The sequence below is a fragment of the Mercenaria mercenaria genome, chromosome 15 (genome assembly GCF_021730395.1).
Source record: "Mercenaria mercenaria strain notata chromosome 15, MADL_Memer_1, whole genome shotgun sequence".
NCBI lineage: Eukaryota > Metazoa > Mollusca > Bivalvia > Venerida > Veneridae > Mercenaria > Mercenaria mercenaria.
This window is the reverse complement of record NC_069375.1, coordinates 19,227,935-19,298,752: the sequence shown is the minus strand read 5'-3', so window position 1 is coordinate 19,298,752 and position 70,818 is coordinate 19,227,935. Positions and strand designations below refer to the sequence as shown.

At 32.1% G+C, this 70,818-nt stretch overlaps 1 protein-coding gene across 8 annotated transcripts; it reads left to right on the top strand.

Moving 5' to 3' along the window:
* Positions 1–49,679: 49,679 nt before the first annotated feature.
* On the top strand, positions 49,680–69,667 carry LOC128548947 (uncharacterized). 8 transcript variants are annotated; one of them, XR_008367363.1, is made up of 7 exons: positions 49,680–49,970; positions 54,548–55,198; positions 56,735–56,845; positions 61,502–61,594; positions 62,755–62,925; positions 66,419–66,550; positions 67,527–67,932. XR_008367363.1 is itself a non-coding variant. In XM_053524708.1 (7 exons), exons 1-7 carry the CDS (start codon positions 49,742–49,744, stop codon positions 69,525–69,527), a joined length of 1,698 nt encoding a protein of 565 aa, XP_053380683.1. In that variant the 5' UTR covers positions 49,680–49,741; the 3' UTR covers positions 69,528–69,667. The 8 variants fall into 8 exon arrangements, 4 of the variants coding, with proteins under 4 accessions (XP_053380683.1, XP_053380684.1, XP_053380685.1 ...); XR_008367362.1 differs by lacking the exon at positions 66,419–66,550 and having other exon boundaries at positions 67,527–67,696; positions 67,793–67,931; XR_008367364.1 differs by having other exon boundaries at positions 67,793–67,927.
* The last annotated feature ends 1,151 nt before the right edge of the window (positions 69,668–70,818 follow it).

Below are 70,818 nucleotides of genomic sequence, written 5' to 3'. Positions count from 1 at the left end.
TTTAATATCTTTTGTAAAAAACCTTTAAGTTTACTTAACTCTTCTCTTTTATTGTGACTTGCATCAACATTTTTAACTGTTTAAAAGTTTTTTTCTCAAATTTTCTAGTGATTTTTAATTTGTTAAATTTGCTTCAGTTTTAGCAGCAATTAACTCTCCTTGTTTAACTGATTTTTCAAACAAAGCCCAGTTCTTTTTTTATGTTTTTCAATTTTAGTTTTAAAATTTCATTAATACTCTTGAATTTTTTGAAATATATTAAGTCTGTTTACTTTAAATTATGAGGGTTGTCAACAATAAAACCCAAATTTTGAATTTTTTTTTTTAAAGTCATCTATTTTAGTTGGGTCTTTTTTAAAAGTCCTCTAATGCTGGCATGATCATCACCTCTTTGGAAGCTGCCTTTTTCCCCAATTCAATTTATATTCTGCAAGTTTATTTAAAATAATTCTAAAAATCTTTATGCATTTTCGTTTCAGTTTTTATTTATTTTTCTGTTCTGATTTCTAACTGATGCATTTTTGTAATTTTTTCTCGCTTCAAAAAATTTTGTCTTTTAGTTCTTCATGTTTAATCATACTTCTTTTAATTTTTGAATTTGGTGAAAAAATGTTTAAATTAACCGAAATACTTTTTTTAGTTGTCATTGTCAAATCAATTTCTTTTCAAGTTTTTTAAATAGAAAAACCCTAGCTTTCTTTCTTCTTAATTTTCCCTTTGTAATTAATATTAATAATAAAATTTTTTTTAAAAATCTTTTTTTAATTTTAAATATTTCTTTATTCTTTTTCTAATGTCGTTTTATAGATTTGTGTCTCAAATTTGTCATCTATTAAACTTGAATTTTTTAAACATAAATCGTCTTGAAATTTCATCGGTGGATTTTTTGGATTTCCGGGTTTGATTATTTTTTTACCTCCCTTTTAAAATGCTTTTTTCTTGTGTTATCAATTCCTTATTTCTTGAAGAATTGATCCATGTCCTTTCTAAGTTTTTTTGTATTTTTTTTTAGTAGCATAATCATTTAAAATAATATAAAATTTTTAACCTTTTTATACTGTCGGTTCACTTATTTTTTTACATCATTAAAAACCCCCATTATATATTACCAGTAAATTTTTTTTTAAAAAACTTCCTTTTTTTGTCAATATTAAGAAATCATATTTTTGTTTTTTTTGCATTAGCAAAAAGTTAGGGTTATTTTTGTTCTTTACAAATCCTATCTTTTCATTTTCCTGGACTTTAAAATAAAAAATAGTGTGAACGTTAATTCGAAATCTTTTGGTTTTTTTATATTTAAACTGCTTAAATAAATAACCAACATTTTTTTGTGTCGCCTTTTGAATAAATATTTTGTTATTTCATTTTGAATTTTTTTTCTTACATACAAAATCACAAATTTTAATTTTTTTGTTTTTTGATTCAAATTCTCCAAGGTTCAATTTGGTTGGGATCACTAAATATTCAAGTATTTCATTTGGATCATTTTAAATTTTTTTTGAATTTGACTTAAGTTGTTAATTAAATCTTGATTTTTAGATTGTTCTAAGTTTTTAGCATAAAAGTATAATTTATCATAATAATAAGGTTTTCGAAGTTATGCTTAATGTATTTTTTTTTCCAGATCCGAAGATCCACATTTTAAATTCTAAAACATGAATCCGGCAAAAAAGGGTTTTGTTAAAATTGTTTAAAGTTATTGGATTTCACTTTTTGTATCAAATTTGGAATTTTCCCCTTTATATAATAATACATTTATTTAAATTTTAATTATTTTACATTTTTTACATTTATATTAAATGCAATAAAAACTTAATGAAAAAAAATAAGAAAAAAATTAGCGGGCAAAAGATAGAGATCTTAGAGAAAAAAAATGAGGAAAAAATAAGAAAAGCTACAATCGGATTGTAACTGAAATTTATAACCCCAATTACTGAAAAAATGGAAAGTCAAAAAGAAAATTATCAAGTCTTTAAAAAGCTACCTGGAATAAAACAAAAATTTTAAATTTAAAGGGTGAGAAATAAAAGACATAAAAAAATATAGGGTTTACCCAAGCTACCCAAAAACCCAATACCAATTACAGAGTTCCTGAAAATGAAGACCTGTTAGGGAATTTGACAAGGGGGGGAAAACTATACATAAAAAAAATTTGGATGCGGTTTGGATACTGAGTTTTAAAAAAATAGATATTCCCAAACCGTCTGAAATATTTGTTTTTTACTGAGATGAATCTAATCCGATAAAATTTTGAAGCACAGTCCCCAAAAAACAATAGGTAAAGTTACTACAATATTGTAAGCTAACGGTCTGTGCTAGCAAAAACAAATCAAAAAGATATAAAAAAACAAGAAAAAGCAAAAAAAAAATTAAAAAATGAACAAGACAATGATAAAGTACAAAAAACGGTTATAAAACTTTTAAAATTTTGTCCTACATCGGAAAAGGAATAAAACACCTAATCCCAAAAAAGTTTCGCCAAAAAGGACAATATGGTAATTTTAAATTTTTAAATTAAATAAACTTTTTGGTCAAAAAAAATTAAAAGCTAAGGGTAGAAAAACTGGGAAAGGAATAATTTAAAACTAAAATAGATGATGATTAAAATTTATTAATTAAAAAAAAGATATAACAAAAATAAAAACATTCAATTCATTTAAGAAAAATATTCAAAGAATTAAAAAAAAATCAGGATTAATATCAATAAAAGATCTATGAAATTTAAAAAAGTAATTAGGGGACAAGGTTTTGACGTTTTGGCCATGAAACCAAAAAAATTGGTTTTATGATTGGAGTTAATTGGGTTCAAATTTATGCTGGAAAAAAATGAAGAACTAAAAAGAAGGGATTAATAATTGATGAACTATTAAAAATGAAATTTATCTTACCGAACAAATGAAAAAATTATAAAAAAATTTTTTTTTTTGAATTTTGATTTTTAATTAAAATTTTTTAAAAATTTAGTTTTTTTTTATTAAATGGAAAAAAAAAAAAATATTAAGTTCGAAAAAATTAAAGATAATAAAAATACTCCGAGGGATTTTTCAATCAGTTTTGTCGTTTTTTTAATTTTTAAAAAATAAAACTTTTTGTTGGGTTTTGGGAAATATTAACACATGACCTTTCTTGAAATATTAGGGTGAATATGCAAAAAAAGAATTCTTATAAAAATGGTAAGGATTGGGAAAAAAAATCATATTTACAAATGGTTCTTACAGTTACACAGTATTAATAATTATTTAAAGGGGAAAAATTAATAAGTAAGGTGATTATGAAATTTGATAAAACAGAAATTGCTCCAATAAGTTTGGAAATTTTATTTAAGTAGTTTTAAGATTTTGATTTCAATTCAGGTAATTTTAAGTTGGATTTTGGAAAAAATCAATTTTTCATACATTGCTTGGATTTGAGAAAAAAAAAATTGAAATACTGAAAGGGGAACCCAAAAAAACCAATATAACTAACTTTGTGGATACAATTTCATTCATTGTATCTTTTTGATAATCACTTGTTGTGGAATTTCGTGATATTACTAGCTTTTAAATACTGCGATTTAACAAAATATCCATTTACAAAAAAACACAAAGAGTTGGTATTCTGAAATTAATAAAAATTTTTATAAATTTAATTGAAATATATTACGATGTATTTTTTAAAAAATTAATTTTAATGAGGGTTGAACAATTTTCACTAATTTTAAAAAAAAAATTTAAATTAAAAAAAAAAGTTTTAAAAAATTTTATTATGAAATTTTAAATTTTAGTTTTATTAATGTACAAAAAAATTATGACAAAAAAAAAGGAATATTTATTTTTGTTTTATGCTCACACAGGAAAAGAAATCATACACGGAAAGGTATCTTTTACACTTTAAAAAAATTGTTTTTAAGCGGGGTTGCATCTTCAAAAACACCTGGGAAAAAAAAAATTTTTTAAACAGCAGGAAAAACAGCACTTTAAGTGAACAAAAAAGGGTTTTGGGAACAGAAGTTGGAAATTTGCTGCAAAAAAGCTTTTTGAAGCTTTACTGGGGTACTAAAAAAATTGTTGAAAAATTTAAAAAAAAAACCCCTCGGGATTGGGAATTTTAAATTTCCAAGGAATTTCAAAAAAAAAAATAATAGTAAAAAATAATAAGGAGGAGGAGGATATTATATGAGAAAAATAGAATATTGTCAGGATCGGGAAATTCAGCCCCAACAAAAAAGTATTAACAAATTAAATTTTTAAAAATAAAAAAATAAAAAAAAAACTAAAATAAAAACTAAAGTTTTTTCTTTAATAAAAAAAAAAAAAATTAAAATTAATATTTTCAGTTTAAACAAAACAATATTGTGAAAGTAGAATTAACCCTATTCAATTTGAACGCTTTAATATCTGTCCTGGGAAATAATGTTAAACAAAAAAAACGGTTATCACTTTTAAAAAAATGATAAAGTTTTAAAATTTTTTTTGGTTAATACTTATTTTGAAATAATTTTAAAGTAAATAAGCTTGCTAATGGAATAATTATGCTGATGGAGACAAATTGCTTTTAAATTTAAAAATGCCTTCATTAATTGATCAGTTATGGTTTAAAAAAAATGGAAAAAAATTTTTTTGATTGTAAAAAATTTATATAAGGTAGTAAATGTAAAGATTTGGTTGAACTATCTGAAGATTAGCAAATCAACGGAAAAAAGAATTTATCTTTTGTTTCTATGTGTTTCGAAAAATAGGGATGACCAAGTGGATATAATAGTGGTTTCGCTATAAGAAAAAAAAATCCAAATGGTGCTGAGGTAAATGCTAAAAAATTCCCTTAAATAATTATTATTTTTCAGGGTTTAGAAATAATATTTTACCCCCAAGTCAAATTCAAATAAATGCAGTGCGATGATATGAATTAATTTTTAGAGAAAAGCGCGATCCAGGGGGTGATTGTAACAAAATTATTCTAGGGTTCCACGTTTGGTTTTTTTTGAATTTGGGTTTTATCTAATTACTACTGAAAGATTTAAAAAGCAAGATGGTATAAACCCTTTGGGGGAAAAAGATCAACAAATGACCCAACAGATTAAAACAACTTTTTGAATAAAGCGGTTTTAACAAAAACCCCAAAAGTATTTGTTATTTTACAACACCGAAAAGTAATGCACAAAACATAACCCACATTTATTAGATACATTTAAAGTTAAAACGCAGATATGATTTAAAAGAAAATTTTATTCTTGTCGTCTTGAAGTTGGTAAGGTGTTTTTTATCCCGAAACAAATATACAATTTATCAAGAATATATGATGATGTAATTAATTTTTTTAAAAAAAAATAAAAAAATACCGGAAGTCTGCTAATAGTCAAACTTAAAAAGTTTATTTGAATTTGTTATTTTAACTTTGAATATAAAAAGGAAATAACTAAGAAGATCCCAAGCAATTACTTAACAAATTTTAATTTAACTGCACTTCCCCCTGAAGAATCGTATTTACGCAATTTGTATTTTAGAGGGAAAAAGTTGAATAAAAACTATTTGGAAAAGAATTGTTATTGTTTAAAAAAAAATATAAATTATTATAATGACATCAAATTTATTGAATATAAAAAAACCTTACAGATGGAAAAAAAAAATTTTGCACAAGCTTATAATAATAAAATTACATACTTTTAGGTTAAACATGAAAAATTACGTGGAAACTTTCCCCTTTTTTAACAAAACACAAATTAATCAAATTAAAAAAAGCTGTTGCAAATAATAAGGGATTAGAAAATTACAATTTCAAAAAAACAAATGTCCAGTCAAGGTCAAAATGGTGGATTTTTAGGAGCTTTGGCTGGTTTTTTAGGAAAAAAAAATTTTCCCAAAGGCAAACAAAAATACTCCAAAAAATTTGCCCCTCTGGGATTGGGCTTTGTCTGGGCTAGCCCCTACTGGGGTTAGTAAAATATTGGAAATGGGATGATTTCATAGCTAATGATAAGGGGGAAAAAAGATATCACCATTTTACACCTAATCAAAGAAAGCAACTATAGGATCTGGAGGATTAAAAAAAAAACAAAAAAAAAAACAAGACGGTGGGTTTTTAGGGTTTTTGGCTGCTGTCTAAATACTTTGATTACATCTTTGTTGATGGAAAAAGGGCTACAGAGATTCACAACGGAGCCTTACAGACGAATTCCTTAGTAAAAAAAAAATAAAATTATAAACAAACCATTTCTAACTTTTAAATTGAAAAATGGGTAAACAAATAAAAATTAAAAACTTTAGGGGTGTTTGCAGAAATAATTATTTAAAAATTAAAAAAAAAGGACGAGTGTGAAAAACAATTTAGATACCCATTGGGAGGAAAAAACCTTTTGGGGTTTTTTACTTTAAACTTTTTATTTCGATCCCTTTGGACTTTTCCACCAAAAAAAGTAAATTAATTTATACCAAATGTAAAAAACAACAATGTTCAAAATCAAGACAAAACAAATAGCTTTTCGGTATTATTTTTTATTTTTCATTAAAAGTTACAGATAAAGTAAAACCGTTGTATGATTTATTTATAAAATACTAAAAATTTCATAATAAAGAGTAAATTAAAAACTATTTTAAATTTTTTTAAATAAAAAAGGGCATTTTTTAACTGGAATAATTAATATAATGGGGAAAATTCAAAAAAATAAAAGAAAAAGTAAAAAAAAAAAACAATAGAAAGACAATTAATAAGAAACCCCATTGTTTTTTAAAAAGTTATACCCCGTACCCAGGGGATTATTTCAATGGCAAACTGTAAATGTATTGGTTTTGGGCGGGGGAAAAATTTGTGGGAAAAAAACAAATTTCATCTTTAATTTTTCTTTTGAGCAATTAAAAGAAAAGGAGAAGCTAAATTACAAATAAAAAAAAAGAAAAATGTAATCTTCTTTTTTATTTAAAAAAAATAAAAAAAAATGAATCTTTTCTATTAATTTGCAAATGAATTAAAAAAGGTGTGTTTTTTTATATTAATTCTTTAAACTTTCGAAAATTCGTTAAAATTTATGGGTTTTTAATTTAAGAGTAAGCTAATGTATCAAACCATTATCAGAATATATCTTTTATCTCAAAACAGATAAAGAGTTTTATTTAAACTAACGGGGAAAAATTTTGTTATTAGAACGAAATTTTTAAATTTTAAAAGGTGTGATTATTTGGGTTGAAATTAAAAAAAATTTTTGAATTTTTTTATATTGTTTTTTAACAACAATTTTTAAATTCCCTTTCATTTTTAAATTTACTTCGTTTTTTTAATAAAATAATACATTTTACTTTTAATCCGACAATTTAACAATGGGGAAAGCCCGGGAGCTTTTCTTTAAATTTTTCCCAATTATTTTTTTTATTAAAAAATAAAATTTTTTAATTACTATCGTAATCACTTTAAAAATAAATCTTTTTTTTAAAAATCCTATTTTGCAAAAAACTTTTTTTTAAATTTTTTTAACATAATGAATCGTTTTTGTAAAAGTAATTTACAATTCCCTCATACTTTTCCTTTAAAGTAAATTTAATGAAATATACATTAAATTTTTTTGATAAATCTGAATGCACATTCCAAAATAACAAGGGCTGTTAAAACAAAATTTTTTTATTCTATGAATACCAAAAAAAGGGTTTGAGTTAAAAATCGTTGAAAAAACAAAAGAAGGTTTTGGTAGTATTTTTAAAAAAATATTTCATCATGAGTTAATTTTAAATTAACCCTCTTGCAAAAATTTTCCATCGTCTTACCGAATACAAATTGTTCATTAACTTTAAAAAACTTTTTCAAAAGAAATTTTTTTCTTTAGATCTTTTTTTAGTATTAAAATCAATATAAATTTTTTAACCAAGGACTTTGTCAAAAGTTAATATTTTTTGTATTTTGTTACTTTAAAACCCCCAAATTGTGTTATATTCAAAATTTTTTTTTTTAAAACTTAATTTTGTTTTTTCATTAAAAGTTTGGGAATAATTTTTTTTTCATTACTTTTTCTATTTCAAATTCTGTTTTAATATTTTTATAAACGAAAGCCATTGATTGGTTTTTTAAATTTTTTTTGGACTAAGGATAATCTTGTGGGGTTTTAGTAATTCTTTTGGATATTCAAAATCCTTAACTTTAAAATTACTTTTCCTTTGCAATTAATTTCTTAAATTTTTTTGGATATAAATTTAAAGTTTCCGAGGGAAAGGTTTACACATGCCCAACCGTAAAGGGTTTTTGGCGCGAGGAAAAAATGATTTTTTTTTTCTTTTTAATTATAAATTTTCTATATTATTTTTTGCTTTACTGATCTGTTTGAAATAAACTTATTCCCCTCCGTCCCCTTTTCAATAAAAAAATACTATCAAATTAGTTATTAAATTAACTTAATTCCATCATTTTTAAAATTTGATCCCCAAACTAAACCCGGCTACTAAAATAATGACAAGGATTAATTTTAGTATCAAACATAGTTTTTTAAAAAATTTTGAAAAACCAGCTAAAAAATACTCAGTTTTTTTAAAAAAGATCATGTTTTCTCCCATTGTTTTAATTTTTAAATTTTTTTTCCAAACATTTTTCATGTTCATATTCGTTGTCAGATATTGTGTTTTATTTCAATTGAATAAAAATCTTTTTTAGAAGGGTTTTTTGTTTCTTTGAAATTTTTTAAAAGAAACCCGTAATCATTTGGATACACCTTTTTTCTTTAAAAATTCTAGTGTAACCGAAGGTTCCAGCTTTGCAACATTTTCACAAAATTTAAAACAGTTGATGTGTTTAAATTTGGAAAATTTTTTTCTAAAATTTCCAATGTTGAGACATAAATTGGAAGAATCAATAAAGACCAAAATCAGAAATCATAAAAGCCAATTTTTTCCAATTGTTTGGAATAACATTTAATTTCTTTTTTTAAAATTTTCCCCATTTGTTCATAATAAAATGCCCTAACCCTTAAAATTTTGAAAAATAACAGGAATTTTATGTGTTAGTTTAAAACTAATATTATATTTGAGTGAGCATTTCCCCGATTTTCCTGTTATTGACAATGATCCGGAAAGGATTTTCATTTTTTTTATATTTTTTTCACGATATGACAAAACTTTTGTTTTTTGAATTCACTTTCATCTTTTTTAGACTTCTTTTTTTTTTTAAAGTTAACACTAAATATTTCTTTTCAATATTCCCCTTCCTCAAGCCTTTTTTCAATAACTTATAAACTGCATTAGGGCTCTATAAATCTGGGTTGTTTAGTATATTTATCGTCATAACAACAAACAACTTTATAGCCGTAACCACAATCTATATGATTTTGATATGGTTCAGTAAATGAAGATTCATTGATGGTAAAGCAGTTTAAAACTTTTTAGTTATTGATTCAAAATCAGCATAAATTACAAAAGGTACTGCTAAACCTTATGATAATTTTTAAATTGTACTTTACTTCCCTCTTTTGGCATTTTTTACGCCTTGGATACCATTAATAGCTAAACAATTTGGAATATGTTCATTTAATATTCTTTCTTGTGAAAAATTCTGTAGACATGATTTACAAAAATGTTTTTTATGTTGATCTTTGGTTTTTGAAACATAATTATTAAAGTCTTTATCCAAACATAATGTTGGACTACAGTTCTTGAGGGCTTACATTCATCATCATTTATTTTATCATTTATTTTATCATTAGTAATTAGCAACATGTCACAGTGTTCTTCGTATTGATATTTTGATATGTACAATGGATAAATACTATTTTCTTCATAACCAAATATATAAATGATATTTCATTTAAAACTTAAATTTTTTAGGTATTTGATTTAATGTAACAGGAAATTTAATTCCAGTATAAATCAAGATCGTTATATGTTTTTTATAATTTGAAACTCTTTCAGAATGTTTTGTTACAGGAAATTTGTAAGCTAAATGACACCATCTAAAACATTCGTTATCATCATTCTTTATATTTATTAATCCTTTCATTGAATTTTGTAATGGTTTTGGTAATTCTAAATAACTTGAAGCAGCCAATGGACTATACTTATATCTATTTATATAATGAGCAATCAACTACTCTATTCTCCAGCCACTTCCTTCAGAAATCCAATTACCAATTCTATTTATTATTTCATCAAAAGCTTGATGTAAAGTTTTTTTATTCGTTTGTGTTAAATAATTTCTAAGCCTTTGATTGAAAATAAGCTGATTTATATATTGTATCAGTTTTATCCATTTTTGCAAAAGTTATTTTTAAAACAACGTTTATTTTTATACCTTTTAAAGTTTTAAGTTCAGATTTAAGTATTCATAAGAGTCGTTTATAGTTAAATATAATTGATTCTTTGGATCTTGTCTATATGTAATTTTAATTTCAAATTTCTTATAATATTGTTTTGTAGATCTCTCGATTTCCATCTATATATTATATTAGAAAATAAAATTCGTTTAAGCAAAAAAGGATTAAAAAAATAATTAAAAAAATAATTAAAAAAATAATAAAATAAAAAAGTTTTAAATTATCTTTAAGAAGAATTAAAATATTTAAACTTATATCTTTTTCCATTAGTTTTTGATATTCCACATTTTACTCGGTTTTCTCCTTTGCAGCACATTGTTATTAACCCAGAATTAATACCAAGGTCTTTAGACGCTGCATAATTGCTTTCATATGTTTTTTCTTCATTAGTATCACAGTCGGTTACAATAACTTTTTTAAGATTGTTTCGAATATTATTTGGTCTGGGACAATCACATAATCTTTCAGCATTTTATTCTTCAGTTAATAGACAACCACAGTCCCATTCAAATAAAGTTCTTTACGAAGATAAGGATCTATAACATTTTGTAATTTATCAATAACGTAATTTTATATTCATCGCTAACTATTGATCAAGTTTTGATTTAATAACATTTCTTCTTTTAAGAAACTTTCTTATATGAATTTTTTGTCTGGATTCATTATTCTCCTAAAGTGCTAGATAATTTTGACATAATCATTCTATCTACCTTTCTATTAACCATCTATATATAATATACTTATAGAAAAAAATCTTTTAAAAACGCACCTAATGAAATTATATTGATTTGAGAAATTTGTTTTATATTATCTATATCTTTTGAATAAGATTTTAAAGTCATTTTTTCTAAATTGTTATCAACTGTTAAAATTTTAATACCTTCTTGAAACATTCTGTTTAACCATTCTTCGTGTAATTTGTGTAGTTTTTCTAAATAATCTAAACCAACTTTGTTTTCTTCCGTTCTGTTTCTTTTTGAAGTCTTTTAAAACATATTTCTGGTCGGTTTTAACATAAACAAATCCATCAATTGGATTTTTTCCGTATGGTTTTATAAATGATCAGTTAAGAAAAGATTGTATACTGCCCACTCGGGGTCATTTATAACACCATTGTCGTGATGTTGTTTTGTAAAAACGTTACTGTTAGTTAAATAACACCGTTCAAGGACAGAAACACCATCAAACTGTTTAGCAGAAGATAACATTTTTATATGACTGTTTAAAGTTGTTAGCTGAAAAGGAAATAAATATTTGGAAGGTTCTTGAGCAGCAAGTTCAAAAAGGTTATATGAATTATAATTTGCGAAGCTGGAACCTTCGTTGCACGTGGATCCATAACATTTTGCCATTCGTGAATTGGTTCTGGAATTATATTAAAATTAGGATTATATTCTTTAATAATATCTAAAAACGTACTTTTTCCTGATGCAATATTACCTTCAACTGATATAATTTTTCTCATTTATATAAAATACTTATAGAAAAAATCTTTAATTAAAGTTAATACAACTCTTCTTCTTTTTTACTTTTATATCCGTTAAGTTTAAATTCCTTCATGTGCATTTCAAGAGGTGTTGAATAATTTTTTTCTTTCTGCATTTCTAATAGTATTGTAAAAATATCCTGAATAACTTTATTTGGATCTTCTTTATTTACTTTTCCGATTCGTGCTTTTGTTATTAGTTGTTTTATTTTGTGATGATGTGCTTTTAAAATAAATTTCTTGTCGTCAAGTTTTAGTCTGTTAGTAAATATGGTAATTACTGATGGAACAGCACCAGCAACTGCTACAAATACAGGAATAGCTGGAACAAGTACTAATGCAGCTGAACAACCAAAGACACCTGCTGTAATATATAATCCGGTACTTACTCTCCCACAAAATTTATAACTTTTTCTGTAAGCAGCAGCTAGTTTAGTTAAGTGAATATTAATTGATCTATTGTTTCTATTCCATTATTATTAGAAATAAGATTTTTTATTACTCATTTATATAATTAAACTTTTTATTTTCTAAATTAAATTTGTTCAAGATCGCTAAACGGAACCCAACTATTAAATTTTTCATTGTAACCTTTCATTTTACTAAAGCTTGTTTTTCTTATAGTCTCGTCTAATAACTTTTTCTATTCTAAAAACTTCTTGTGTAGTAGGTAAAAGTTCTGTGTTCATAAAATGAACTTGAATTATTTCATCATTTAAATCTTTAATAGTGTATGTTCTGGGATTTGTATTATTAATTTTATAAATTATAAATATTTCCTCTGTCCAATTTGGTGTATATCTTTTTCAAAATGTCTTTTAAGTTTACTTAAGCGAACTCGATCACCAATTTTAAATTTTGCTTTACTCTTTGGTATCTTTAATCACCATATAAATTAAGTAAACAGTACCTTTATTTAAGTTTTTACTAGCTTCGGTTGGTGTCATTTTTATACTAGAATGTTTTGTTTTGTTATATTTATCAACCTATCCTGTAAATTATCTAAATAAGTATAAGTATTATTTGCTGTAAAATATTTCCACATTATTCTTTTTAAACTCTATTAAATCTTTCTATTACTACAGCCTTTCCTTCATTAAATGTATGATTACATATAATCTTATTTTTATTCAAAAATGATTCAAACTTTTATTATAAAATTCTTTTCCTTCATCTACCCATAAATTTACTGGTAATCGTCCTTCTAAATTATTTTTTCAAATGCTTCAGTAACAGATTCTCCAGTTTTATTCTTTAATGGAATAACCCAAGCATATTTACTAAATATATCAATAACGGTTAACAAGTACTTACTCCTTTATTATATTTTGAAAAGCTTGCATGTCAACTAAATCAGCTGACCAAGTATCATCAATATCATTAACTATCACTCTTCGTTTCCTAAATTTCTTTTAATTGGTTTGTGTAATTCTTCTGCTAATTCATCGCTCCAGCGGTAGCTTGGTACAGTGATTCCGGGGTATACTCTACCCCCTTTTCCCGTTTTTTGACTTCGTTTTTGTCCCAACCCAAGTTTGTATTTCGTTTTGATAGCTGGTTTTACAACTAAATGTTTTGCAATCTTTTCTCCAAATGCTTTTGATTTAGTGTTATTTAAATTGGAAAGCATTTGCTTATCACATGTACTCTTTTTTACACCACTGTCATAGCAAAAGTCATGGTCCATACATACTGCATCCAGTTCGTTGACAGGAGGTCAGTTATCTAAAGGATTTCCTGGTCCACAATAGTTATATCCTGGAAGTGTTAAACCTTTTTTAGGTAATAAAGGTAACATTGCTTTTTGAATATCTAAATTACCTGCTTTGATAGTACTTTTAACGAATTTTGATTTCGTTTTTCCGCAAGAAGAACAGGTAGCTTTTATCATTTTTCTCCCATTTTTTGTTATAATATAATGGGGGTTTATATTATCAGTAAATCTTCTTTCTTTCAAACAATATATTTTATTTTGTAAACTCATCTTATATTATATATGTTTAAAACTTTTTAGTCTGTTTAAAACCCATAGGTTTTAAATTGTCCGGCATTGGTCAGTCTGGACTGGGGACTGAATGTTAAATTAGGTGAAATAGGGCTCCGCTGCGGTATTTAATAAACTACTAGCCGCAAATGTCAGAACTGAAAGTCCGAGGATTGTTCTCTCTCCTGTCGTGAGCGTTTAAGTGTGAACTTATGCTCTTTTCATCTGAAAATTAATAGAAATAATGCTGTAATACTTTCCAAATTTTAAATAAAATATATTATGCACTTTTGTCGTAATTATCTGCATATTTGGGAACCATGTCATAGATACATACCAACATTATAATCATTTTCTTCAGAATTGTTGTATTCCCAAGAGGAGAGGCCAAGAGCTTGTATGGCGGCCGTCCTCTGAATGTTGCTGATGCTGATGCAATTGAGCATAGGATAAACAGATCAAATATTTCGTAAATACACTCAAAACACGTAAAGGATCAGTTGATAATTTTCCATTGATTTACAAGTAAACTGTTTCATTTTTAACCAGCTGTAATTTCAGTATTTATTCTCCTATAATAAACTGATTCATACACTACAGTTCTTCGGTCATTAAGTTATTCCTACATGAGTTTAGTGTGTCACGCGCTTCTTCGAGAGTCCAAGGTATAAAATTTATAATGTTATAATTTTAAAGAAAATGCACATTATTTTCAAAAGCTTCTGAATGTTATCAAAACTAAAAGTTCAAGCTTCGCATATATGGCCCATTTTCTGTCCATTTGCTACACAGATATAAAATTACAGAAAATAGTTACCAATGCCTATCGAGATCTGAAACCCCTAGGGAAACGTTTCTGTGTGACATTTCTCGAGCGTATGCAAATTTCGCCTCTGGCGGAAAGCCTTGCCACGCTGGCTGCACACGTTTGTCCTAGCTTCATCAGCCATTCTGCGTTTGAATCTGCAAATAAAAAACACCGTTAGCCATCTTATTTATTATGATTGAGAAAAAAAGCTAATTTGGAAATTGAATACTAAAGCTGTAAACTGGGTTGATTTTGCGTAGGTAATTTTTTCGAGATTTTTAAAATTTGAATATTTAGCGGTGTGTTAAGCAAGAAATAATTATTACGCTTGTGTCTTGAATGTGTGCTTAAGTGAAAATCGCGTATATAAAAAAATAATAGCCTCGCGAATACACCGCTCTATACTAACACATAAACATATTTATTATGCTTCAAAGCCTTTGTTTTATCCTGAAAATCTAGCTCAAACCTTTCAAGCCACCGTCATTGCACATAAAAGTTCAGCTTGTTGTGATAGCATTTATCTTTTAGAACTTGCCGCAATATCATATTTTTTTTTTATCCTTGGTTTTTACCTGAAAATAACACCTTTATCGTGAAAAATAATCAATCAGCGGATGTTTGAAGACAAAAAGTACCAAACCAAAACGGCCATTTGAAGACTTCAGCAAGAGAAGGCTGGTTTTAATGCGGTTCTGGAATCAGCTTGGAGCAATAGCAAGAGCGATTTTGAGATTTTGGTCAGTTTGTCCCGTTTTCCAGCCAAACTAAAGCAGACACGGGCAGATGCTGTGTGATCGGAGGTACGCATCTATAGAAGGACTTGCAACATACTAAAGACATTTTACAAAAATTCGTAACAAAATACTTACGACGAATTTTCTTCTTGAATCGACGCTTTGTTGACAAAAAATGCTTGGCGCGATACCTATAGCATGACGTCATAGACCACGTGATTGTGCACCGTGATAAATATCTTTCTTGTTCTAATTGATTTGGTTTGAAATTGAGACAAGCGAGAAATGTTTTGCTCAAGATTGCAATTTCAAGAACTACAATATGCATCGTATCATTAAATAAACATATTGGAACGACTTTTCAAAGAAAAACATGCACATCTGTAAACACTGCTAGTCAGGGTTAACTATTACCACGTAGATGTTTAGTTAACATAACGTAAGACATAATACAAAATATATGCAAAGCAGGCTTTTACCCTTTCCCTCATATATTATCAAAGTTGCATTCGCTCGAGCTTCAAGGTGATCGTTTTTAGCAACACACGTGAAAAAAGTGTCATCCTTGGCTTTTGTTGGCTCTATGCGCAGCAGGGTGCCGTTTGCCATGGAGAAAACTTCATAACGATTGTTCTGTATGTTAATTGGCCTGCCTTCTTTTTCCCAATAAAATTCTGGCGTAGGAATTCCTGATGCTTTGCAGAAGAAGCTGACGGTGAGATTTTTGCTGACTTACATGTCCCTAGGAGCTAATATGATTAACGGCCCAGCTAAAAGAAGCAGAAGTACTGTTTTTACAAAATCATAGGTTTCAAGCTATGAGACAATCTAAAGTATTAAATTACATTTCCTTTTCATTTGTTAAGTTCTTTTGATAAACTGCACATTTTGTTGTATTTAACAGTTGAATCTGCTTCCTGGGCATTCCGCTTCCCTAGCAGAACAACCGCAACGTCATCAAAGGAACGCTCTCCCTGACTACACCACCGTGTCCAACGTATACGTCGCATTTACGGTGGGTACGCTGCATACATGGTATATTGTACGCTCCATTACCGGCATTTCCTGTTGATTTTGTCAACATCCCGTATAGTGAGGTAAGAAAAACTTCTTATTTTCATTAAAATTCAACGTGTTCAAAGAAACGATATATTCAGTACGAGCTGCAGATCATTCAAGCTCCCAATGGGAATGTGTTTTTGGTCAGTAATTCTCTAGTTTCTTCAAACATTCGAGTAAACCGGTGTGTGAAGTCGGTTTTGAACTCGGATATTCACTTTCAGGTTCATTTTCTGTCTCTTAAAATCATTCTGTTGACTTTTCATCGGTTTAACGCGAGAACAGTATCACAAGCTACAATTTGACATATATATCATGGCGTAAATTCGTGTTTAAAGAGAGCTTTATGCCAAAATTAGCGATGTACGCCCTATAAAACGGCGCGTCTACAGAAGTACGCCACATAAAAAGGCCGTTATATATATCTAAAATGCAACAGTTACTGTCATTATTGTAAGGAATTTCCGGGGAGGATACCTAAACCCCACCACTATGATAAATTCCTAGCAAAAGGTCTCTTTAAAATATTAATTTTAATGTCGAATGTTATCAAATAAACTTGACTAAATATATGAAATAACTGTGTTTGTAGAGTTACATTCACAATTAGATATCATGTATAATAATTTTCAGTCAGTTGTCCATAAGCATTTACCTGGCACTCATTAATCTTCGCCAATATTTTCGAGCGTTTACGTTAGCTTACGAAAGAATCGTATCCTGAAAATAATTACATATATGTAGAATACACATTACACGATGGCGTGGTGTCTCAGTATTACGCAATGTTATTGGCATTGATTTTATTCTTATATCATTTCACGTGTATGTAACATATTTTACGAATTTTAATTGTTTTCATTTGTAGATTTGAGCCGCAACATCAGAAAACAAACATGCAGTGGCTTTGCGACAAGCATGGATACAGACAGCCTGTGCATGCGCGCATTCTGGTCAGGATCCATGCTATTCGCTTATGGTTTCTCTAATTGCAGTAGGCTTTGAAAGCGAACAGCATGGATCCTGACCAGACTGCCCGGATATGCAAGCTGGTCTGGATCCATGCTGAAAGCCAATATGTTGGTTTTCTCATAGCGTGGCTCATTTTTACTTTCAGGAATCATTTACAACAGAAAATATGTCTTTCTTTCTTCTTAGATACTTTAAAAAAAAATCGACAATTTCTTCCACGGTTATCTAGGAAACAAGTGCTTTTCATTCAGGAAATGAACAAGAAATGATGATTATTAGTTTGATCAGATAAGTAGGGGAGAACGCTGTTGAATGTACCACACGTGACTTATAATATTTATTGAAGAGCTTAGACGTCATTTGCATTTTTTTTAAAAAACGCCATTTTTTCAAATACTCTTCTTGGAAAGCACAAGCATTGTAAACAAAAGGACAACGAAACTGTGTTTGAAATACAGATTTTGACCGCTATAAGTAATTTTTGACGTATTATACATTTGTGTTCTGACAGTTCGTTATCATGTAGATATTTCGACATAAGATATATAATGAAATTCAGCATTTCCCTAAGGTTAAATGCCATGTACTTTCATACTGCTATACCATACTGAAAGGTAAGGGTGTACCCCGCACAGTGTACCCCGCATATTGTCACAACCTACCCCAGACGCGGGGCAGGTTGTGAAGTTACAGGCCATGTTCACACTAGCAGTATTCGTTTTGTCCGCACTCTACCTGATAATACGACAATATGTTACTTGTGAAATACATTTTCAGTTTTTAATTCGTTTTAGGTTCTGACACCGAAGATTACTTTACGAAAATATATGGAATGTTCATGATTCCCAAGTAAAAACTTTAACGGGCAATTTTATACCGGACTGTTTATACAAAACAAGCATGTTTATTTTATCTTCCGAATAATTAATATTACTGTTATTACATTATGTAATTCCAAAACCGTTTATAATTGTTAAAAAGTGTAAATAAAATGAAAGAATTGATGCGAGTGAAGACATACGTAATCAGTTGCTATAAATATAACGGCCTTTTTATGTGGCGTACTTCTGTAGACGCGCCGTTTTATGGGGCGTACATCGCTAATTTTGGCATAAAGCTCCCATAAAACATGAATTTACGCCATGATATATATTTCTATTTGTAACTTGTTATACTATTCTCGCGTTAAACAGATGAAAAATCAACAGAATGATTTTAAGAGACAGAAAATGAACCTGAAAGTGAACGTCCGAGTTCGAAACCGACTTCACACGTCAGTTTACTCGAATGATTGAAGAAACTAGAGAATTACTGACCAAAATCGCATTACCATGGGGAGCTTGAATGATCTGCAGCTCGTACTGAATATATCGCTTCTTTGAATACGTTGAACTTCGATGAAAATGAGTAGTTTTTCTTACCGCACCACATAGAATGTTGACAAAATCAACAGGAAATGCCGGTAATGGAACGTACAATATACCATGTATGTAGCGTACTCGCCGTAAATGCAACGTATACGTTGGACACGGTGTACACGCAGGCGTCGTCTTAACAGCGAACGTTGGAGTCTTTCCTATTGCAGTTCATACAAAATTCAGTGGAACGAATAGGGAAAATGTAAATATTACCCTATAGCCAGTAAAATTACCAAGGAAATAAAAGTAGTTGAGCTTAGATAAAGCGTTTTCAAGAGCAATATTATTACACATGGCTCTTTATATAAATCACCGGTCCATGTTTTGTGCTATAGATCGGTCTTCAGTTCAACAAATCAAAACTAAAACAAAATGAAACACTTATTGAAAGGCTCCGGACCTCGGGCAATAGTTTTGATTATAGTCGTTCCTATATTTTTCCTAAAGCCAAGTCTAATTTAGATTTATGGTTAACTTTCAATGACTTATAACTATAATCCATGTCAAAATACATAATATAGTACATATACCACGGCATACCATCGATAACAATAAGATTTCAATAATTTAACCCTTATCATGCTGGGCACGAATTATTTTGCCTTTGCGACCAGTGCAGATCAAGATCAGCCTGCACATCCGTGCAGTCTGATCATGATCTGAACTGTTCGCCATTTAGTCAGTATCTTTTTGGTATTCACCCCTTTTAACATTTAATGGTACTGGCCAAACTGAAAGATGGACAAGTTCATTATAGGAATGTAGCAGGGTAAGGGTTAGGAAAGAGTCCCTTTGGTTTTCAGCTTGCCATCTGCTTATTGTATAAAGAAATTGACTACAACATCTCCTCTGTTTGAAAACTTCGGTCTTTTCATGTTTTTAATCAAAAGTCCTGTCGTTATACTGACGGGCGGGAAAAAATTATTGATGTGACATTAAAGGGCGTTTTTAACTGAACAATGGATTATAGAATGCTGCGTGTGTAAAACGAATTATTTCGCAATTTGCTCCGACCAAGAAATCAGCGCCCTTTGTGGATCTTCTTGTGCCAGTTCTACTCTTAGTTTAGGTTCGTCGGATGGAGCTGCAATCAAATGTAATATGACACTACATCAGGCTGAACTTTTTGATAGATTCAAATATCATTAATTTTGCAATAAACGCTTTAACCCTTATCATGCTGGACACGACTGATTCTGCCTTTGCGACAAGTGTAGATCATGACCAGCACTTTTCGCCAGTCAGTCAGTATCTTTTTGGTATGCACCCCTTTTAACAGTTAATGGTTCTGTCCAGATTGAATGGACAATTTATAGAAATTCAGCTGGGTAAGAGTTAAATAGCCTTACATTCTCTTAAAGTCCTGACAGATATTGGCGAACTCCTGGTACCAAGTCCTTTCTCAGTGTATGCTGCCACTGACACCTGATACCTGGTATAAGGCAACAAACCAGATACAATGACCTTGTTTATTTTTCCATCCAGAATATCTTCCACTTTCTTTATCGTTTCTGTTGGGTGACCTTCTCCGCTAAGCTCGATATAGTAAACATTATATCCCAGAATATGTCCAGTGCTGCTTTTCTCTCGAGGAGATCGCCCCTTCAAAAGCACTGCGGACGAGTTCAAAACATCAATTCTCACTCCCCGGGGTTTACCTGGAACTATGATACAGTCCTTATGTCATGGTTTTCCTGAGATTAAATGCTAAATCATTTTAAAACATTGAACAGCATTACAATAAAACTTGTTATGAACTAAAAGAAAATAAATAAATAAGATGAATTATTGCGACTTATCATTTTAAAGGGAAAACATTTACATTATGGTATTTTCTGTACATACTGGATGGTGCATAATCTTACGGTAATGTATGTACAGATGGAATTAATAAAAGAGATGAGCTATGTAAAACATATATATATATGTGGAAGCATTGTTATGTACAGAGCTACGAGATATTTACGTCCTGTGCGCTGACCGGACGTTAATTGTTCAGTGACGGCTTCCATTTTTTTTCCACAGGTCTTTCTCGAATTTCTCTATTTGATCTTGAATACCACTAAAACGCATTTCAATAGATCCCAAACGAGTGTTGGTAGTGTTATCTGTATAACAAAATGAAACAGTGTTTGTCTTGCCGACTTAAAAAATTTATCTTATGTCATTTTAGCTAGATTCACTGATACTAGAAATATTCAACAGCAGAACAATATGAGAACCTCAGTACTGCAAAAGGTATAAGTGCCCAGTGTCTCTCGATAAAAGACGATGGAAAAAGCAAAATGTAGTAAAAATATTTACATTAACATACAAGAAATACCCCTAACCTCAATTTTGCAAATATATGGGCTTAAAGTGACTCTTGATGAAAGAAGGTGGAAGAGAGAAAATGCAATAAACACTTTCACATATATACGCGATATATCTCTTAAAGTGTATCTGTGGTCAACGTGCTGAGTAATTAAACAGGTTGGAAAACAATAAAGCATTAGGGAATAGAGTCTTTTATATGAAAGCTTTTGCAACTGGTCTGCCTTTTATCGAATGTGTCATTTCCCCGCCAATTCAGGATTATACAAGATTTTTACAATTATTGCAAATAAATCTAAATGTCGTGTATCTTGTTCCAAACTCAATATTGCAGAACAAATCAATTATTCTCTGAGATTGAACGAACCATACTCAGATCAACAAGATAGAAAGATTCATATTAAATACTCACTGCCAGTGCATTCTTTTAAACAGCATTTCATTGATCAATGAGTGTAAAAGGATTGAGTATAATTCAGATGTTACTATTAGTACGTTTAATGTTTCTAGTCTCAGTTACAAATATATAATTATAATGAGAGTAGATTTAGAAATACTGAAAGGAGTCAACGTTTTTGTACTAAATGTAATATGAATCAAGTTGAAACTGAATATCATTTTTTATTAGTGTGCCCATCACTTGTCCCTGTATTCGAGTCCTGTTTGGGTGGTCATGTGAGTAAGCCATCTAGATGGGCTTTTCCTGTCCGGTCTATAACTGGACCATCCATCAAGGGACTAGGTAAGTTAATTTGAACCGTGAAAATGTTGCCAATAATAAGTCAGTGTGTCATAAACAACTTGCAAACCTCCAGTCTAAAGGCCAAGGCCACACTTGTAGTTGGTATTTACAGGGTATGTTTCATGTCCGATCCAGAACTCTGTATCCTTCGAGGGATTATAATATTACTTGGCATGTCCCCAATAATCAGACAACATGTTATAAACAACACCCAAAGCCCTAGCTTAAAGGTCAAAGTAACACTTGGAGGTCAAACTTCAATGGTTTTTTTCCCCTGTTCGATGCATAACTATGTCATCAGTTCGCATAAATGTTCCCCATAATCAGGCGACATGTCAAGTGCAACATTCAGACTCCTGGCCTAAGGTTCAAGGTCGTATTTTTGAGGTCAAAGGTCAATATGTTTCTGTCCTATCCATACCTTTGTCATCCATTAAGAGATTTTAAAATTACTTGGCACAAATTTTCCCCATTATGAGGCAATGTGCCATGCTAAACATCCAGTTCCATAGCTCAAATGTCAAGGTCACACTTGGAGGTAAAACGTCAACATTTTTTCCTGCCCGGTCTGTTAAATATTTCAGGTCACTTTTCTTCACTAGTTTATAACTTTTTTATTCTTGCATGGGTATTTAAACAAAACAGTTTTTTATGTTTGTATTAATATTCAACATAACAAGCTCATGTGTCATATGTATGGAACGAATTAAATTGTTGTTCTAAATTGCTTCCTTTGTTATGATGAAGTATACATCATTAGGTTTTTTGTCTTATTTTCCAACCAATCTAAAAATGTAATGTTATAATAAAAATATTTTTGTATTAATAAATGTAATGAGCAATTTACAACTGTAGATTTTATATATGCAAATTTTAATTCAAACAGTGTGCGTTATAACAAATGGTTATAGCACAATATTGTATATATACATCATTGAAGGATATCAGATCATTAGGTTATACTGCAGTTAAGATAATTAGTCACTTTCCAGAAGGGGAATTACATGGCAATATCTCATTTATTTGTTTGGTCAGAAAAAGTACGTAATACTCATCAACACGTATTATCATTCCCAATAAATTTAACTGAAAATGATTAATCCATGACAGAAACATGACTGATCCGTGCACTCAATATTCACTTGAATGTCCAGGATTGTACTTTTGGATAACTGAGCCAATTCGCACAATTCGTCACTTTGCATTTTCCAGAAACATCAAAATAGGGTACTTTTGCCCGAAATATGTCCAATCTCTGAAATCATAATATCTGAGAGATGGTGCCATTTCTTTGCAAGAAACAACCTTCATAGTTCATAAGTGGTTCAGTTACCCGAATTTTCCCGAACTTGGTTTGACCGTTTCTGAATGTTTTTCTTCAAAACTGACCGAAACGTCCCCGCCCCTCGTCATAGAGGGGCTACCAAATATCAATACTCAAAATAACAAATCTTCAAACGACATCTTCCTAAACCACCAGTCCTTTCATGAAATAAGTTTGTCACGTTATTGGATTTGAATATTAGATCGGGGAGAAAATGTGTAGAGCATCGGAACGGTATATCGAGGCCCCGGGTTCGAGTCCCGGTCTGGCCGCACATTTTTCTTACACTGTGACATTTGACGCACCACGTTGGGCGCCATTGACGGAGAGCTTAGTTTGGCCTAGGACAAGCACATGTCCTTGCATCAAAATATTTGTCGTGGTAGATTGTGGGGTTGTTTTTTTTTGGAATAGCTCAACTGCAATTTACTGAAACAGAAATGCTTCCGACAGAGACTATTTTCTGTCACATATGACCAATTCGATTTCCTCCTGTCAAAAATTTTATATCCTGTTGACTTCAGCTGGACATAGTTGACTTCATGCTTCAGAGTTGTGGTCATTTTCAAAGTTAAAGTGGTAACTGAAAGTATGAACTTATAACTTTGAAAGTCGTAACATAATACAGAAGCGAGATTTTAATATATACGCAAGATGTATATCGCCTGACGTCTTAAGGAAATGATAGTGCAGTCTAAGAAAAACAATATCAACCAACAGACGCCAGTTTGTTTACAATTATACATTATCCTTTTTGGCAACCAGACAGTCAAGTTTAATCTATAATTAACCTATTTATTTATTTATTTATTCAAGTCTCAATTACATACATGACATATCAATATAAAATACACAGATGATATATGGCTATGATACATGTATGCAACCACTCTTAAGAGAGTTATTAGAGACCATATGTATCAAGTTCTATACATCTATTTACATCATAAAAAATAGATTACCATTGCTAATCTTGTTTTAAAAACTGCCATAAAATAAACTAACTTTTACAAAACTGAAAATTGTAAACACATTGCACTAGTGCGCCTTATAAAAAAACATCTTAAAATATCATATATCCCCTCTGATCAGATCAGAAAAGACCTGATTAGCAATGGTTATCTACACACAACTACAGCACCAATCATTATATTAGCGCTAAAACATATATAATAAACTCCAGAGCTACAGACGAGCTTTTAATGTAGTTGGATATATTCCCCTTGACATTTTATATGATTGTATTTAAAATACTTTCATGGGCTAAAGCAAAATAAGTTTATGGTTTTCATTCATATTCCAATTAGATAAACGAGAGAGCTTATACTTATAAATATCTTTTTTTTTTTTTTTTTTTTTTTTTTTTTTAATTCTCAAAACTATTGCTGTTCTATAAAATTAATTGCTTATTTAAAGAAATAAACAGCTTATCTGTAGCCCTGAAAACCATTCTGTACATCTAGCTATTTGTGTGTGAAACAGAGTGACATCTTTTTTCTAGAATTTGATAGCAGGTCTTGGCAGTAACATTTACAATTGCTTCCTCATGTAACAAAATCTTTAGTGTATCTATACATGTCAGACTTTCAAAGTCGTTAAATAGGTTTTCAACTTTAGTCAAAAGTGGATTTCTTATTTCTGTGTACAAAGGACATTCTAGCAAAACATGCTTCTCATCCTCAATAATATTTGGAATTCCGATACTTTTGCAATAAACACAATGTCTTTTATCAAATGGTACATTGTTATATCGACCAATTTCAATATTAATTGGTGCTGTTCCACTCCTAAATTTAGCAATTGCACCCCTATGGGCTCTATTCAATACTACTTTACAATATGGCTCAGGTTCAAAAGTTTCTTTAAAACATCTATAAAATCTAAGCTTATTTCTACCATTGCCTCTGTGTGCATTCACTCTATCGATTTCAGATCTCCATGAAGCAACATACTGTTCATGTAGTTTTGGTAGAAGAGATTGACAAATAACAGATTTACTTGAATACTGACCAATATCACATTGTTCAATCAAATTATATTTTCTAAACATTTCCTCGACCTTATAATTCCAATTTTTACAATTTCTACCTCTGGCATTATGTGCCCATGTAAACACTTTTTTATTTAATCTGTCATCAGGCATATTAACAAGTCTAGACCACTGATTGACAACATACTTTTTAGTTTTACATATCATAAGTCTCCAGCCAATATCACCATTTACGGCAGCATTAGGCGTGTATTTGCCAACATTCAGGAAGTATCGTGCAGCCCTATGTTGGACAGCATTAATGCAACTGAATTCCTCATTGGCCCAAATACTAGCTCCATATGTTATTATTGGAACAATAGTAGACTCAAATAATTTTGTAAATGCTTGATATGGAAATCCACCAACTGACTTTGCTCTCGCAATAAGTAAACCAAGTGCCCTACTGGCAGACTGGGCAACAAATTTCGCTGTCACCGAATAGTCAAGATGTTCTGATAGAACCAGTCCAAGATACTTATATTGAGAAACATATTCAATCTGTGCATTTCCGCACATAAACTGATAATCACATCTATCAACAGATGGATTTCTAAAATGTACAATATTAGACTTAGAGGCATTTATATGCATCTGATTTTCATTACACCATATATCAAGTTCATGCAATAAACATTGCAGATTATGTGCATTGTCTGATATTAACACAATGTCATCAGCAAATAACAGTATGGCACAATTTACACCATCTATATCAATTCCTTTGCCGAGAGCATCAATTTTAACAGCCAGATCGTTAATATAAAGGTTAAATAGCATGGGAGATAATGCACAACCCTGTTTTAATCCTGTTTTAACATAAAACCAGTCTGTATAAAAATTGTTAACCTTGACAGAGCACATAACATTACCGTATAAACTGTTGATTGCATTAAATAACTTACTATCTATTACATCATTTAATTTTCCCCAAAGAATGCCTCTATTAATTGAATCGTAAGCTTTCCTCAGGTCAATAAAAGCACAAAATGTGGACAGTTTCTTTTTTCGTCGAGTATCAATAATATTTGTTAGAGACGACAGATGGTCTATTGTGCTACGACCTTTACGGAACCCATTTTGTCCCTCGAATAGCAAATTATTCGACTCAACCGCATTAGCAAGCTTACCATTCAATAATGAACAATATATCTTGTAGACTACTGGTGTTATAGCTATACCTCTGTACGACATGGGATCTCTCTTATTTGCTGTTGAACTTTTAGGAATAGGATTTATTATACTTTTTCCCCATATCTGTGTAATTTTACCAGTATTAAAACAGTAGATAAAAATCAACATTTTCATTTTTAAAAACGTAGTTAATCAAAACCCATCGCTCTACTGTTCTTAACATCAAGAATTGCTTTCCCAACTTCTGCTATTGTAAAAACATTTTAATTTGGAGACACAACATCATAATCTAGCTCAATCTATCATCGTTCAAATTTGTATTCTCATCTTATGTTTAAAATGTGCCTATGAAAGAAGTAAGCTATGCTGCCTTTTAAAAATAATACAACTTTAAAATGCTTACCTGCTTACTTTGCATCTCAGAACTATTTAATTTGGTTCTATGCATAATGCTAGGGAAAACACTTTTTTCACTCCCTTTGACGGTGACTCAGCAAGTCTTTTCACAACAACCTCTCTGTTTGACGACGATTGCAAAAAAGAATCAAATATTGTTTGTTTTGTTTTCTGCAATTCCTTTTCTGTTTTTTTAACACTTTCTACTTTCCTGTAGCATTTAATACATATGCCCGTTTCAGTTGGAACAAAATCACGGACACCAAGTATAACTTTTAAGTCTTCAATTTTCTCCACTGTCAACTTCAGTTTTCTGTTCAAATAAGTTGTATTTTTGAATGTTTCACCTGAAGATGTTATTTCAATGTTACAAAATGAAAAACTGCATACTGCACATTTATCTGTCACAATGTGTTGTTTCCTAGGCGTGGACTGCGCCATTTCTGTCTTCTTCAAAATGTAAAGTGCCTTTGAAACAGTTTATATGAAAAGGGCGCTATATAAATCTGCCAGAATAATAAAAATAACTCTTGTTGATATATTTCCATGAAATCACGAGGGCGCAGCCATGATGTTGTCGTCATAAGAATTATAATCCCGTGAAAATCACATGGAATTCCCAAGGCTAAATATAGCTTTGCGGGATGTTGTAAGTTTACCTCTGATTGGCTAGCGAAAGGGTCGTCAGAACGAGGCCATCAATAGCTCGTTTTCAGATCCTATGCGTAGCGTAATAGGATATGTACTTTAGTCAGATTGCAATCGACCTAAAATAAATTAGTATAAACTAAACATAAAGAAAGTAATATTCCAACGAATACAATTATTCCATGTGCAGTCAGGCGAATTAAATTAATGATGGTGTACAATGCTACTAGAAAAAGTAACAAGTGTTTCATCGATAGAAAAGGCGTAATTGCTATACACATCGATGATATTTGCTTTGAGTCAAAAACAATTGTTTTGATGTTCAGATGAACTGTTTATGTAATATAAAAATAGCAATTTTCACGAAAGGCTGAAAACAGAACAGTATCTCACGAATCATTTTATGCGATAGCATCCAATCAAAAGATGCCTTACAAAGTTAGGTTTTCACGTCAATATTTCATTCAAACAACGCCCTTTACCAGCTGCCGAGAGCTCTTGTCGACTTCCGGTAAAAGCGAGCTTAAATATAGCTGCGCCGAAAGCTGGTAAGTATTATGATAAATAATGTTGTTTTGATGTGTAGTTTTAAAACTTGTCTTTTCGCAGCCTGCCTTGTAGTAGTCGAAAGGATTAGCGCACATATGGTGAAGTACACATTTTTTGATAAGTCAAGGGAACATAATCAAACTAGCTCGAGATCTTTCGGGTATTATGTTAAAATACTATTAGTATTGAAAACGAACTAGTGTTAGAGTGTAAACAAAGCGAAAATGACATGTCAAGGGCAATAAATCTATACCTAGAACCCGAAAATTTAAAAAATTTTGAACATGGAAACGAACACATTCTAGCAAATGAGTGCAAGTGGTATTTCCCTTAAAATACGGCATTTACAGACTGATCCAGTTTTCCCATAATCGAACTTAGCCGCGATCTTTAAATCATACATATTCTGTCACAATACGCTTAAGACTGGTGAAGAAAATAAAGGCGATAGAGGGGCAAACATGGTTTTAACACAATCATTCTAAATAGTGACGAAGGCAAAGTCTTTTGCTAGGAAGCACAAAATTACAATATAACTTTATATACATAGTTGAATAGATGTATGAATCATAAGCTGGGATCATGTTAATTCTTGGTTTTCAAAATGTATTTTTTTTTCACATGACAAAAACACTTTGGTGCCACATGCTTACAGGTTTAAGCTCCCTAAATATATGGGAAAAAATTATGTATTACACTTGACATCAACATTTTCTTTCATACATTCACTTTCAAAGGTTAGCAGAAGGAAGAAAATCCGTCTGTTCCTTTCAGATATTCAATGTACAGTGTCTGCAGTGTGTTCCTCGGAAACGTCATCTTCCACGAAGACGAAAAGACATAGCTAGCATATTCCGGGTGAAAAATTTCTCCTTCATACTCAGACACCACGGGAACAATAAATAGATAAATAAAGAGTTATGGTTTAAATTCAAAGGTGTTTTTTTAAATATACAGTGCTCCCTATACCCAAAGTTATAACTGCATCTGATAGAGAAGATACTACAGAAAATGACTTTTTTCAATTTTCTGACATGATAAACCCATTTTACTTCACTGCACATAAAAAGGCATATTATAATGAATTTTAAGACAGATATCTGAATTCTGTGATTCGGTACCCTCAAGTAGGGGATATTTATTACGGAAGGTAACTTTTTGGATAAAGTGGGTCACCCTTAGATGCAAGTTTCTAAATTATACTAAAAACGGTAAAAAGAAGATTATTACAGACGCATACTTTCTTTCTTATTGAAAAGCAAAGTAAAATAAACCATGCAATTTCTTTCTTTATAAAGCTCATTCTTGCAATATTTCATGGACTTTGCTAACTCGCTTAACGAATTTTGATGGTCAGTATAAAAGCGGAAATTTCATCTTCATGCCAAAACGATTATCACGGGGGTTGTTGACCATAAGTACGTCACAAAGTCTATAGCGCATTAACTTCCCAGGGTAAGTTCACTTTGTAATGTTATCACTTGTTACCACCCAGTGAAAAGTTGCCTATTTCTGGCGTTAATGACGTCAGTGACGTACGGCAGTCATCGTTACCATGCTTTCCGTGAATGTCAATATCTCAAGAAATATGCATTATATTTTTACGATATATTTTTTTTTAATATCGATAATATCATGGTAACTGCGTAGGAACATTTGCTATTTTCTTTTTATTATAAAAGTTGACGACACCAGTGGCACTAATTCTTGATCAACCTTCGTATCTGTATGTTTAAAAGAAATCAATGAAAATGTACAATTGGACAGTAACATGTATAATATCTGTTGTTTTCCTTTTTAAATAATTGAAAAATTTAAACCTTTCACAATCAGGAACTGGACTTGCGGCGATACAATTGCCAGACGGGCCACACACGTGCCATGTGTAATAACTATGAGTAGGCCCAATTGTGTAGTTTTGCTGACACATAATTAAACAGAACCTGCCATAATCCGTCTTCCAGCCGTTACATAACCGTACTCCATTAACAGGGACATTGAGCTCCTCACATGGTGTTGCTGTAAAATATTGACAAAATATGCACATAAGGGTTGTTTCTTAAAAACAGAATATACAGTAAGGCATTTTATTGACAAAGAAATATTAAGCTGCACACGTACTTTAGTTGTTTGAACTTTTAAGTTTTTTGAACATTTTACTTATTAAGTAACCTTACATGTACTTACGCCTCATTTTGATCTGGAAGAGCATTCAGTTTGTAATCCATTAAAACGTCTTTGTTGCTACTATTGTATTGTGTAATCCCCCCAAAGGGAAAAGGAAAATTTCTGGACTTGGTAGTTGGGAGACATTTCTAAGCCCAGAGCCCCTAGGGTGTGTAAATGTTTGGTTTGATCCAACTGTAATTGTACCGTGTGTCTGTACATTTAAATGACATCATCGCAGCATCCTGTCAGAAACGGGGTGCTAAATATCTGCAAAAATATTTTGATAAAAAATCATTGTAAGGCTAGCAGCTATTGACGTATTGTCCCTGTTACCGAAAAAGGGGTAAAATTGTATATATGCAAATATAAAAATGGCAACTCTTCGACTGAAACAAAATACATCAGAATATTAAAAATTAATTTCTAAGTAAAAAAACAACAACAACAACATAATACATGTATTATTGGTGAATAATAGGTGTTGTTACTGTTGATACATGCCATATGGCTGGTGTTACTATTGATATATGATAACTGGTGTTGTTACATTTCGATATCTGATAACTGGTTGTTGTTAAATGTTGATATCTGATAACTGGCTGTTGTTACATCTCGATGTCTGATATATATTATATCATACCAGATTTATATAGCGCCCTTTTCATGATAAACACGTTCAAAGGCGCTTTACAGCAACTGCAGCCACACAGGGCGCGAAATCATCCTCACAGACACAGAGCGATCTGACTAGAGGGACAGAGTGAGACAAAGCCCCCACAGAGAGATCAGAAATCAGATACAGGCTTGTCCGGCTAACTTAGCCTAGCTCGTTGCGAATAGACAGACGGGTTCTTAACGTGCCCATGTATAGCACTGATACACGCAAGGATTGCCTGGTTCCTGACCATAAAACTCTAGCTGGGTGGGAAACACTGAAAAGCGTTTCTGAAAATTCCCGAGTAGCTGCCGGGGATCGAACCCCCGACCTCAGGATTGGAAGGCCAGTGTGCAAACCACTGAGCTATCCGTCCACCTGATATCTAGTTGTTGTTACATTTGACATGTGATATATGCTTGTTTTAAAAAAAACTTGAGATATGATAAATGGTTGTTGTTACTGTTGATATATGACATATGGTTATTAGTACTGTGTTGTATGTTGTTGTTTTTTTCGGCATGGGTTATGTCTTGTATATGTCTAATGCTTTTGATGATATATCTGTTATAAAATCAATTACCAGTTTCGCAAATCTGTCCGCTCCACCATTTACTGCAGGTACACAGGAAGTCACCGATAGAATTAACACATGTTGCTCCATTTTTGCATGGTGAACTTTTACAGTGGTTGGAAACTGAATAGAAAAATAAAGGGTTTTGGGTGATCATCTTTAACATTTAACATGACGTAGTATTAAATTAAAGTACGTTCCCATTCTGTTTGGCCTTAGTCACGCAAAAAATGTATCGAAGAAAGCAGTATGTATGATTGCCAGTTGTTTGTACAGATCAACGGACAACAATGCATGATTTCGAAAGGTTTTTCTGTGGGATCAAAGAAAAATAGGGGATGACTTACAGATGCAAGTTGGTTTAGTCCGCTCCACGTGAAGTCGTTCTGCACTGTCTTACTCTGTCTCCACTCGTCATATTGTAGTCTGGGTTACATGTATAAGTAGCCAAAGCGCCGGATAATGTTGACGAAACGGACACTGTGCGTTATTGATATCGCCAGGATGACCACAGTCCGCTGATTAAACATTTGCTTTATTTTTTATTTAAAACCTTCTGATAAATTAAATGATATGAATGCCAAAGATTTATTTAGTATATTAAGTGGTCCCCCCTGTTATTTTAAATACTATCATTTTTATATTAATTAAGCTTTAAGGTGCTTCCTACTTTTTTCTTTAAAGAAAAAAATACAATTAAGAAATTGATTTTTAACCATTGAAAATTTCACTTCCCCTCGAACACCAGAAACTTTTATCATTTTGATATGTGTACAAGGATATACAATGAACATACCAAGACATGTCATGAGGTCATTGCTCAGTACATATCCACACGACATGTACAATCGTAAGATCCAGCTTGTTTTCTACAGTCAGGGCTGACACCCGTGTGAAGCGATTGAACACTCGTCTGTGTCTAGTAAAATTTTAAACGAGTAATTGTATTGACGTTAAAGTACTAGTTATGGTTATGTACTGTGGTAACGCTTGCCCAACAGGTACTTCCCCAAAGTATGGTTTCATATCTTTTATGCCGGTTTGCTGTTTAACTATATTTACTGGCCGCATGTAATTTAGAATTTTAGATCCTAAATAAAAATTGCATTTGGAACCATGATAGCAGTCTAGTAAATGTACTGCTATATAAAGAGGGGAGAAATAAAAACAACCCAGATGTATTTGCAGTAACACCTCAGCCCTTTGATATGTTGAAACGATATTTTTAAAGAGAATAATGACACATGACTTTGAAATATCATTGGAATAAAAGTCAACCGTTTTTATTGTTCAATCTAAATCGATATAACCGTAACTGATTCTTCATTCAAAATAAAGATAATATAAATTTTTCACGTCGGAACATACTCTATATAAGGAACAAATCAATCTTATGACAGCACACTTAAAGAACACATGCGGGATTTTTTAAAGAAAAACATTACGTTAATGCAAGAGACCTTATTTGATGTCAGTTATAATTTGAAATAATTTCGAATAAGTATATAAGCCACACAACGTCCACACAATGTCTATTCATGTTCTGGTATACAAATTTATTGTCCCTTCTAAAGGGGAAGGGAAACACTTATGGTGGACATGTCACGCTTGACTGAGCTTGAAATGGATAAAAGGGGTATCGTCAAAGGAATCCGATTTCCAGCAGGGCGCCGCCATCTTGGACTTGTGCATATTCATTACAAATAGCCTCTAGCCCAATATGTGTTTACGCACAATCAGTCTTTATTTCAGTCTTACTGAAATACACACGTAAATAACAGAACAACAAGACCCCAGTAATAAAGTTTAAATAAATGTAACCCCTCGATTGAATATATCATAGTAAAGAATCGAGATTAACGAAATGAAAATGCATCATCTAAAATAGACCCCGCCAAAAAAAAAATACGTAACGAAATTGTTTTTGGTCACGTGATTTTTTTTTAGCTTTAACGTTTCAGATTTGCAAGGGGCTTTCTTTTGCGTATTTTTTTAATCTTCCTGATTTGTTTTTCGTATCTTTTAATGCGTGTTTTAAATTTCTTTGTGTTAAGTGTGCAGGTACTCGCTGGTATAGTCGCGTGATGAAAATATCCGAAAGTAAAATACAAACTGCAAGACAAATTGCTTCCAAATAGCATAATATATACTATACTTGCTTATATAAAAACAATTTTGTGTTATGATAAAACTGTTAATACTTGTTTTTGTTTATAATAGTTAATTTGCTCCAAAAATGACAGAACATATTCTTCTCATTGCTTATTAAACATTTGTAACATTATGCTAAAACAATCATCCTTAAAAAAGAATATTTTATATGTGCTAAAAAGGGAACCTTTGGGTAAGCTAAATCTTGTACTTACCATTACAAAGGGGAGAAGAAAATCCAGTTGGACATGCACACTGATCTGGAGATTGAAGGTGCCGCCGTTCGGACATGTTGTTAAACCGTAACAGAGAGCTATATTAAGAGAAATCTATCAATCTTTAGATTACAAAAAAATGGAATATTACAGGAAGATACATAACATTTCATTCAGCATTTAAAACTTGTTGGGCCCCTCAGGAACAGAAATCATCACACACAATTCATACAATCTATTTATGATAAATTTTATGATAAATGCAGTTCTGCCGTTGAAACACGAGTTTTGTTCTTATAACTAGTGGAAATGCTTCCATTATATGGATGCTTCGTATAGAGATCAAGGTGGTAATGAGCCAATCGTAGTTTAAATTTCGCTTGACAATTTGGCACAAAGAACTTCTCTTTCTTCTTGTATCGGCACCATAAACAAGCAGCGTGTGGTCTATGCGTAGTACTGATGAGCCTTGTAGCTGACATTGTCTATCAAAAACGCCAAATTGCCAAAAAAGTATGCTTCCAAATATAAGAGATATCGGCATTTTAGAAATAATTGAAGGTCGCCTGTATACATGAAATAACAGCAAACAAGCTCGTGCATTCAAGCTTTTATCATAGAGGGCAAACCTTTCCAGACTCTCAATGAACGAAAGTTTGTCTTTTATTGCTTTCTCTCTTATTAACATTGTTTAATTTTAGACGTAGTATATTGGTCACAAAGACTTCACGTCCGCTTTCTCTTATAAAATACTACTTTAAATAAAACCGCTTTTTGTATATTTTTGCTTCCACAATAGAATAGAAAAGGGTATTCATTTCTTTATTGTTTTTGGGTTTAATGCTGAACCGACACCATTATATGTCATATAGCGACATTTAGGGTTCTTGATAGAGGAAGATCTCAGGTGCTTCGCCGCGCTGTGCATTATTTTATTACGACCGGACCTCTAGGTAGAGACTACGACCTTCAGTAATTTCACGTCTTTTCATGAAGGATTTAACGCCCCGAGTGAGGCTCGAATACATATCAATGACGGGCAAGTTATTTGAAGTCAGCTACCTAACCACTCGGCCACGGAGGCCCTTGAAAGAAGGACATGTGATTTAAAATCAGCGACCTAAACCACTCGGCCACGAAGGCTTCTCATTGCCTTAAAGCACTCGGCCACGGAGGCCTCTCAATGACCTTGACCACTTGGCCACGGAGGCCTCTCAATGACTTTAACCACTCGGGCAGGGAGGCCCCTGTGCGACCTTAACCACTCGACCACGGAGGCCCCACAGCCACCTTAACAAATCGCCCACGGAGACTCCTCAATGAAGGGCATATGATCTGATTTGAAGTCAGCGACCTAAACCACTCGGCCACGTAGGCCCCTCAATGACTTTAGTCACTCGGCCGCGGAGGCCCCTCAATGACCTTAACCACTCGGCTACTTAGGCCCCTCAATGACTGTAACCACTCGTCACGAAGGCCCCTGTGCGACCTAACCACGCGGCCACGGAGGCCCCTAAGCCACCTTAACCAAACTCGGCCATAGAGCCCCCCTCTCCCAAGAAGGGCAGGTGATTTGAATCAGCGGCCTTAATAACTCGGCCACGGAGGTCCCTCAGTAATTTTAAAACCACTGGGCCACGGTCCCTCAATGACCTTAACGACTCGGGCCACTTTACGCCCCTCTGCGACCTTAAACCAAATCAGCCACGGGGGCCCCATTAGTGCCCTTTAACACACGGCCCACGGCGGCCCCTCAGTGACCTTAACCCACTCGCCACGGAGGCCCTTCAATGACCTTAACCACTCGCCACTCACCCCTCTGAAAAGTCTATAAAAATATGATTTGAGAACAAAACGCAAACAAGCAAAATGAAAGTCGTTTTAATGAACTTGCAACACCTCTCACCCCCACTAGCACCGGCTTTAAATGCCAAATCTTGGCAGTGGGCTAAAGGATTTCCGTTTTCATCAGCACAGTTTGGGCTAATGACATTCACGGTGTGGATCCAATAAAAAGGGGTCATATTTCCTGGAAATTCAGTCAGTCTATCTTGTAACTGTGTTAATAAGGGAGAAGAGGAAACAGTGTATTTTATTATCAAACGTTTATTTAATTATCATGTGATAACTTAAAAAAAAATCTTCTCTTTTGGGATTTCTTTCTTAAAAGAAAAATGTTCGTTGTTCAAAAATAAGAAACTTATTCTGGAATATATTACAAAGTTTACTGTGCTTTTAGAATGAAAAGACAGTTTTTGTTTTTATTTTCAATTTTATCTTGAGATGTGCACACATTCAAAGTTGACATCATAGGTAAAATATGACATTCACTCATCTAATGTTTATTTTTCGCTTTATAAATATTCAGTATAAAAGTTTTGACCAAATGTGCATTTAATCCTTATAAGATAAATCAAGCAAAAGGTACGTGTTATGCAACTTATTAGTGAATTGAAACACAATAATTTAATTATTTTATAATAATGGTTATAATAATGGTATTGCTGTATAAACAAAAATCAGTTTTACCATTTTTTTGTAAGTACAATTACGGGGTACCGCACCACGGGGTGTTTACATGAAAAAGGCCAACATGATCAAGTATTTCGGTTTTTTGAATAACTGAGCTGTGATTTGCAGAAAGTGTCGTTTAAAAAAAGAAATGAAATGTATTAAAATGAGATAAATCATACGGTGTGTGAATACGCAATCCTCTCTTGAAATCAATTGACAGGATTCAGGTCGTTGCATACGAGTTTTTAACGTGTATGGCTGATTGGAATTCTGAATCATTACATATTAGATGTTTGAAAAATGAATACAGAAAAAACATATACTTTCCGTGGCAAGTTTTAAGGTCTCTCATGAAAATCACTTGCCCCTAGCGATTTTGGCTCGAGCCTCACTCGAGGCGATGAAATTTGTCATGTGAGGAGTCATCCACCTGGCTTACTGAAGGTCAATATTTCAACCTGTACCCACTCATGATCAAATATGCACGGAGGGGCACATTTGGTCTTCCTCAACCACCAAGGCTGGAAAGTCGACATAAGCCCTATATTTATGTCGGTGTGAGTTAAACCCAACAAACCCATACCAGCCAATAAATATTTCAGTCTAAACAATTATTTAATATTTTTAAAAACATATTTATTTTGAAAAAACAAAATACTTACATGTATTACAACTACTTCCGGTATACCCCGTACAACTACTTGCCTATAACACTCTGATTGCAGAATAAGACAGTGGCCTGTAATGCATTACATAGCGTAATTGTCACTAGAAAAAAAAACGTTTTATTTATACATTAAATATTAATTCTTGAAAGTCTCGCATGTTCGAGGACGATGAGAAAATCTCCCGATGATTGATAACGAAGACTAGTATCCAACGGAAGTGTTGTATTGGCAAAACAGTGTACCAGTATAATTACGTTCATGAACATCAATGAGTCTGTATAAACATTCAGACTATAAATATGTTGTAGAAAACTCAGAACCCAATGAGAAGTGTTTTGGCCGTCAAATGAATGAAATAACATTAGCGCATGATTTGACTTTATTACAATTTTAATGCCATTCACGTCTAAGACATTTCATATTGTACTTTTAGCTAGTTGAATGATATTTCCGTAAAAATTTAAAAAAGCGTTAAAATTTCGTAGAATGTATAGTTTAACTCAAATGAAACACGGCGTATTCTGAAAATGCTGACATTTTACTGAAAGTTTTTATTTTTTTTATATCTTTTTAAATATTTACACAAATCAATCGTTGTTGAAAGAGAGATACCTATTTATCTCTTGATGCGGTAATGATTTCCAACGTACCATTTGATCTTCAATCAAGTTTGTATGTGTGACAGTTTATCCTCATAACTTTGTCATTTTAATTAATAGAAGCCGTTCATTTTTACCTGACGAAAACAAAAAACAATATCTCTACATTAAAATGCAATTCTGCTTTGTAAACAGTCTATAACAGTGTTTTAATGATTGGGCTTGAACTAAACGGAGGAACTATATAGCAAGTGTTTTTCAACTGTTCGGTTGTGACTTAAACTCCGAGTTAAAAACCGTGTTTATATATTTACAACGACTTAGTTAGCACGTGTGTTTTTTGGTAAGAGAAAAGTTAAACTGAATCAGCAATGAATTCTAGAATTTAGATAAGGAAAGGACCTGACAGAGTAACAAATTTTATTAAAACTTTAAGTAAAAGTAATTAGATAATCGAATTAAAAGCTCAATCATTTCAATTACAAAAGTTAACAAATTATATATATAGCCGGTGTAACATATAAAAGAAAACATGAATAACAATGTTGCAAGTAAATTTGAGAGTACAATTGAATAATAACAGTTGCAACAAAAATCCTTGTTTTTATCTTAAAACGTTTCTGATTTCTCCATTTAGTTCAAGCTATCCATTATATGATACCTTTAACAATTTATAGTCGGGTCTCGGTGCACAATTTCATTTGAATATTGAAGAATACATAATATTTTGTTTTAATATGTTGAAATCGAAACTTCTGTTTAAATTACGACAAGTTATAAGACTAAAAATTTCAAACATATATATCTTTCTACTTGTTCATTGAAAATAAATGGTACATTAGATACATGTATCATATCGTCACCAAGACACAAATAAGTATTTTCAGCATAATTGATCTGTGTACATATTCAATACACTTATAAAACAATAATAATTATCATGTTAAAGTAGTTCTGCAACGTTGTAGTGTGCGTGTTGTTACGCTCGTTTATCGAAACAAATGCATGTTATGGTCTAATAGCAAAGGGCCTGCTCGGGAATCGAGTTTTACGATAGCGCAAGTATACTTTCACATTTGGTGGTGTATTTTAAAAGTTTCGCCGGAAGTTAACAAGGCGCACCTAGCGCTCCTAGGGAGTACTTCTCTCCGCTTACGATCTGGATAACAGTTTCACTAACGTTTATTTCATAAACATCAAAACATCAAAATAATTTATATTTTCGTTAAAAATTTGGCTTTGTAAACAATTTTTGTACATACAATATGTCAACTTAAAACATGAGAGCTATTGTTTTTTACATACTGGAGTTCATATGCTGAAATGACTTTCTTTCCTTTTCTAATTGATGTTCTAACTGTTTTTAAATACCTAAGAATGACATGACTTCCTACGTAACTGTTTACACATACCTGCAGTTCTATTTTTTGAAAGAAATGATACCTTTACTGTAGCTGTAGCTATTCATACATACCTAAATTTATATTTTGCTGAAATGACTTCTTACCTATATCTAGTGCAGCTTGACCACCCCCAAAAACCACAGCTGCTATAGTACAATTGACTTGCGTAACATGTCCCTGTACATGTAATGTTTGTGTGCAAAACCACATACAACCCCCTGTATGAAATTGATTAAGATAGAGTAAGTCTGCGATATGGGAAACGTTTACTGAATGTAAAGCACAAAGTCAAAAACCGTTATAAATGTGATGTATACAGGGAAAATATACAGATGCATATTCAATCACAAAATAAACCACATGTTATTTGAAATTTACACTACCGGATGTACGTAAGCAAATATTACTATCAAATTATTATTAAATTTGAATGTTTAAACCATCTGATTTTTTCTTTCACTTAGTTTTAGTTTTCGATTGGGGCCAAAATGATCATTGAGAACTAATATCATATCATTTATAAGAGTAATTGCTCATAAAGTCTGAAAAGGGTCCAATACACATGTTTTTATTATATAATACTGTAAGCGGAATTCCTCAACAACCCCCACAAATGTTTGAACATGGAAGTCCCAAAGAAAATGTTCCCCGAATCTTACGGAAAATTGTCCAAAGTCATATTGAATTTTTCAACCCTGGTACTGTATGAATATTGAAGAGAAGACAACTATGAAGAGTAATTTCCTCACTAGTAGAGATGGGATCAAAGTTTATAGTTATAATGAAAATCTTTACACAAGCAGAAATAGACAGGCACATAAAAAAAATTCTACATTGCTTTGACTACTTCAATGCGAGTGCTACTGTAAAGACTATAAATGTAGTAAGATCCCCTGATAATGACGCACTAATTGTTCTAGTTAAATAAGCTTAGAAAATGCCAAATTATATTTGTCTTTCACTGGTACAGTCAATATAACACTGCTAAACTAGAAGAGGAAATGCAGGATACGCAAAACTACGTCGTATACATCAGTGTTCTGGTGAATTCTGGTGATTTTGAGAAAATATCGAACTGATTAAGCAACTTTTGATAGCAATACATTGTATTAGTAAATGGATACTACTGAAACTTTTTTCAGTAAAGTTTAAAACTGTTTTACGTTGCAAACTAATCATATGCCACAGTACACCATAATAAAAAAACCAAAGGGAAGTGAAGTATCATGAATAAATATTGGTTTGTTTAAGCAGTTTAATCATCACGCAAAGATTATTGACACTAAACATATATTTGGTAACGTAAAGTAACTTAAGCTGATATGTCAACTGTGAGCCACATTCATTTTTATATTTATTTGGTGGGTTTTGGTAATACGAATGTTTCCATTCTCTAAATCTGAATAAACATTATAATATATTAGTATGTTGAATAGCATTATACATGTATATATATTTTAGTATGAAATTATCTTTTAGGTAACGTATAAAATAATGCTGCAAATTATATAGAAGCCTATAGCCAGATGGCAGATTTCCAGAATGTGTTCTACAGACATTGTGCATATAGAATTGTAGGGGCTTAAAAATCCCTTAGAGGGGGGGAGGTTACCCATTTATTATTAGAGCCTGTAAGTTTTCTTTATAAATATTGCATTAGTGTCGCAAAATTGCAGACTATCACAACAAACAAGATGAAAATGATATTATTCTTTTATCTCTTTATTCTAGCAGTATTCCGTTTTTGAATCATTAATGTTGGCTGTGTGACTGGCTCGAAGTCGTGGAAGGATGTCAACGTTTGGGTATGACGTCAATCGAAATGTCGAGGACATAGTTCAACAGTATTTTCGTTTCAGTATTTGATAAAATTTGTGACATTACATATAGAGACGCGGGCCGATCAGGTTTAAGTTTAAAATTGGGTTACCTGCAGTCTTCAGCTAGGTCACTAGGTCAAATCACAAAACATTGTTAACATTCTGGAGGCCACATTTTTTACTTGATTATCATAGTTTATTTGTCAGAGGGTTTGTCTCAAGTTTAGGTTAATTTTTAAAGGGTTTGGTACCTGAGATAAAAAACGACGTCAAATTAGGATAAAACATACTTATATTTTTTAACAGGCCACATTTTTTTGTTTTAAATATTTTTAAACTTTGTTAGAATGTTTACGTCTAAAAAATTGTGGTTAAAATTTTAAAACTGGGTTACCTGGGTATTGAACCAGGGCACTTTGTTAAGTCTTAGAAAACCCTGTTTACATTCTAGATGCCCCATCATCATGAATTTTTTTTCAAAAGTGTTTATTTGTTCATACTCTTTATCTCTTTAAACTCTAGGTCAAGTTAAAAAATGGAGTGTTTTCCAGTCTGAAGCTAGTTCACTAGATTATACCATAGAAGAAACCTGTTAACAATGTATTAACCACATCGTGTACTTGGTCTTCATTCACCATTTTTTTTTAGAAAATTTTGTTTCTAGGTTAGATCTTAAATATGATTATCTAAGGCAAAACTAGCTCAAAGGGTCAATACAAGTAAGGGTATAGATCATTTAATGACTTTCTAATGCAATTAAGTTTGCCGAAACGGAGAGCACCGTAGTGAAGGCAAAACTTTATGCATTTGAATGTCATAAGTGTATCTATAACCGACTTATAGTTAAAATGCAATGATTTGTCCCGCCAACAACACTCCGTCTCAAGTAAACTAAACCACATAGGTAACCCTTCTTTGAAATTACCTTAAATCAGTAAAAAGATTTTTTCTAAAATTTGCACATTTTTACATAGTGACTTTTAACAAAATCTTATTTAAAATCTGTTTCTGTTTTATTTTGCAAAGGTGACTTTGAGAAAAGTTTGAGATTTGAATTTCCCTGGGGAAATGTGGTCAAAATTTATTTGGATGATAAATACACAGTAGACGACTCACTTATCGAGTAAATTTGTAGAACACGGTATTACATTCTTATTCAATGAAAATATTATATGCAGGCTCTGGTTTATTCTTAGATTAGAATTGTTAATTGACTTCCGGGTTTTCACCATCAAGTTAAATTTAACAATGACAAATTATGAAGGGAAAATTTGGATAATATATAAATAACAACAAGTAATTTTTCAAGACATTTATTCTGAATTACTTTGCAAATTAAAGGACACAGAAAACGGCTGTTTCATCGAATTAAATCTTGTAATGATAGTCACTATACGACCATATGGGAAGTTGTTTAAATATGTAACAAATTTCGGATCTGTAATCTGAATATGAAAGATCAGGTTAGCAAAATAATGTAAATTCTCTTAATTATGCATGTATATAAAATTTAAGAAAAATCAATTCCACGATTCTTCAAAGTTTTATATATATATATATATATATATATATATATATATATATATATATATATATATATTATTTAATCCACTATTTCGCTTGTGTATTGCTTTAAATAAACACATGAAAGTCTTAATAAGGTAGAATCTACTGGGATATTTAAAAAAGTATTGTCAAACATAAGATTAACGTAATGAAAATCGCATTTGAACTAATAAAGTTTATTATTGTTACACATTGTATCAGGGATTTACAATGAATTTAGAATGCATTACAAAATACTGTTTATCTTTTTATTTAAGCAATGGTGTTTTCCGAGTCAGTGCGAAATGAACGACAGAAAAGGATCGGCAAATCCATGAATCGCCCCAGCAATTCATGTTTATATTAATTTACCAATCCTATTTTGTCGTTTTTTGCATGAACTCCTCTTGCCTAGCTAGCAGGGAAAAGTATACATTTGTTCCAGCACGATCCAGGATACATATTCCTGACATATTCCTGACTTTCATAGGAAAAACCTTGTCTAAATAGCTGCACTAAGTGAACGTCACAAAAATACAGAGATATATTGAGATACTATTGACGTCAAAACTATGTAAATATATCTGGAAATACAAAATATATTTGTCTACTCGGTTTTCATTCCACAATGTCCTCGCATAGGGAGAACCCCGTCTTACACAGCAGACATGTAAGATTCTTATTCTTGTGTTTACAAGAATTTTAATTTCCTTCCGTTTGTAAACAATGTTATCTAAGGACGCCTCTCCCTGACTATACGCGGACGTAGCTAAGATAGCGGGGAATTTATCACTAAGCAGCGCTGTCGTAACTTAGAGTCTTTCCTTTGCTTTTCATACAAAATTTAAAGTCAGATTTTCCCGTGGAAAAGAAATAGCGAATGTTTTATATACCGCTATTTACAGTAAGTTATTTCGATCACTAAAGCTAATTTGATCGTAAACAATGTTATCTTCGGAACGCTCTCCCTGACTAAACATCTAATTAAGACTTTGTTAAAAAGTATCATTTTCGTCGGGAAACGAGTAGCTCTGAACGCTTAAAATACTTTGAAAAAGGTAACAATGTTTTCACTACTGCGTAGTTATTATCAATAAGGATGATTCAATAAGGGGGAAAATCAAATCTTTAAAATGGCAAGAAAACGAAGTGAGTAACACTTTATAGTATTTAAACATTTAAATGCATACTTGGTTTTTGGGAAAGTTAAAAAGTAAAAGGTATAGAATAACATCAAAATTACCAACAAATAAACCAAATACCACACTCAACAGCCACAACATCACTTTTTAACCTCACTTCCTATAATAGAAATATATTTTGTGAAAAGAAAACTACAATCTCTTATATGACTTTGTTACAAAGAAATGCATCAGCTACTCATGCAAAAAATGGTATGATACAGGCTATTATGTAGCGATTTATATACTACAGTTTCGTTTTGTCATCGGGAGATAGTAAAAACTATTTAACAAGGCCAGTTCAAACTATACTTTTGGGACGTGGGATTCCCTGTTTGATATTTGTCTTTGTTTTTATGCCAAAAACAGGCTTATTTGAAGACATGTCTCAATACTGTTTAAATTCAACTTTATGATTTTCTTTTTTTTTATTTTATTACAATGCTTTATATTAAAATATTTAATTAATGTAAACTTACGAGTTTGAATCGTAAGTTGTTATAAACTGGACAGTGTGAAGTAAAATAACCAGTCTGGCGGATCAAAGTTCATGTATGAGGGTGAAAAGGGTTTTGGAAATTGTTTTTGTACTTTTAGCATGTGTAAATGTTGAGTTCTGCTCAACCCGGGGCTAGAGGGCGTGGACGGTAGCATGCATTTCCACTACTGTCCATGAACAGGCTCAATCAAACCGAGCCTGCAACATTTTCGTTTTTGTCGTGTTGAGCGACCTGTGGAGTTTCCACTTTTTCTATTGGATATCCTTAGACAAGTTGTTGAAATGAAATATAAAGATATAGAAATACCGCTTAAATTGTAACTGAGAAAAAAAACGCAGTGGTGGAGTAAAAATAATGCTACGGTGATCATTTTATTTATTAAGTATGGGTCCCAGTCCCACATCCACCATATATTTCTTTTAGATAAATTGTAAGGTATTCTTATTACATATCTCAACATTTCGTAAAATTTCTTTTGCATTGTAGTTGCTAATCGTTTCCTCAATGTCTGCTACTATTCTTCTTGGTTGCATTATTTGCTTCCAAAAAAATCTTTGTACAGGTTTTGTTAACAGAACAGGCTTTCGTGAAAATCTTTGTCATATATATCCTGCAAAAGAGTCAAAGAGTTTCATGCCAATGCGGGACTCGAACTCGCGCTTAAATAAAACAACAAGTTTTTTATATCAGTCTATGCACGTTACCTCTCAGCTGCTTTTCCGATATAACATTCAGATATTCCTTTGTACCTTAAGTTATCACTCTTCTAATCAGTAAGTTGTCCGCGGCTGATCAAAATGCTTCTTCCCCCTACGCAGAGAGGGTGGGGAGGTGGACGTATTTTGTCATTTGCTGCTTTTAGGCAAGAAAAATATTAGTTGCAGCAAAAATAAATTGTGATATTTGTGCTGAGGCCCTGTTTGAAATTAGAGTAGTGCATCAAAATAAAAAATCATTCAAGAAATATTACGACTTGAAGTAACGTTAGATCAGATATTGAAGTTTTGGCTTTTAGCTAAAGCTATTTTTGTGCTCAATGACGATAACTTTGTTTACACTCATTTTGAAATGTAAAATGAATATCCCACAATGAAAAATAAAATAAAAGTTACATCATTCAAGTTAATCACTTTTAAAGTGTTTCTCAAGTTCACATGCTTTACCCATTTAGAAGCATTGATCAGGAGTACTTTTCTCCGAATAACGTTTCACTTAGGTTCCTTGTCATCAAACTTAACTTAATTAGGAGAAGACCTTTATAAGCTTAGCTTTCGGATCTAATCCTTTTTCAGCATATATGTTAACAATATTGTAAATTGTAGTATGCACATATGTTTGAAATAAAATATGTTTAAACTGAACTTAATTTTAACATTTTATGGTAGTGGATACGTAATGATACTCTGCAATTTCTGTGTGATATGTATGGCTAAAGTCATGGCTACAAGAAAATTTATTCCAGCGCCATCGCTGAAAGGTTAACATGAACATTGCTTTCCGTAAAAACGAAAAATGCCGACAAAGCTGATGGAAAATACTTAATTTGCCAATTTCCTCTACTTTAAACAAAACAAATAATAACAAGTTTTATTTATTATTGCAAACAATGTAAGCGGATAACTTTTACATCAATTTACAACTTAAACTGTTTTGTTATATACACTTTATTTACAATTATATCAACAATTATGACGTACATTGAGTGTATTTATAAGCGGAAACTATTGATAGTAAAATGTTGTACCTGTTTCTTTACGTTACGTTATAGAATATTTAATAACTTTTAACATGTAAGTATATGTGTAATACGTCTGCTTTTTATGTTTTATGGGGTTTTAAACATGGGAAGTTTAAATTTAAATAACATTCTCTCATATTTCAACCATATATATATAGGTTTCCTTGGTGATTTATGTTAATGATATATACTGTATGCATCACGGAAAGTGAACATAGGCCTAGCCTGGGGATCAATCAGTGCTCTCTACATTGAGCTAAGCGGGCAGAACTGTCAGGAGAGGATTTTTAGTGGTGCAATTTTTAAAGGTAGGAGCGGATGCCCTCGTCGGAGATATATATTGACGTAAATGTCATTTTAAATTATTTGTAAATTTCCAAATCAAAGTATGACATCTGTCAATAAGAAAAATCGTTCAAGTCTACGGTATTTGTTTACCAAAAAGGTTAGATGTTGAACAGGAAAAATATACACTTGATGTATGCAGTTAGATAACGTTTGGTTAACCATACACATCTGTTATTAATGTATATATGCACAATATATGATTGTAGTCGCAAAAATAGAGGACGAGGCGTATGTTCTCCGTGATGATTTGATGATAGACATTGTGTCAGGAGTCTTATAGAGAAAGTGGCAAGTGCTTGCAGTGAACAAGTAAGTACTGGTACAGAATCCAGAAACACTGGTAGCCGTTACATACTGAAATGCTGTTAAAAACGGCACTAAACCTAGCAAAAGCAAAAATAAATCGTCCTGTTTAAAACATTTCTGTTTCAAGTCACATTACTGGTTGGAAACCATTTTCCGGACAGGACCAGTTTCCGGACACATGTATTATCCGCTTTATTTCGTTGTTATTCATGTAATTGTTTTATCTATATCATTTAGGTGGTTGTTCTTCATGTCTACAACAAACCACTATTTTATAAGGCTGTGTAATGTTTGGGTTTTTGATGATAACTCACATGCGTTTACAAAACAACTTTCTGTCTTAACGGGGCATGAAGATAGCATTGCGCATGCGCAGTAGTTCACAAATGACGAGGTATCAAGTGGGGAAGAAATAATCAAACGTCATGATGATTGTCTGTTGATAACATGTTCTTCTTTTAATTTCACGCTAACAGTTACGTAAGATGCAGGGCTGTCGATTTTTGCACTAATTTTATTCTATATCTGTTGGAATTATCAAAAATTCGTATAAGACGAAATTCGAGATTTTTATAGTCAAACTCGGTTTGCTTTCGTAGCTGCTATTGAACGTCGGGTTGTGTTTCATGTGCAATTTTGAAGAAATGAATGATAAAGAAATGTGTAGAAATAGTTTTATTACTTATTTTGATATAAATTAACAACAAAACACGTCAAAGTATTTGTCCGGATACTGGCTTACCTGACGGGAAAAAAAACTTATTTTAGTGACCCCATTTAAGGACCCATGGAACCCATATTTTACGTCACAACGCAATGATGACATCGGATGTGGAAGGAGCTGAGTTTTGTGCAGTGTGGGCTTCATTTATGTCAAATATTTTTAGGGGGAATAATTGAGCTGAAATATAAAAATGTGTCCGGAAAATGGTTCCCAACCAGTATCTTTCGCAGCTCTGTACTTCAGTTCATTTAGTAGATACTGTAAATTCTACTACATGTAATTTGATATCTCTCAAAGGAGGCATTCTAAAACTGTCTGATCAATGAAAATAGTTAGCTCGCCTCATGGATCCTTTAGTGATTGCCTTTGTTCGATTTGACATTACCATATAGAAAAAAAGCAACAATAAATGACAATGAATCAATTTCATGTAAATATGTTTAAGCTAAATATGTAGAATATACCAAGTTAAGTTAAGCTCAAAATATGACAACATGCCACAATGATATTGCTATGTGCAATGAGGACCGAATAGTACTGGGAGTATATTCTTACTACTAAATATGTATGTATATAAAATGACCGCTGAAGGCTGATTTTTTTCTAACGTATCTAATGAGCGTATATGTTAAGGTGTTGTTCCAAATTACAGCTTCAAAATGAAATGATTTACGAAAAATAATCAATATTTGGCTTTGGTACTTTAATTTCATTGTTTTCATTTGACCTAATTGGTGATTACTTGTTTGCTTTTAGATAAATTTTGAAGCAAGGTGTTCAGTTGATTGATTTTTAATTGATTTATAAACAATGATTGCCTTTTTATATTTTATTCTCTCAAAGAAAGTCATCCATTTGAATTCTTTCAACAATTCAGCTGACGGAGCGTTATATTCTTTGTCAAGAATGATTCTTGCGGCACGTTTTTTAAAAATTCTAAGACAGTTTCTACAAGCTCATTAGTGCAGTTTCGCCATATAGTACAACAATAATCAAGATGGAGTAGAATGTTAAAATGGGAAAAATTGGGTACTTCAGTCACTGTTTTATCATAAGTATGCAGACATTGTTGCATCATTAGCACGTATGCCAATGGATGATTTATCTGTGTGTAAGGTCATTGATATATACTATAAAAGGTACAGACTCAAGAACAGAGCCTTGTGGAATTCCAAAGTCCAAACACTGTGCAGAAGTATTGATTGTGGTTGAATCGCGAACCTTACATTAGATTTAAACATCATTTTTGAATACTGTGACACTAACTATTCATTAAAAAAATTGTACAGACGCAAGATTTGACCCAAATTTCATGTAGTCTCAAAGGAAAATAAATATCAATGTTTTTATTATGTGAAAAGCGGCAAAGTGGGGGCATCCATATCCTATCGACAGAGTTCCCTTTTTTGTATGTTCAGAAACAGAATCTGACTGACAGTGTGCGTCGTGTTTGCACAGAAATGGCGTTGTTACCTTCTTTGAAAGAACACATAAAGATGCATTTACGATTGTCTAACCAGTCTGTCATTCTCTATAAATGTGAAAATAAGTTCGTGTTGAAAATTCATAAACCAACACAGTTTTGTCAAAACATGTTTCGCTTTAATAAGCTTCTTCAGTTGACAATAACATACACAATGATACGTGAAAAAATTCCGTGACACATTGAGCATGATGTCAATGTTTAGACAATCAACTGCCAGTAGCCGAGCTCTGCCTTCTAACTCAGCATTCATTTATTTTCATTCCAGCTCTGTATTCTTAATCTTCAGCTATATAAAATCGGACGCCGATTTAAGATAAATGCTACATACCAAATGCTGTATGCCATATACTTGATGCTAAGTGCCAAATGCTAAAGGTAAAATAGCTATATATTACCTGCATAATTTTTGAAAGGTCTTCAATTTTATACTTTTATTCTTACTTTTGTCTATTTAATAATCGTGACATCTGAAGGGAATTTCAAGAAAAAATAATAAGAGTGAAACTAAAGAACACAAGAACCAATTTCTAATAATTGTTAGTTTTAAATTATCTCTTTTATTGTACTTTAGTCTGTATCTTCTAATAGTTTTTTCAACTACTGAAGGAAATGTGAAAAAAATGTTTGTAGTAATGTGAAAAAGTTTGTTGTAATGTGAAAAAGTGTGTTGTAATGTAGGTGACGGTAAGAAGTACAGGGCACTCTGAAGCGAAACAATAAAACTCTTAAATGATATCCCGTTTCGGTAATTTTTTATCATTTTTCAATTGAACTGATAAAATGTATAAATGATAACAAGAATCTGTACACAATCATAGACAGTAAAATGAATAACTGAGTTCAAGAACTGCAATCCTGGTGACGGAGTTGGGTACCAAGTCACGTGTCATAAAGTTGGGTATTGTTCTTAATGCTACAAGTAATCACCGTCGTTTACATGACTTAGAAACAGTTGAAAAGACGCTTAACCCAAACACACGCAGGCACGAACACACACACGCACACGCGAGCCCGCACGCACACACGCACACACGCACACACACACAAATGCACACGCACTCACACACATACGTTTGAGTATGTGATCACCAGAATAAATCTTAAACAACATCTTTAAAATAAAGCTCTCATTACGTTTTTTTCTATTGTCTAGATTACGTACAAGTAAGACATTATGTATAAGTGTTTAAGGGCTTACATCCGCCTACTTTGTATGCATGCATGTATCTGTCCTTTATACACAAAAAGAAGTTTTGAATGAGCTGTGTTAATTATCAGACGTAAAACCATGGCTATAAAAAGCCAGTATTTTTTCATAACGGTAATGTTGCTTCTAAAACACCCGTTTGTTTTGGGGGAGGACTGCAAGTGTGAAGGATTAGTCAGTGTTTTGAAAAGTACAATGTCGAGGGAAATATTTGATTTGAAGATGGAGAACACTATGCTTCAAGCGAGAATGGATAAAATGGAGTCAATGCTTCAGGAAAAGTCTTCGGCAACATCGTCTCGGAGTTTGGGTAAGTATTTTTATGCTATGCATTCGAACTTACATATATAATCAGCATCATTTGTCGCCGAACTGAAGTCATTTAGCAATGTAACTCAACGCTTGCTGAACAAGTCCTCGTGCATACAGATGCAGAATTTCAATGTTTATTCCATTAAATTCAAAGACCTTCTGTAATATTCTGAAAATAGCATTTACTATTGTATAAATCAATTTGAAATAAATATCTAAATTTTGACTTAACATAGATAAAAATTCATATAGAAATTATATTTAATAAATGGTTCCTTATAGTTTATTACGAGATGTCATGAAGCAATAAAATGTTTTAACGCACGTGCATCTTAAAATATTTATTACATTGTTTCGAACGTATCAGTTTTGGTGCTATGTTTAAATAATCTCGCCTTCTACAAGATTCATGCATTTCTTTTGGTTTCAAAAGACGTCAATATATTAAATATCCTACTAGTAATTTCCTGATATGAATAATAACTGCCATAACGCAGGTGTAATTGAATAGAGTCAGATAAGCAACCAAAGTCACGGTTTTAAAACAATCGTGTTCAACCAGTAACGCTGGGTGCCATAGTAATACAAAATATCCGGTAAAGTAACGCCTATCTTTGGAATTTCAATGGAGAAATTAAAACATTTAAGAATCTTTTTAACACTACATTAAATAGCTGTGGTGATATTGCTGAGAAAAGATTTATCCTTGCATCACAGTATTATGGCGTTTATATTTTAGCCATATATAAATAAACAAGCAGTAGCACTCTCGTTTAAAGGTGGTTAATCCGATTTTGGTCAACAAATGAATTTTATTAAAATTTAGCCAAATCATTTACAGTTATTTATGTTCACAAAGTTATTAATACACGTCAGATGTTCACTGGAAGTATTTTTAAAATTGTCCCATCCTTGTTGCCCAACCAAGCGCTATTTTGGTTTAAAAATATTTTAATCCAAGTAATACATGGACAAATTAAATACATACATCTTAGTTTAAACAAGATAAGTAAGAAAGGATAAGAATAAAAGACACATAGTTTTACAGAATACTTCTCCTTTGCGGAAAAATAATTTGGGCAAATACATGAGCTCTTAGTTGTTCCGGGATAATGAATGTAGTCTTAAGAAACAATTTAATTGAATATAATTGTAAACACGTATATGATGAAAACTTTACGATTCATGTGATTTGACAAAAAGACAGAAATAGAAGAAAGGGGAGAAAGAAGGACTAAGAAAATGTCTCAATGGAGCTGTCTTATAAAACTAAAGGAAACTCTTGCTATCTGATATGTAGGCTAGTACATGTGAACGTATAGTGTTTTCCTGACCAGAAAGGTTAGGATAGCCAAATAAAATCGTGTTCAAGTCAATGTCAAATCCCTAGACTATTTAATAGATCGTTTCGACAGGCAGAAAGAAATGGACACTCAAAGAAGTAGTGGAAATTTGATTAAGAGAAATGCTTTAAGGAAGAGGTGATAATTAAGTGAAGTACATTTAGTGTGAAGTCTTAAATGCAGCACTTGGAGTTTCCTGTCACCAAAGAGTAATAATAAGGAATGTGTTTTTTGTTTTCATTAAGCATTAACACTACTGTAGTAAAGTTGTTAAAAAATTGTATTTACAAGTACATATTTGCCAAAATCATTTTATTAAATTATTATTACCTACCTTTGTCTATCTTTGTTGCGCAACCAAGGTAGATTGAAAATAGATGAATTTCGAAGTTACATGCTATTCTAAAACATTCCTTTTGTTTCAGGTCGTTGAAATATCAAAATATCAAATACAAATGTAAAACTAGACAATGTATTGAAACCATAATAATTATTCCACTTTTGAAAAACTTTTCTATGAATGTGAGGCTATTAAAACGTTTTATTAAAAGTAATAAAATACACATTTCTAACAGGGATCTAACTCTGTGTAATCGATGTTTTTATTCCTTAAATAAATCTGTAACAGAATATATGAAGACTAAAAAATGTCATAAAATGTTGCTCACAAATACAAACACAGTTCAACAGTTCGCTTGATGGCGCAGTAGGTTGTGTGGATGGACATTATTTTTGGTGATAGTTCGGATGGTTCTTTTTTAATTTTGCATTTAATTTACATACTTTGTGTAAGTTTGTTTCTCTTTGGTTTCTAATCAGTTGTTTTCTTTTCTTATTTTCGTATAAAAATCGGTAGTATCTTTAAATCGAGAGATACTGAAATTATGACCGGGCAATGCTATTTAAAGTGAAGTGTAAGATTGATATAAAATTATAGAGCTAACCCGTTGAGCTTTGAAAATATCAACGGATCACTACAAAAACATTAGATCTTATTAAATGCGAAGTATATTTAAACATATGTACGTGTATAAGTTAGTGAACAAGTTAGAACTAGATTAACTAACTCGTGTAGTCTTCGTTAAATCTTTTGAAGAAACAAAACAAAACAAAACAATTATTACAATTTTTAAAATAAAAATTTTACGGGTTTAGGAATCGAACTCCCGGCGAAAAAGTATAACACGTATACCGTTACCGCTCGGCCAACAAGGAATTACTGCTTGCATCATAAGCATAGTGTATTGACTTAATTTTATGTTACTGTTTTTTTAACATTTTAAAACGCCTTAATACGGTGCGATGCACATAGTAAGACAAGTTCTTTCAAATTATCGGAAATGAGCTTTGTTGTTCTCCATATGGAGGGAAGGGAAGATGCGGTTATATTGCTGAGAACAGATTACTATGCAAACGATAAGATATGTGGTAAGAAGTGTTCCTTCAAAGTATTTGAAATGATAATAGTGTCTCTTTTCGTATGGAAAATAATGGCGTGTTTAAAATAATGTGACTGGGATTTTATCGCAACCATATATGTCATAACCATTTCAATATTACTTATTAAACCACTATTTATATCTTAATTTTACACCGCTCCCTCTCTCTCTCTCTCTCAATTTTTAACGTAGTAGTTTTTGCATACTTTACAATTTTAGATCGAGATCTCTAACACGGTCAATCAGACAATGATGGCTGCCGCTGATAAAACTGTTTTTATGAGAGAGAGAGAGAGAGAGAGAGAGAGAGCTGTAAACATAAGATAATGATAGTGGTTTAAGTAATATTGAAAGAAATATATAACATATATAGTTGCGAATAATATTCCTTGTCCCCATATTATTTTAAACATGCCAATTCTTTCCATACGGAAGCACGCTGTCAATTGCAAACGTCCGTTAGTATCATAAAATATATATCTTAGTGTCATACAAACAAACGGGCGGAAAGTGATACATTATCTATTAGATTTCTGAGTCATGTTTATAAGGGCCACACTTTGGTACAATCATGTCATGTAGTAGAGACTTACCCTAAGCCTTCTTTACACAAGGGAAACAATCCGTTTGTATAGTGAAATTGTTTGGTGAACATCATTTGTTATTCCTAATCCTGTCCATGTTATATCAGTGCAAAGGAAAAGTAACCTATCTATGTTAAATGCTATGCATGATAACACAGTCATGCATCTAACAGTCCTAAAATTGATTTCTTCGATTTTCTCATATTTGTAGATATTTTTCCCATATATGTTGAGATTGTTCTTTTTCCAGCAGTAGCCTTTTCAACATATTTCGCCTTGTAAAATCATGTGGGTTTTTGACATTTAAAAATAATCGTCTGTTTGTTGACAAATTTCACCACAGAAAATGTCACACTTTCCCTAGGGCATTAACTTATTTGATCCTTACATAGTTTTCTATTCAGATTGTTAATCCATGTGGCAAATTTGTCTGCTTAGAGGTAAAAAGTGCATAGTTTGCATGAGGTTCTAGGTCAATAACCATCTAAGCCTACCATAAAGTCCTACCGGAGTTGTCTCCATTTTTTTCACAATTATTTTACCCAGGGTCATTTTTCTTCAGCTGAAATAACTCTTTTTCAAAAATGATATTTTAATATTTTTTCATTCCTTGTACTTTCATGCAGTTAACTACACATATATCTAGAATAGATAGTTCCTACTTGAAGTTTGTATTATTAGTTACACAGCCTACATGTAGCACTTATTTTCAACACACATTAAGCTAAGCAAATTTTGTTGTCAAAATATAATATTCTGAACTGCTTGGATTAACGAAACGAAAGCTAATCCTCTTGGTTAGATTACCAAGTAAATTCTTTTACTCTGAAAATATGGGCGTATGTCAGTTGTTCTCATAAGTATACAATAGTTTGTAATAACGACATATAGGTACGTATCTGCGCATTGAACTTTTTACACATATGTATTCATATCTATACATTTTAATAAATAATTGATTGCTAATTTACCCAGCATGGAAATCTGTCATTGAAATTAATGCAAATCGGTATTACATGTTTCGCCATACACCGTTTGACATTGTTAACGGTTGAGCGCGGTGTTTACAATGCGGTTGTATCGCTTTTTGTTAAAGTACTCGTATAAAGGATGCATCTTTCAAGTCAATGTTCACCCACATTCTACAAAATATTTGTCACCAAAAAGAAAAAGTTATTATATGATAAATGCGGTTCTCTAAATTTTTAGACACAGCCCAGCTTGAAAGGTTTGAAAACAGACTGTCTTCGATTGAATCAAACAGACAGCATACCAAGAAGGTCCCTACTAATACATTGAAACTGCACAGCCTGATAGCTAAAGCTCTTCGATCAGAGAAAGTAAAAAGGATTCAAGCAGAATCAGATATGAGGAAGCACATGCAATTCTTCAATCAAAGTATTAGTGACTTAAAATTTAAAGTTGATTTCGTGCTGAACTCCAACCTAACGTACATTGTTGATGACATAGAAAAGGTGGAACAAAAGATGTACGATGGTCTTGATCAAGTTGAAAACGACATCAAAACTCTTCAATCAAATATTTCAGAACTGCAAAGTCAAAGTAATGCATTAAGTGACAAAGATATATCAGAACTAGGGCTCGACCTTGCTGCGATGAACAAAAGCGTTGCAACGGACATAGCGGAAATTGACAAGCGGATGTCTGATGGTTTGTTAAATGTTAAAAACGAGATCAAGACAATGCAATCAAAGGCGAAGAAACAGTACCAAGTAAATGTATCAATAGATAAGAATGTTACAGCGCTTGAGACATCTCTTTCTACGATTGATCAGGATGTCTTAACAATGAAAGCTGATATTAAAACATTAAAGGAACGATCAATTATTTTGTTAAAAGGTGAGCTTTTTCATTTCCATGTATGATAACAGAATCAACAATTAAGTTGTATCTTCAAGACAGATGAGTCATTGACATTTCAAGAGGCAATATGTGTGCATAACGCGAAGAGATTACAGTCCATGGCGAATATTATCAAAAATGATTTTGTGTCCTTTCTTTCTTTTTATTTTTTTTTATTTTTTTATTTCTTTTTTTTTGCTATACTTCGCTAAGCTGTCTATTTATCCAGTGACATCTTGACTTGAAAATGGCCGTCGAAAATTGTGTTAGTCTCCTATTTCTTGCTAAAATGTACCGAACGTAATTTGTTTGGATACATTCATTAATGCTACCTTATGTTTAACAAGTTCAAATAAAACGTAGCACCCTCAGTGTTTTAGACAAACATACACTTAAAGGGTAATGAATCTATTGCTACTTCTCGACAAAATAATTTCTTTTAAACAAACTTAACCTAAATCAAACATATTTTGTGGTTTTTCTATTTATTTATTTTTTTCTAGTTCTTCCGCTTACCATTTCTTGGCACCACAAGAGGTCAACAAAGCGATGACACTTCAGCTTATTGCTGTATTGCAGGCTTTTTATGCATATTAAATTTAGTTTAAAACAATATTCATGCCTGGATAGAACACAGGTTTGCATGGATGTATTAAGGTTATTTTTGACAACACTTTCTTTCTGCAGTGCAAGGTATTTAATATTCTATTTTTTAAAACTATACTGAAAGAGAATGACTGATTTAGTTTGTAGATGAAATAGTGAAAATACATTATTTTGGGAGGACCTAAAACTTTCACCTGTCATCTTGTACAATAGCTGTATTATACTAATTATATCAGAATTCATGGGGTTAGGGATATTAGGGGTAATAGGTCACTAGGTTATGGTGGGTTTTTCAGACATACATGAACTTACTTGATATATCATTAGAATGTTAAAATCGACAAAAATGTAGCAAAGTTCATCTCCACTTCAAACAACAACTTCTTGCGTCATTTTTCGTATTTATATTCAGAATTACATGGACTGTAATTTGTTCGTTGGATTGTAAGAGGGATATAGTAATATTTTTAATGCAATAATTGGTCAAACAAAGAAATACTTTCATCTAAGAGATATTTTTTTATTATTGTTTCGTTAACATTTGTTCAATTTTTTTTTTATTTAACACTGCATGTACTCATTTCATAGGTTCAGGAATTTTACTCGACTCTAGGGTAATTATTGCTTGATGAAATGTAGTAACTGATAATCTCCATTTTTTTTTCTGAAGAGACGTTTTTTCCCGTTGTATGACAATTGACGAATTGCAGAAAATTAAGGCATGTCAAACGTACATAATTATGAAAAATGCACTATTTTATTTTTAAATTATTTTGTAATGGTATGTTTCATGTAAGTTGCATGCAGAAATTACTAGCGTTTTATGAAATTTATCACGTATGACTTCTTTTCAGTTGAGATGTTGTCTCAATGTGATACCTATTTTCATTTTTGAAATAAAATCAATATAAGGTTTTTTTTCAACAGTAAACCAATGTCCAGAGTTGCCAAGTATTAGAAATGGAGAAATATCCCAGAATACAAATGAAGGAGTTCGAAATGTTTATGGAAGTATAGCCGAATACACATGTAATATCGGTAAGTTGCCATCTGTCTAACTGAATATTTTTACATAATTTCTTATTATCTAATTTTGTCTAAGCTTGAGAAAATATAGACCTCAAAATATTTTCATCATGAATGCCTAAAGAAATATAACATTTTTACATGTTCATGGCAACAATGTAGTTTTATCTAAATATTAATTTTAGAAAGATAATAAACTAAGAAACTGTACAAATTAAGACCATGATTTGTTCTAGGCTATATTAATTAATACCATTAAAGCATACCGGGTATACCGGGTCCTGAGATAACCATAATTAAATGAAAGTAGATCAGTAAGGCAGAGCAAAATACAAATATTGTAGACCTGAAATCTCCTACGCGTTTTGTATTGAACTTTAGAAAGGAAATTAAAAGAAAGACAACAACAATAACATCAATAATATGAGACTTTAATAACTGCTTACAATACATTTTGCGGATGAACAAGGAATAAATACACAATATAATAGATAGGAAGTCGCATAAATAGTTTTAGCAGTTAGGCAAACCAGTAAATAACCATGAAGTAGCTAGAAAATAAATTTACAATGTGCTTGATGATATAACAGTATCCAGATAACTTCGGAAAAGTTATATCTATGACTTTAAAAACATAGGTTATAAAAGAGGCCAAGCTCATAATAAAAATTTGTTTTAGGTCATATAATTTCAAGTCAGTCTAGAGAAAAATAGAGCACACGAACCATCCTTTTATATAAGTGTATTCTGAAGTTTTAAGTCAGGGTTTTATCAAATTTTACATTTTAGAAAAATACTTGATAATAACGTGCAGAACTACCGTAAGTATTTTAGGATAAGGAGGCCCAAAATGAAGAATAGTATTCATTAATGTTATATAGTAAAACAGGTTTTTGAAAATAACACATATTTAGTTACAAAAATAATATATTTTGTATTGAATATTTAAAATTCACTTTATACTTAAAACACTATAGACTTTGCAGTACATACTTCAGATATTTTCATTGCTTTGTTTATTTTCATTTCAATGCCAATTTTACCATATACAATATAGGCCTTGATATAATTTATATGATTTTATACCTTGTGACATAACAAACTGATACTAAATTTTACACTGATACTGTCTGAGGTTTGAGATAATATTTTTTACAAACAATATTGTCTGGACAAATAAACTAATTTTAACCCTTACATAATAAGAACGTTTGTCAACTATTTGTTCATACTAATTTGATTGTGAAGCAAGTTCTACAACTTATATTAATCACTCTCGACACCTCATTCCTGATGGAATCCATCGCCACGAGGGTATGAGAGAAGAGAAGCCAGTTTTTCTTTTAATGATGTCAGTCAACTATTACTGTATCTACTGGACAAGACATTATTTCATTCCAAATAGACATATTAAATTGTCACCTACCGTTGAATGACTTTTTACTTAGATACATTGTTATATGCCGCTTTGATTCATCTGTAGTAGCCTTAAGAGTAATATGCTCTTGAAAGCTGTCATTAACTTATAAATCAGTTTACCTATTTTGGTTAACCAATGAGGTTACGTCTTATGAATGTCCATTATAAATATTGAATTTATATACTAATGTTTTTATCTAAACATTAGTTTTTGAAATTTAATTGTGTTTCATTAGATCAATGGTTATCCATGCTGAAAATTTCTAAGTAAGTTTATTATTGTTATTGTTGTTCTGATAAATTGAATTGAAGTGTTATTGTTGCCCTAAATTCAGTGAATAATAAAATACGGAAAATTCACAGTGGTGTTCCATTATATACATTCGCACCTCACTCAGCTTCATAAAATATCTACGTATTGGGTCGTGTTTATTTGGTACTGTCCTGCATTTTACAATAAATATGTTATAAATGTCCTATGTGACTGATATTTATGAATGATTATTGTTCTTGAAAATGTACTACTTGACTATAATAGCAATTCATCGAATTGATAATACTTTTTACAATTTATTTGTGAGGCGAATTCGAACCTTCAAAATAAAAATACAGACATGTCAGGTTTAATCAGTTTGTTTATTGTTCCTTCTCATGAGAAGGAACACTTATGGTGAACATGTCACACTTGACTGAGCAGGTAATGAATACAAGGGTATCATCAAAGGCATCCGAATTCCAGTAGGCGCCGCCATTTTGTACTCATGAATGCATATTCATTAGAAATAGCCTCTTTGCCAATGTGTTTTTACGCATCTTTAAGTCAATCTTTATTGAAATACAACTATGTAATAAACAGACCTACAAAAAACAATAATTTAGTTTAAACTATCTAACTCCTAAATCTTACATGTCATATTGTAGAATCAAGATTTAAACTAAATGAATATTCATCATCTAAAAATAGTCTCCCGCCCAAAAATATCGTCTACTATTATTCTTCTCGGTTGCATTCTTTGCTTTTACGATTTTATTTCATACCAACTTTATTATTTTGATATTTTAAGTATAACCATCAAAACATACTGTACTAATAAAGTTATTCGAGATTTTTTACTTGTCTGTGAATGCTATTGCACGATACGTACCATCAACGGATTACAACATTTCAGTTACTTCCCTTGTTTTTATCTAGAACTGTATAATGCATTTCTTCACTTTACTGAGCTATAAATATTTCGAACTTTGTAATTTCATGCCTTTTGATTAATTGTTTTCTAATTTTTAAGTTGTGAACTTTTTGTACGCACTTTTTTCAAATCCATCAGTTTGTAGGTGCCGACTTATATAAAAGCCCCTTTTCTGCTGGTTTAGTTTTGGAGCTGTATCCATTCATGCAATGAAATTACTGGCATATAGCAGATCTTTTCTTCCACTGTATAGCTAATTAAAACAGGGAAACATACGACTAAATTCTGATCTGTGCCACTTGCACAGCTGTCGACATTGATTCCCGACAATTTGACAGAGATATGGTATTTATTATTGTACGGTAGGATCGCTCATCAAAAGGTGTTGTTTTTTTTAAGTTAAATAAATGTTTGTGTGAAATAACTTTAAGTATTCTTATAATGAATAGATAAGAATGCACGTAAACTAGCAAAACACATAGTTCATAATTATTTTATTAAAGATCCCTTAAAAAGAATATTTAATATGCGCTAGAAGGAACCTTTTGGTAAGCTAAATCTTGTTTGATTGTTATATTAGGTTTCATGTTGCGCCAGTAGCTAAGACCGTGACTAGTTTAATTTTTTTTGGTAGCGTTTTTGAATCGACTGTTGAGTAGACCCGCCGACATATTAGTATATATCCGCCTAGATTGCTTATTAGACCTCCCCGCAACCACTGGCACCAGACCAGAAAAAAGTGCATCTGTACATGTAATACCTTACCCTAAGGTATTCTATAAGAACCATGGTCATGAAAGGGAAAATATACTGACCCGTTTCAATTGTACATTTCTCAACTTAAAGTTCGGTGAATGGTACCTAGTTTATTGAACAAACGATAATTTATCTTCCATCGTGCCACAGTCACATTGTCTCAATATTTCACATTGCTGTGATTATCAACATATTTATGCTTTCGTCAACGTTACAGAAAACACTTGCTTGACCTTCTCTAATGAACATCTTTTCTAGAGGTCACTGCAGTGTGCACATGTTTGGCGAAATGTAAACAAACTAAAACAGAATTTAAAAAAATCACAATTTTACACTAACACACGAAATGATGAATGAAATTCATCTTGTATATGATCTTTAATTTGAGATCGTACATTGGTCTGCATATGTTCTGTTTATTTTATTCATTTTGCTGCATCTTCACATCTTAGCGAACACGTGTAGTAAAATGACGATTGACATACATTTTCACAACAGCCAATCAGAATGGTTTTGTAATCTAGAACGGAACTTCACTAGGGAAGTTCAAGCAAGTTTATTGTGTAACGTTGAAATAACCGCCTCGATAGCCTAGTGGTAAAGCGTCCACTTCGAGTGGTGGGAGGTCGTGGGTTCGATCCCCGGCCGCGTCATACCAAAGACGTAAAAAATGGTATCAGTGGCTCCCTTGCTTGGCGCTCAGCATTAAAAGGGCAGAAACTGGCCTCTTCTCTCATACCCTCGTGGCGGTGGATTCCATCAGGATTGAGGTGTCGAGAGTGATTAATATAAGTTGTAGAACTTCCTTCACAATCGACCTAAAATAAATTATGTATAAACTAACGTTGAAATAATTATAAATTACGCATTGTTTTTCTAAGATAAGATGTATTGGAGAAGTGTGACCGGTCCACAATGGATGATAAATTACCACTTGTTTGATATCCATAGTACACATTTACCGAACTGCGTGTTTTAGGTATGAAATGCGCGATTGAAACGGGTTAGTATATTTTTCCCTTCATAACCATGGCTCTTATAGAATACCTAGGGATAGGGTATAACATGTACAGAGGCATTTTCTTTCTGGTCTGGTGCCGGTGCCCGTTACAACAAAATCCATAACGAGTATGGGCACTGGTTTACTATGTTGTTTTAGACGAATGGACTCGCAGACCATAAGAATATTTTATTACCCAGGATAAGACTATGAATGTAGACGTAATGAATGGACATTTGAAATATAGTTGTTAACATATAATTTTAAGACAAGAAACTGCATGTCTGTATTGTACACCATTTTAAGGTTACTCTTTGAATGGCAACACGAGCATCAAGGTATATAACAGACACTGTCAAGCAGATAGAACATGGAGTGGCAAACAACCAACTTGTGTCGGTAAGACTAGTTAAAACTGTTTTGTTCTAAGAAAACGTGCATTACATAGAATTCATTAACTGTGAGACAATGAATTAAATGGTTTCAATGCCTAGAATTTTATCGAAATGAACCGCATATAACCGTAACGGTAGATAGCTCTAACGAATTTTTGAAAGCACATGCATATAAATTTCAGGCAGAATAATGCATAGTAATTATTCAACTTTAACTGATCCAGTGTCGCATATATAGGTTAATCAGTACAAAAGTAGAACAGCAAGAACAAAGATCGGATAGGAATAGCAACCCAGTCTAACCTAAACGAAATTCTAAAAAAGAGGATGTACGGATGTTTAAATAATTGACATTTACACTAAAATACATACTCAAAGTAAACTGTAAAACAACTAGGACAATAAAAGCAAATAAAGGAACACAACGGAGGACCCCCAAAGAAAAGCCACAGACAAAACCCAAAGAATGAACATTTGATTTATGGACCGTGTTAAATCCAACTATAAACAACGCAAATGTCTAATCATTGATAAATGTTTATATAGGATACAATAATATTTCGCGCTCAGGCGACTTCATCTTCTAGTAAATGTAGTTGCACACAATCCATCATGTTTTATCATCACAGCATCACACAAATAATGGCAGCTTGATGATTTATTAAGTAAATCACCGTCTCCATTAGCCAGCGAAACATACATGAAAAATATTCATGATAATAAAGTTGCTAACACTTCATGTTTATCGCTTTGGAATGAAATGATTCGTGCTACATTTTTTACCTATTATATTTAGTAATCTATTTCTTTCTTGCATCTATATGTATAAAACAGACAATTATTACGACAATGCATTAGTTTTTAGATTTATACTGATCAGCATTTTGTCAGGCAGAGCTGTTAATCATTAACGTGTAAAAATATGCAATGTTTCAATATTTAGTTATTTTATATCAAAATTATATGATTCATTTTTGAGAGATGATGCCATAACCTAGCAGTGATTTAATCTCCAGTTCTAGGTATTACAATTAAACGTATAGTAGTCTACAAAGAACATGAATGTCTTATGTTGAATTGAAACAGTAGCATTTTGTTGGTGTTGTTTTGATTCTTAAACAATAAGATAAAAATAATGTGTATTCTTGTTATTTATTCAAACAGAAGGTTGCATACTGCCAACACGTGCTGCAAATTATGAAGGCCAAAACATTGTTAGCCCTGGAACGACGTTATACAACTTTGCATGTGACAGTGGTTATGTTCTTTCATCGCAAAATGGAATGACGTGTCGGGATGGCGGATCATGGTCTCAAATTGTTACCTGCATTAAAGGTAGTTTGATTATTCAATTGATTATATAGTTGCTGAAGAGTAAAGAAGACATTTTCCTAAATAATTAAACGAACACTGCTTTTACATTAACATAATAACAGTGTCTTGCCTTTGTCAGAGAGGAGCGTAATATAACTATGCAAATATTTGAAGACAACGTGAAAAGGTACTATTGCAAAAAGTTGCATGTGCAGTATTGTGCTTTACCGTTCCGGGAAAGAGTGGAAACGTACAACACTAGGCGATATGTTTGCTTTCAGGACGATTTTTTTTTTTGTGCGCGGTCGAAAAGTTAAACTGGTAGTTTCAGTCAGAAGCCTGCTCAATTGGCTATGTAAATATGCAACTATACTTTTTAAAACGTGAGATTACTGAACTATTTAAACGTGATTTGTAAACTTCTTTGTTCGGTAGAGTTTGGTCTGTAATGTAAATCGACAACATAACATTATTTAATGGTTTTGATAAATAAGAAAAAAATAAAATACAGATAAAATAAAAATAAATCATTATAGTTTCTTACTTCTGTCAATGAAAGTCAACTTGAAATGGAAAGATAATACGTCGAGAACAAATAAACTTAGCAAAATTTCCAACCGTGACCTCACATTCAAGAGTATATTTCAAAAGGGCTTATATGATATCAAGGAAATTTCACGGAACTGTACAACATACTAAAAGCTCTAAAATAGCCTTAACTATTTAATGCATAATACGTGGTATTATTCAACAAGAAGGTACATAATACAATTCACAAGACAAACAGTCATAAAAGATAAACACATGATTATAATGTTTTCCTAATAATGTTACTATAGTATTATCTATAAAATAAGTGATATCTTTTAAGATTGTACGTTACTATGTAAATTGTCAACAATTTCTTAAACCGTATTAGGAGGATCATACGAAATAATGACAGTTTAAATTAGGTTTATCCCTTCCAAGTATTCGCCATGGACTTACGAGCATTTCCACAGTTGAGAAATCCAAGAGGTGAACGCTGCAGAGTAGTCAACTTGAGTATGGTCTTTAATATCTGAATAATTACTAATCTAAAGTGGTTTAATCCATTAAATATTTACTTCCAGCTAGCATCTTTTTCAGCCTTGGAAAGAGGAAAAAGTCACAAGGAGTTAGATCTGTTGAATAAGCGGGATGACTCATTGATATTAAATTTTCATCTCTCAGAAGCTTTTGGTATATGACACTTTGGTTAGCAGCAGCTTTGTCATTGATCAACTAGAGACAGCGAATACCAATCATTGGACGCATTTTTTTTTGTATTTTCGTTTAACAGCTTTCAGTACTTTGCCTCTTTAAAACTTTTCAGTGACTGACGATGTAGGAATTTGTACAACAGTAACCCTTGAGATAAATGAGACGGAATGCAAATCCCGTATGGCACTTTTTTAATTACTGGTCTCTGGTCACCTTTTCACAGCAACTGTCTGTTGTCAACGCGACGCCGTGTCTCATAAAAGTATATTCAGGACTCGCCTCATGCTTGGAGCTGTGACATTGTGCGATCATCTAAATTTGAGAACTTTTTCGGCGTCTCTTTATGCACATTTGATCCTATTGGCATTTTGCTCCTCGGTTAACATGTGAGGCATTCATTGAACACAAACCTTTCTTAAAACCAAGTGCTTGGTGAAAATCTCTTGAGGTCTTCCCGTGACATGTCAAGAAAGACACTATCTCGTAGACCATACACCTGGCGTCTTTATTAATCAGACGTCTTACAACAGCAATGTTCTTTGACGTCACTGCTGTTTTGGGCCTGTCAGGACGAGCCCTGCCTTTAAGGACTGTCTGACCATTTTACGTACCCACCTGTAAAATGGTTTCTCTGATACTGCAGTCTTCCTGTATGAAGTATGCAGTTCACTGAGTATTTGCCTAAGAACCAACCACGTACTTTAATGTACGCTCTAATTTCAGATTATTGTCACTTTTTATAGCTACAAGTATTTTCCTTCGTGTATATGACTACACCTGATACAAAACTGAATATCTCCGAACTGGTATGTTAGTTTTCAATAACATTTTACAGGATTATGAATGGGTCACTCATGTATCATCCTTTAAAACACAAGTTTCTTGCTTGTCATGGAAGGGCGTGATTGTTTTTAGAATGACCCTCTTAGTTTAAAGAATGACAGACTTTAGAAAAAAGCCAACCCACAATCGAAAAACTGCAAAAACTTATATTGAAGAGGATCTATTTGTATGTTTCTACAATTTGTAAGCAACATGCTAATGTATCGTATTAAAGTGCCCGGAATTCGAAATGTTTCACACTCGGGGTTACAATACTGTGGTAAGTTCAGAAAGTGTAATTGTTTCAAGATTTGATCATCATTAACATTTGGTATTGCTTAATAAACTTTGTTTAGCAAATGTATAGATTTTATGGAAAACATAAAATTTTACAGGCAGCTTTTTCAACTATAATTTTAAACGTATTTTCATATAAAACGGAAGAAGGGTCACAATGTTTTTAAAACTTTTGACCTTTTGCTTTAACACCTGTTGAATTAGTCATGAATTCAAGAACTTGTTGAAATAATCTTGCCATTTCTTGAATTTTGAAATTGAAATAATGTGATATGATAAAACAAATATGAAATTAGGCAATTTGCAAATTATACCAAATACTTCTCCAGTATAATGTGCTGCTAATGTTCTAATGCCATGTTTTTGCAATAAAGTTCCTGACAATTTAATAATTTCAACGGAATCTGCAATATGTTACAGCAGACATTTGATTTTAGGGACAATGTTAGTAATAATACAATGTGCGAAGATGTACTATCTCGGTTTCAAGGTGCTAATTCTTCAGTCTGTGCAAAAACAGTTATGATAATAAAATCTATAAAAATGTCATTTCCAAGAATATAATTCCACGACGACTGAATTTGATTTGAGTCTGTTCAAGAGAGATAATGAAATGTGCAACACCCCTCACGCGCCCCTAGCACCGACTGCAGTGGAACTTAGTTATTGTAAAATCGAATAGACTCAATGATCCCAAAGGACCAGAAAATATAACAGCACTGAGTTCATGTACGGTGAGATTCGAGTATTTTGCAAAATACTTGTTCAAAAGCATATGAAAAAATGTATTATCCGTAATAAATGATAGCAAGGTAAAGTGACCGGTCAGTTTTTCAGAAGTGTTGGCAAGCTAAAAATTACCAACCTTCTAATTAAGCTTTCAAATGAAGTTATGCATTGTCTTAGGTATATTGCTTAACTGACCAATAATTACTCAGTTACTGAAGATAGCTTGGCACAGAAATAATAATACTAAAAAGAACAACCCAAGACAGTTGTATGAATACATTACTTTTACTATTAATAATTTTACTATAGCAAGCAATTAGTATCTAATTTCGTTTAAATTAATGGTTGGCAGAAATTGGTCACAGCTTCACATAAATGTCAATATACAAATACATATGATATAAAGTATATGTTTAAAATGCAGATGTGGAGGCCCTGTGAACAGAGGCCTAATACAGTATACTTGAAACAAACAAACTTATTACACAACGTTAAGATATACTGGTGGAGGCTGACCTAACCGCCGAACCTGGGATCAGAATTCAACGGAGATCAGGTATACAAAAAACAGACATACAGAATCAGTGACTACGTTAAACGTTTATATATGACACGTACATATTTCACAGTTCTGGAAAACAGACACTGTCATGTCCGTACATTAACATGTGAAAACTGCCAATATTCCATGTGAAGCTGTAACGACTGAAGGGTAGGAAGGTGTAGGCTGAACTTGAACACATAAGATGTACCTGAAATTATAAAGAAAAAGGAGAACACAAGCAAAATAAGGGGAGTGGAGGGTGGGATATTAAACATCAGCAAGTATAAACAATCGAGGATTCCTCCGATAAGAAGCAAAATCAACCCTCGCATCTATTTGCAAACGACCTTCTTCTTCCATGTGCAAAACTGAAAGGACCCAAAAGGAGATTAATTCGCAACAAGTATATTAATATACCAACAAGACATAAGCTAAAGTGGGCCCTTACAACAGGATAAGAGCTCCTTCAGTAACAGGTTTTGAATGGTAATCATTAAAAACACATTACTGAAGATAGCTTGGCACAGAAATAATAATACTAAAAAGAACAACCCAAGACAGTTGTATGAATACATTACTTTTACTATTAATAATTTTACTATAGCAAGCAATTAGTATCTAATTTCGTTTAAATTAATGGTTGGCAGGAATTGGTCACAGCTTCACATAAATGTCAATATACAAATACATATGATATAAAGTATATGTTTAAAATGCAGATGTGGAGGCCCTGTGAACAGAGGCCTAATACAGTATACTTGAAACAAACAAACTTATTACACAACGTTAAGATATACTGGTGGAGGCTGACCTAACCGCCACATGTCGAGAATTTGGAACAACGTGGAAAATTCTTGACAACCGCCACCAGTTACTCAGTTAACATATATCTTTTTTATTCAGTATTTAATTTAGATGGTAAGTTTAAATTTTTACACAGTGCGAAAATGCATTTACATATATCAAATGTTATTGATTGGCATTTAAGGTTGCACACTTCCAAATCTTGCAGCGAATCATGAAGGTTGGGAAACAACGTTCAGTTCTGGAGAAACTGTTTACAACTTTGAATGCGAACATGGTTATGTTCTGTCATCCGAATAAGGAATGACATGTCGACGTGGTGGATCTTGGTCAGAAGTTGTTACATGCATTAAAGTTAAGTTTGGTTTCTTATATTCTTTTAGACGCAAAAACTAAACACCAAAAAATGCAAATAATATAATAATAAGTGTTATTTATTTGCATTTTCAGGTTGCACACTTCCAAATCATGCAGCAAATTGTAAAGATTGGAGAACAACTTTCAGCCCTGGAGAAATTTTAAACAACTTTCATTGCGATCATGGTTATGTTCTATCATCACAAAACGGAATGACATGTCGACACGATGGATCATGGTCAGAAATTGTTACATGCATTAAAGGTATGTTTGATTTCTTATGGCATTCTTATGGCATTTTAGCTGAAGAAAAACAATTTGACAGTGCGAACAAAAACGATTTAATTCAATTTACATTGAATATCTATTTCAATTAAAAAAGCAGACATTTTAAAATGTAGCATAGTTGTAATTCAGTCAATATATATTATTCTAAGCAGTAAAATGGCGTTTTTTTAAGATAATGCAGGTTTATGCGGGTACGGTCTGGCATGTATGTCATATGTCTGCGTGACGTACCTTTAGTATCATAGCATTGTAACCTCTGGAAAGTTCCGCCTTTTTAAGATGCAGTAACCGTGTTAGTTTATAGAAACTGGAAACATAATCTAATTAGGTCTATAGTTAGGAAGGTAGAATTGCATTAGTTTCAAAGACAAGTAGCGTTATATATCTAAAAATAGCTATTATCACTATCAAACTAATGTATTCATTATTACAAACTTTTGGTGAAATAGTTCCCGGGCATCTACAGGTATTTATTGAATAGCAAACGTACAAACGTAGTGTCACAATGAACATATCTCTTTGGTAATTAAAAATAATATATCTCATTGTGATTTGTCGTTGAATAAAATCGATGTTTGTCGTTCAGATGCGAAGGAAGTATATCACGAGGGCGCGATAACACAAGCTTGACTTTATATTCGTGGGCATACTTTTTGCAGAGCGATAAATGCTTGCTGACCGTTGCAAAATGTCTAACGTGTGAACTTGCTAATTAAGCAGTGACGGCATAGTTACAAGTTTAGCTAGTATTATGGGCTGAATGGAAAATACTCTGCATTGTTTTCGGATTTGATAATTCTATTCACAAATGATTTGCAAATTGTTGAACTACTACTTTGTAAATATACCTCAACATTCCGTTATGCAATGTTAATCTTTCTGGTGTACACTATAATAGGTGTTGGACCAAGTATTGAAATGGATTTCGACTAAAAGTTGCGTGGTTAGAGTCTAAAAAGTAAATGTGTTCTTATAATTTATCACTGTATAACATAAAGGTAATCGTTCTATTGAGAATAATCAAAATTAATCGTGTTTTAATAAGTACACGTCCGAACTTCAGCCTGTACTTAATTCACAAATGAAATATAAGGCAATTATTATTAACTGAGTTATTAAATTGTGGTACACACATTCCGAAAATCCATAAAGTGGAGCTTTTATAACTAAATGCAATCGTATATATTCGTCATGAATACTGCATGGTATAAAATACTTAAAATCGGTTGATGAGATATATCTAAATCTTGATCATTTTACAATTTTAGTTCAGCCAAAGGAGTGTACGTTTGATGCTGGTCGTAAATGGCATCCAAGGTGGAATAAAATAGACGAACAATTTAATCATTACCCTGGACGTAAACAGTCAGCAAGAGAATGCCAAGACGATTGTTTGAACCAACAGAAAATCCCTTTGCAATCTGTATATTACAACATGAATTATAAAACGTGTTGGTGTTTAGCAGTTTCTGCAAGATCATATTTTATTGCGAAAAATGACCCATGGAAAACACTGGTGTATATACTGTCGTGCAAATAGATATGTTGTCATGATTAATTTTGAAAAAAAAAACGATCAATACGATTATTGTTTATATGTTAATATTATTATAATAATAATTGTGTAAGCGGTATATATAAATGTGCAAAAGAACTTGTAAGTAAATATGTACATAGGTACTCCAGTTTGTTTATATATTGCAATTTGCAATGCAATTGAACCCTACTGGAAAATGATCCCATTATGATACTATTTGTATTTTTCATCATTAAGAAATTGGGCCCTGATTCACATATTTTGCTAGATTTGGTAATAAGTTTTGTCTCAAACACGAGTTTTTGCACCGCCTGAATTTGCAGATTAAAACACGAGCCGGATAAGGCCAAAAATATTTAATGTTTAGTTTCTCAGGCCACTTTTTGCAAAATTTATTGGGGCAGTGCGGATTTTTTTGATTTTTTATTATTATTATTAACGACATTGCCCGTTTTATATGGAATCCAGTGATGTACATCAATTTTTAACATACTTAAAGACATTGCATCTTATGTAGATAATAATTTATAAGAACAATACTTGTTCTGAAGGCTGCACTTGGCACTCAGTATATTCTGAAAAAAATACTATATATAGTAAACAAGAAATTGTTGAAGCATGGACACCAGACGAAATTGACGACAGACAAAACATGATCACAAAAGCTAAAACAAATTATTTATTAAAAGAAACTGGAATGAAAGCACTATGAAAGTTTGTATATAATATATTTGATGGTGTTTTTCAATTTGTGTTAATAGGAACACTATGGTGGAATGTTGGCAGATTCAACCCATGTCCGACAGCCCATATTAAGCCCGGGTTCGTGCTGTAGGGGATACAGTCCTGGACTTGTAATCTCTGAAATCTCTGACTAAAGCAGGGTCATAGGTTCGAGCCCTGCTACCGACTAGGATTCTTCATGTGAGAAAGTAGGCAGTTGCTTACGGACTTTAGGGTCTAGTACTGGTCTTTTCCAGAAGTGATGGTTAGGTGAACTGACCGCCTGATATAACTGAAATAATGTTGAAAAACGGGCGTAAAACCGAACACTGAAACTGACCTATAAACACATTTTGACCGCATTACTGCTATATAACCTTAACCGAGATGAACAGAGTAACCGATTTTGACGATTTATTCGTACTCATTTATTTTCGTTCTTTCGTCTTCATTTTTGTTGAAATTTCTCTTTCCGCGAATTTCGTCAATTTTTGTCTGATAAAAAATTTAGATGCGACGGGTCAAAATCGTATGCGACGGGGCTTGAGAAACTAAACATTAATTTTTTGGC

Excerpts from the sequence above, each read along its gene's own strand:
- LOC128548947 (XM_053524708.1), top strand. The coding sequence starts at position 49,742 with ATGGCTATAAAAAGCCAGTATTTTTTCATAACGGTAATGTTGCTTCTA. Across the intron at positions 55,199-56,734 it reads ATCAATTATTTTGTTAAAAG|TAAACCAATGTCCAGAGTTG; the intron begins GTGAGCTTTTTC and ends TTTTTTCAACAG. Across the intron at positions 61,595-62,754 it reads CAAACAACCAACTTGTGTCG|AAGGTTGCATACTGCCAACA; the intron begins GTAAGACTAGTT and ends TTATTCAAACAG.